We start from the raw sequence: 72089 nt of genomic DNA, 5'->3' as shown, positions 1-72089 counted from the left end.
ATTAGATATATTTATGAGGAGCCTTGAATAAGGAATAGTGTATAAAGCCTTTTTCCTTGTCTTAAATGAGTTTCCCAAGCCTTGTTCCTTCAAATGGCTTGAGTCATTTCTATCTGAGTGGTTCTTGGCGGAAGGAATGAAAGAGCTTCACGATGACACAGTTCAAGAGCTACTGAATAAATCAGGCAGCATGAATGATCCCATTATCTGGTCATGGATCCCTGGCTGCAAGGAGCTTTTGCTAAAGGTAAATCCACAAATGCATCAACATAGAGAGGTCCTTCTAAAAGTCAGGGCCTGATTCCAATATAAGATGATGGGATGTGTGCGGTGACACAGGACAGATTGGAGTCCTCTGTGGTAGAAATTTATCACTTTAGATACAGCTTCTCTTTGCACTGATATAAAGGTGACAAGAGAATGCCACAAAGCAGATAGGAGAGAAAATTACAAATACTATAGGGAAGAATATGCAGATACCCAAGGAGCAAGAAACACATCAACTCAGGTCTCTGGGCCAAAGAAATACAGCAAAACACCACATAAGGTTAACTTGATCATTGGGGTTCATAGGCACTTTTCCAAAATCCACTGCCACACTCACAGACCATACAGTTATTAATGTTCATAATGCAACTGATTCGTATTTAAGCAAATTTATTTTCATTGCTAAAATATGGATATCAAGATATAAGATATTTCATATTTTTGTATGAAGTAAAATGTTGATTCCAAAATAGAATACTAGCTAAACTTTGATCAGGACTCATAATAGTTCAGGCATTGTGTTACATGCTTTATATGCATTTTCTTTTCAAAAATCACAGTAATTCTCTAAAACAGGCACATTTGCCATTCCCATTTAACTGATGAATGCACCACACATAAAAGATATGTGCCTAGGAAAACCAGATCAGAGTTCAATTAGTCTCATTGTAATGAGACTAATAATTACATTCATTAATGGCTGTTTATATGACTAAGTCATTTACTTAGGATGTCTCTACTATTCCAATTTTTTTTTAATATTTATTTATTTATTTATATAAGCACTGGGTACAGTCAGAAGCGCAGGAGGGTGAGAGAATTCACCAGAGCCAGAACGGGGAACAGAACAGGCAGAGTGATGAAATACACTGCTGAGGGGAGCAGCGGGCGCAGCAGGAGAGGTCTGTGCACCATGTGGGACCCTTGCCGGCAGCTGGGGATCAAACCAGCGTTGCAGAGGCTGCGGGCAGCTTTGCAGCCCAGAGCTCAACCTCTGTGCCACCAAGGGAGGCCCTATTCAAATTCTTGTGCATTTGGATTGTATCTTCTGTTTAGAAGATAACAAAGTTATTCTCATATGGAATAATTAACATTTGAAATCATATAACAAGTAATTAGCAATCATTATTTTTAAAAACTATTTTAATGGTTATGCCCTTTTCACCATGTTGCAATAAGTAAGAAAGTGATTGGAAACTATTAAATCCTTGATTAAACAATTTTATGCCACATTTTTCTACTCCATTTTTTTAAATAAAAAAGATGTTTGTGTTCATATCTTTCTTATATTTGTATCAACAATGCACATTGCCTTGCATTCAACATTAATTAAATGAATGAACACGCATATAATTGACTTGGGTGGGGTACATAAGTCAGTGATTCAGAGGTTTCCTTTACAATCTCCATTCTCATGAGCCTACCTGAGGAAGTAGAGATATTTGGGTTAATTTTTCCTTCTGCTGACTCTGTAGGGCTAAGTTCCAGAAGGTAAAAGAGTCATAATCTATAGCACACATTTCTAAAAGCTCAAATTAGTGGATGCTAATTTCAATGAGAATTCCACTTCATTTATAGTTTGATTTTTCTTTTCTATATGTAGGATTCTATGATGATTAAAAATTTTGCTGAATTTTAATGAAATGTTCTAGGAGTATTAAAGTTATTAAGTACACTCTGAGTTCAATTTGTGGGTTACTTTTCCAGGAGTCTGTGATTCATCTGAGTTAAGAACTTACTGTCTGGAGCATTGTTTGTGTACTTGCTGGCTTGCTGTTAGGATACTTTCAAATTAAAATTGTAATATTTCCCAATGTCTTAATTAATATCTTAATAAAATATTGTTTTAAAAGTAAATTTAAAATCTGGCATATAATTTTGATTTTCTTAGGAGATATTATTAAGAACTAATTGGGGTTCAACCAGCACTGGTAGAGTCACCTAGCCATCTTGAGATTTATTTACCTGGGTTCAAATTTGCTGTTGTATAACCTTGGGGAAGTTGTTTATATTCTTTGTATCTCAGCTTCCTTCTCTGTAAAATGAATTTGATTCATTTTACAAAAAAGTAAATTTACTACTACGTGTAAAGTACTTAAAAGAGTCTAGTTTAAAATAAAGATGTAATAAATATTAGTTGTTTTATTACCCCTGTTAAAAATAGCCAATAGCCTCTTTTTTTTTTTTTTGACCAAAGCTAATATATTATGTTTTCTGCATTTGCTTAGATCCTTCAGGCATTTAAATTGGTAAACCCTGAACCAGTCATGAGTATTTTGTTTCATTTCACTTTATTGGATTTGACCTGCAAAAGGCTGGATTAATCATATTCTCAGCTGACAGTGGACTATTATCACACTATTATCAGAGCACATTTTATGTGCCCCATTGGGAAGGAGAGGAAACTCCCTCTCTACCCTTCTAGGTTCTTTTTGAACTGGTCAAGTAACCAAATTACTATCAGACAGATTACTAGGGAATAAAAAATCAAATTTAATTTCATATATTGGGGATCTACAGTATATGTGGACAGGTTAGAGAGGAGAAACAAGGATTATATACAGATCTAAAGAATGGGATAGGGGCCTGGGGCTTCAAGAAGGCAGTAGGGGGTCTCATATGACAAGGAAAGGATGGCCTATATAATGAGCCCAGATGCTCTGTAATTAGATGTTCACCCTTCTATATAGACTTGTTTCTATGATTTAAAAAAAAAATCATTTGTGGTAAAAATCCTAATTGTATTACCCCCAAATTTATTTTTATTTTTATTTTTTTAAAGATTTATTTATACAAGCACTGGGTACAGTCAGAAGCGCTGGAGGGTGAGAGAATTCACCAGAGCCAGAGCTGGGAGCAGAGCAGGCAGAAGGACCGAAGTACACTGCTGAGGGGAGCAGCGGGCGGCAGGAGAGGTCTGCGCGCCATGTGGGACCCTCCTCTGGTGGCCGAGGAGCAGCCGGGGATCGAACCAGCACTGCAGAGGCTGCGGGCAGCTTTGCTAGCCAGCGCTCAACCGCTATGCCACCAGCGAGGCCCAATTTTTAATTTCATGATAGTTAAGGTTGTGCTAAGTTTCCTGTGAGCTTACAGAGCCTCCATTGACATCAGCTCAAAATAATCCACATGACAAAGTGAAGGTCAGTTCTAAACATCTTGTCAAGGCCTATTCTTAACTTCTTGGGGTGGTCTACCTTTCACCTTCAAAAACCAATCACTGATCTGGGGCCTCCCTGGTGGCACAAGGGGTTAAGCCTCAGCACTATGAAGCTATACTCAGCCACTGCAGCATGAGTCGGTCCTCAGCCTGGGAGGTGACCCACATGGTACAGCAGACCTCTCCTGTCTTGCCCAGTACTCCCCTCAGCAGTGTATTTCAGTCAATCTGCCTGTTCTGCTCCCCACTCTGTCTCTGGTGACTCCTCTCACCCCTCCCCATAACTCTGGCCTGTACCTCAGTTATTGTATGCATAAGTAAACAAATCTTTAAAAAAAACACACCACCAACCACTTTCCCCTTATAAACCTTCATTAGAAACTATCTTCGGTACATTTAAAAATTTTGGAATATTTTTAAACTTACAGAAAATTTGCAAAAGTACTAAAGCTCCTCTCTACCCTTCACATCATTTCTCCCATTTCACTCCTGAGTAAAAAGTCTAAAACAATCTTAAACTATCGAAACTAAATAAATGATATTGGAACAATACAATTAAGTTATATACAACTTCATTCAGATTTTACCAGTTTTTCTTTTAATATCCTTTTTCTGTTCTGGAATCTAATCTAGGAACTCTGTTTCCTTTTATTGAACAATAATATTTAGAAACCAGTATATAAGCACTAAGTGTGCTTATTCCCACTGGGGTATTGTTACTTCCCTATTATCTAATCCAACTGAATTGGGTCATTTATGCATGTATAATAACATAGACATTTAGCATTTTCTATAAGCTAGATAGGTGTAAAACTTGCAAAATAATGTTTCTTTGCATATACTTCATATATATATATGTATGGATGTGTATACATTTGTATATATGTGCATCTATAATACACACATGCTGTATGTGCTTTTTTAAACAGATCACATATATTTCTTACAGTATTATCCCTTTTTTTTCATTTAACACTGGATTTTAATTCTATGTATATGGTTCCCTGCAAATAAAATGAATCAACGCTGTATTGAAATGCAATATATATAAACATACCATAAAGCTTCAAAAAAATACTACTGTTAAATATTGAATCAAATGCACATGTTAAAGTGTGTAGATTCTCCTAATGATGGAACTCTAGTTGTCTCCAACTGTTTTCTCTCAAAAATATGTCTAAGATGAAAAATGTGGCTTATGAAAAGAAGGGATCACAAATTCATTTATAAATAGTGTGAAAGAACTACTTCACTTTACAGGAAAATAGTTGAATTCCTACTTCATATCATTTATAGAAACAGGTCCCTTGGAATATCTTTATATATGATCATTATAAAGAGCTATTTTCTCTTGTCTGAGACCTTTTTTTAATTGAAGGGTTTTTCTCTTCTTTGTTCTGCTGAGGGGGTCTTAACTCACTATTACAATTCTCTTCAAATACTAAGAGAAAAGCAGGCTATAGAATGGAATTTGTTTATGGGAAAGCATTCTACAGTGCTGTCAGCTCAGCTGCAAGAATTGAGGAACTTCCTATGTGAGTGGGAATTTAATGCTAACATCTTGGGACTCATTGCCCAACTGTAGTTTTTGTCAGGCAAACATATGCAGCCGCTGGGAAAACGCATGTAGTTTAGCAAGAACTTTTTACAGTCATAGTTTGAAACTTTCACAGGTCTAAAAGTGTCTTATTGCCTTCTCCTATATTACATGGACGACCCACATAATTCATTCATACTCACTGCAGCACTCATTCATGATTTGTGTTACGTTTGGTCATAAACTTTCTGACATACTTTTTATGAGATTTAATATAAATTACTCACTAAAGATTTCACTCAAACTTCCAAATGGAAAGCATATTTTGGTCAGGAAGCCCATTTATCCTCTTTGCTCTCAGTTCTGGTGTTTAGTATATTATTTTTTCCTGCTTGTTCAGAACTTTGCCAGTGGATTTTATATCATGCCAAGTGAGTATGAATACCTTAAAGACAGAAACCAAGTCAGGGCCATATTATGTACAGGGACCAGAAAGAGTTGAGTAAGAGCTGAATGGAAAAATACAAAGCAAATCAGACTTGGATGCAGGTAACTTAAGTATCAGTTTTGGCTGAGCCAGTAAATAGAAGTGTCACGCATATTATATGGAAGCCGCTTTTTCTTTCTGTACCTTAATCAAACCCCACTCTTTTTGGGACCACACAATAAAGACACTAATTAAGGACATGCTTCCTTCAAAATTACAAAAAAGTACATACAGATTCTATTCCAGTACCTCTGATACTCTCTCGAAGATGTCTATATGTTTCCAGTAGTCTTATATTCTTCTGGCTAAGAAGAATTTTCCTAACTCAACTGAATTCCTATTATTGTTTTTTTTTTTTTTGTCTCCAGGCTATCTTTTATGACCCTCTCTGTATTGATCTAAAGGTAGAATTCAAACACTTTCCATAAATTCTACAGAAAACATGAAAAGCATTAACAACATAGAAAATATCAACAGAGCCTCCCTGGTGGAGCAAGGAGTTAAGTATCTGCACTATTAAGCTATCAGCAGCCACTGTAGCATGAGTTTGACCCTCAGCCGGCCAGGGAGCTGACCCACATGGCGCAGCAGACCTCTCCTGTCTTGCCAGCTGCTCCTGTCAGCAGTGTTTTTCAGTAGATCTGCCTGTTCTATTCCTCACTCTGTTTCTGCTGAATCCTCTCACCCCCCCACACCTCTGGTCTACAGCCCAGTTCTTGTATGCATAAATAAATAAATAAATATTTTTTAAAAAATAAAATATCAACAAAAAGACAAACAGAAACAAAACTTTTGCCTTGTACATATGTTTACTATAAAGTGTGTTTTTAAAGATTCCAAAAATCACGTCCTCAAATCTAATTATATGCAAAAAAATTAGGGTAAAATATTATCCTAATAATATTTTTATATTACTATACTAAATAGTACTTCTGTTTTTAGAAATCTTTAAAAAACACGTGGCGCCAATTATCAAGTAATTTGTCTACTTAATTGTCTTTTCTCTCTAATTTCTCTACCCACCTTTATTACTTTTCCTACTTTTCCTTATCCCATTGCTCAGCTACCTGCCTTTCTTATGTTGCTCTATTCTTCTCCTTTGCCCCCACAGCATTAATCACCTCTAAGTGAGTACTTCATTTATTCACTGAGTTTTTTTTTGTTGTTGTTGTTATGTTGCTCATCTTTCCTCACCCACATCCTTATCAAATTTAAGCCAGAAAAGAACAACAATTTTCGGTCTTTATTTTTCACTGATGGATCCAGGCACTTATATCAATTCTTTCCTCACAATAGTCTCTCAATCAACATTTATTCAACAAATGTTGGAAAATGAAATTCTTCCTATTCAGTTCAACTCAGGATCCATTTATTACACTCCATTCAAACTGAAAATCCTTGTTTCTTTTCTCTCTTTTAATTGTATGCATACAAGAACAGGGGTACAGACCAGAGGTGTGGGGGGTGAGAGGATTCACCAGAGAAAGAGAGGGGGACAGAACAGGCAGACTGACTGGAATATACTGCTGAGGGGAGCAGCAGGCAAGGCAGGAGAGGTCTGCTGTGCCTTGTGGATCAGTTCCCTCACCTGGGATTGAACTCATATCGCAGTGGCTGGTGATAGCTTGATAGCTTGATAGTGCTCAGACTTTAACCACAGCGCCACCAGGGAGGCCCCAACATATTCTCTCTAATTTAACCCCTATCCTTTTATCATCATATCTGTGTACATCAGTCATTGTCTAGCTGTCAGTGTTAGTGGCTAAATTCTGATATTAGTTGATTAGTAAGCCACCTACTTTTTATGTATACCAGGCCACATCCTTTTATTTTAACTTAGTTTCTTCATTTACAGAGTACATCTCTTAGTATCTGCACTAAAGAATTAATGAGTTAGCAAATATATAGCTCATAGAAGAGAACAATGAATAATAAAAACCATTAATATGGTATATTTTAATATCTGACATGACAAGCTTCACTTCACCAATATCATAATTTTTACAAAATATTGAATGTTCTATTTTGTTTCTGTTTCTACATGAAATGTAGACTATTTATTAAAGTTGTTTCTAAATCTCATTAACCCCACTGTGATTTTAATTGGAATTATATTAAATCCATATATCAATTTGTAAAGAATCAAATTTTTATTGGTATTAATTACCCTTGAATATAGAAAGAAATACAGCATGCTTCTCAATTTATTAAAATCTTTTTAAGGTCCCTAAATAAATTTCATATGTAATGTATATAGACTCCCCAGATTTCTTTTTTTTTTTTTTTAATATTTATTTATTTATTTACACAAGCACTGGGTACAGGCATAAGTGCGGAGGGTGAGAGAATTCACCAGAGCCAGAGCGGGGAGCAGAACAGGCAGAATGATGAAATACACTGCTGAGGGGAGCAGCAGGCATGGCAGGAGAGGTCTGCGCACCATGTGGGACCCTCGCCTGCGGCCGGGGATTGAACCGGTGCTGCAGAGGCTGCGGGCAGCTTTGCAGCCCAGCACTCAACCACTGCACCACCAGGGGAGGCCCTCCACAGATTTCTTATCATATTTAATCTACATATTACTTTTGCAAACAAAGTCTTTGTCAATTACTAACTGGTTATTTTGTATGTATACGATATAGATATATGCATTTCTTTTATGCAGACCCTATTTCCCAAAACTCTGATTTAACATAATTGGTTTCCAGTTGTTTCTGTTGTATTTTACAAAAAGATTAGTATTCCAACTGCAAATATTGATATGTAATGTTTCTATCATTGTACTTCACATCTTATTCTTTCTTTGGAGCAACTTACAGTTTTAGAATAATATAAAATAATGTATACATTAATGATTCATTATATCCTGAATTCAACATAATTATCCAAAGTTTTATTTTTCCATCCATTGGGGAAAATAATTTCACCACTCAAATGGAGCTTAGGGAAAAAAAACACACAAACTATTTCTAATTCTTATTTTACAGAGGAGAAAATGAAGGACCTCAAGGCAAATTCGAAGTTTTACTGGCATCCCAGCTTTTCTTAGCTGAGGCAACCCTAATTTTGTATCTTATTTTGTATCAACCCAATAAATAATTAAGCACTCTTAGCACCTTTCCCATTCTGCTTATTTATGTTAGTATTTTTGTAAACCCTTGATAGTTCTATTAACCCTTGCAGAAATGACAGAAGAGCTTGTGGTTTGGGAGGAGACAAGTTTAGGCTCTCTGGGAGAGAAAAGTGGAAGAATTTTATATGTTTATTGCCACGAAGTATCTAATAAACAGTGACTGGTTAGGAATCCCCATAGCCTCAGTTGGAAAATTGCAGGAACTAAAAATCCTCAGCATCTGAAAAATTCTTTCTCTCTGAGAGAAGGGGCAAGTTATAGGTGATGTTGTTTTCCACAAAAGCCATAGGAGAAGAGCCAATTCAAAGGTAAAGAGAGATTGCTTTGTATTGCAAAGGGGAATTTGGTATCCCACTGACTTCAGTACTGGCAATGTCATCTACCAGCAGAGTATAGAGTTACCTGGGGTGTGACATGGTAGATAAAATATCTTTCCTTATTTTCCCTTACAAACAGCAGAGAAAGACTATCTCTATCTCTCCTTAGAGAGCTGCCAACTTGTATCTCAGTCCCAAACCAATGGTTCCTGAAAAGGTAACAATAGTGTTTATTCATGTTGACTACTGAAAAGATAGGGGAGTTTTAACTCAAGAACATTTTTGTTCAAGAAATCAAAGTGTGGTCTTAAAGATTATCAAGTGGATCAGAGATGTGTAGAACAATTTAGCCTATTCAATGTTATCTGTCTCTAGAGTAGAGAGAGTCATCAGATCTCCTCAGGAAATTGCATATAAAGTACAAAAGTTAAAAACTTATTTTTTTATTCCACTCAAACTTCTGAGTTGGCATGGGAATCAAATTTTTTAAAAATGAGACCCTACTATGTTATATGAACTGTTTTTGTTTTTTTTTCCTTACAAAGTAAACTCTTTTTGAGGTCCAGCTTTATGACTTTCAACATGGTATAGGTCCATGTGACCACTACCATAATCACTATACAAAACAGGGATAGGTGCAAGTTTTCTTGGAAGTGATGAAACACCTCCTAATTTGACAACCATTGGGCAAAAATTTCACCAGCCTGCTACCATTTCTTATGGCTTAATATTAGCTTTCTATAAGGACCAACGGTAGACTCTGCTCATTCCTATGCCAATGTCAGGGGTTCAAACTCTGGTAGTCACATTAAAATAATTTGAGATTCAAAAATGCCAATGGCTTATAAATGAAATGTAATTGGGGGTGGGATTTCTATTCCTATACATATATGTGGCTAGTGGTAATTTTATTATCTTATCAGGGTTGATTAGCACTGTGATATGTTAGTGGAGTATGTGGTACTGATTCCCCATGGGAACTTCAGATTAGTATAATTAGGCTCAGTATGGGAACGCTACCAGTTATTTATGCCTTCTTTTGTTGATTCATTCATCATTAGTTCATTCAATCAATCAATCAATCAATCAATTAATCAGTATTCCCCTTGCTATGAGACATTCTAGTAAGTACTGGCATAGTGAAACATTACACAAATGCATTCTCTTTCACAAAGAATGTACATTACAGGCATTGGCCTTCTCTCCGGGCTGGCCCACTGTTTTTGTGTTATGTATTTGCTTGGATGGTTTGTAGATGATTCTGAGTACAGAATCTGGAGGATCTATTCTGAGATTTTACTGCTGAAATGTTCCTCCTTAATGTTACTCCTGAAGATACTGGAAATACATCAACCTTTGATTTAGGATTTACTCAACCACTGTGTTAAAGAAATAAGAGCTTGAGAGTGATTACTATAAGTATAGGTGGGGTTAATAGCAAACAATGTGTTGAAGTGTTTTGATTTAAGGGGCTCTATTCAATTAATAGTTTTTGTGAGGAAAGAGTAAAGATCCTACTTGTCCTCTGTGGACCATTAATTCAATGAACAGAGAGAAGACACAAAGCTGATTCTGTCTCCCTGTGTTTGTATAAAGGTTGTGGTTGGAAATGTGTATCTCTAATTTAAAAAGGAAATGTCTGTTTTTAGAGCATGTGGAGTTTATTTTGAGCATTCTGGGGCCTTTTCTATACTGGAAGGACTATGATGATTGCAGACACTACTTGGAGTGATTTTATAAACAGTGGCTGCTCTTAATACCATGAATCATGGGTAGGAAAGCATGATGTATTCCAACAATTGGTATACCTTATGCTGTAAGAACATATTCTTAAACTTAAGCCATGTTTGTCCTTGTAAAATAAAATCAGGAAGAGTCAGACAGTTAATGCTAATGTACATATTCTGTGAAGTAAGATTTTTATGTTAAGGTTGTTGAGTACATACTAAATAAAAAGCATTATTTGTAAAAGAAACCAGACTTGTGGGTAAGGCAAGGGAGGGTGAGTTGGCAGTTGACACTGACCTGTCATCTATTAAATCAGTGGGGAGAGGCTGAGATTGGGGTGTCAAGAAACTTTGGAGATTCATGGATACAGAATAATCCTCCATGGATTTGGAGATCCCAAGCATGAGGCAATATAGCTCATTATATGTATCCAACTATTCTAGTTCCCTTATACTATGCATAATAATTAACCACTCCAACCTTGATGTACAGAGAAGGGGATAAAATAGGATTAATCAATTTAGAAAATCTTTTTTTTTTTTTTTGCAAGCAGGTTTTGCTGCAAAAAAATTCCACCCTTCCACTCTTTTTCACATGAATTTTAATTTTGTGATATTGTGTACATGTCCTCAAACTCTGAGAAAGGTGCTCTGTGAGATTCATAAGCTCACTTTAGCAATGAACTTGAAAGAATTCCAAGTGTCTGTGTGAGATAGAAGGGTTCCAGACAGAGTGGCGTTTAGGTCTTTTTAGTGCATGTGCTTTCTGTCTTTATCTTGTTAAAAAATGCTTGCACTTAACAGTCATTTGCATATTATATAGACATTTCCCCTGATATTTTTAATCTTTGACACCTCATATCATTATTAAACCAATCACTGTAACACCTACTTCAAAAAATGATACATTATATCCCTTGAGTTTATCAATCATAGAACAATCTCAGTCCATCATCACATGAATTATTACAAAACTGTTTGATATGTGTACCAAAAAGGGAAAAGTAGTCTCTTGTCTTTGAACTTTTTAAGACAATCACATTAGGGCTGAACCGAACAGCACTCTTGTGTCAATTATCAAGACATTATTCAATGGCTTGACTCAATCCATTTGACTTACAGTTAACCCCACAACTTTCACTATTAACTTTACTTTTTACTTCTTTTAATATTTGACACTTACACATTCTAATAGATTGCTAGGATCTTTGAAATAGAATTCAAAATCAACTAGCACAGGGTTTGCCAGAGTGGGGGATGTAAACTACGTATAAATCAGAATGAATTTCCAGTGGAACACAAGATGGTCTTAGACAGCATGCTGGCAAGGCAAGAATTCACCTTGAATCTTATAGTTTGAAATAGCTTCTCATTTTAACTTTCTTTCATTCCTTCTGGACACATCAAAGAGAATGAGTCATTTATGTTGTTAATGTGTCTTTAACACACCTTCAACTCCTGCCATTATACCTAAGAGAGAGTCGACCTCAATCTCAAATTCGAACCCTAGAGCATGATAAAGGTATATATTTTGTTAATTAAACTTTTTTAGTAATCTTATACTTGAGGTAAATAAATGACTGTTTTCTACCAATTGTAATGCTAAAAATGTTTTCTTTAATATAATTAACCTAAAAAATGATTTAATTTAAAAATATCAACAAATATTGTGAAAAGACAGTACATGGCAACAGTCAATATCATAATGACAATATACTGATGACCTAAATTGAAAAACACTGACCTATTATCACACACTAATTTATAGGTGGAAGAATGAAATCACCTTTCTTTTTTGAATTGAGATAACGATACTTTACAATGTTGTTTGTGTTCTAGAGGTATAGGATCTCCCCCTTCAAGTGTCGTTAGAATTCTTGAGTGAACAAAATTGTTACGGCTTTAATCATGTTTATTCTAAATGTATATGCTGCAGTCTTAATCCCAACTTCCTAAGAATATGACTATATTTGGAAAGAGGAATTGTGAAGAGGTAGTTAAGGTTAAATTAGTTGGTATGGGAGGGGCCTAATCTAATTTAACTGGGGTTCTTACAAAGAGAACATTTCTACAGAAGAGACACCAAGGCTGTGGGAACATAGATGATCAGTCTTGTGAGGACACAGCAAGAAAAAAACTTATGAAATCACTGTATTCTGGGGGAAAAAGGTAGCCAACTACAAGCCAAGCAGAGTGAACTTGGGAGAAATCAATACCTTGCTCTTAGATTTCCAGCTTCTAGATGACAGAAAAAATAAGTATCTGTTGGTAAAATCAGCTGCTTTCTGGCATTTTGTTATGGCAGCCTAAGTTGACTAATAACAGTAATAAAATGTACTTAGTAAATGATTAAATTTGTTCAGAGCAAGACAGTCACAATTTGAACATATTTTCCAACACCTTTATAGTCCTTCATTGAGAGTTATTTATGCATTAAAAGAGGCTAGAGTGTCTTGGTCACTTCAGAAACAAACAAATGTAGTTTTGACTGTATTTGAAAAATTGCTAGCTATGATAAAAGATAAATGTGTACATTATTAATAAACAGAACGAATGTGATTACAACAGCTTTTATAAACATCCTGGATTGGAATAATATAATCAAGTAGTATAGAACAATAGTTCTCAAAATAAGAGGTTTTTGGGGAGCTCTTCTGCCTGCCTGTGACTATGTAGGAGCCTCTTTTTTTCTTTCTACTTCTTCTAATAAATCTGTTCTTAATAAAAAAAAATAAAGAAAATACAAGTGATGGTGTCCTTCAGGGACATTTGGTAAGATTTGGAATCTTTTTTTGATTGTAACTACTAGGGGAAAAGGATGGTGTTAAGAACATCAAATGGGTTTAGGTCATGGAAGTTGCTACATGTTCTATGATACACAGGGCCACCCTCCACAAGAAATAATTATTTGAGCCAGAATTTCAATAGTGCTGAGACTGAGAAACTCAGATGCAGTGAGAACACAATTATGGAAAAATAATAAGTCCAACATCCATACTCTGTGCCATGTAACAAAATGCCAATACAGAATTGAAGACATTGAAAACATGGCCATCTGACTAATATGTGGTTGCTTCCCCTTTTATAAAGCAGGGTAATAACAAAGTCTGTTTCTATGGCAAAAAGATGATACATGTAGAGGACATATGTAGCCTGATTTACACTATCATTTCAGTTATGTAAGACAATATAGACTGTCAGTTTCTGAAGAACTATCATATCTTTCTGTCCCAACTCCCGTCTATGAGACTGGAATAACTTATATACCTAGCGAGAGAGTGGACATAGTAAGCAATGTTTAGGTTAAGCTCCCTAACTTATTTCCTTTTTTGGTAACATCAAGATTTAACATCTAACTGATGAAGGTGATAAATGAGTGGCCCAGATGTGACACAGGATGAGACAAATAATATAAAACTATCATACTTTATTTTAATACTGTTAGATTGTGTTGAAGTGGTACCTTGGAATACTTGCTTTTGTGAAAAAGATACATACAAAATTTGGGTGTGTTCTACAAGAACTAACTCAGGTAGTTGCAAAAAATATTTCTTATTAGGTGGTCAGTTTCTTTTTTCTTTTATCTGTTGTTCTTTCTCTCTTGAACAGATGATTGCCTTGTGATCCTGGTAGGGGCCCCAAGGCTGCTCATTAAAATGCTATTGTTTTATAGGCTGTATGCCTTCATGCCTCTCCTATGCCTTTCCTGTAATGAAAAGATACCCTTTAATACTTGTTTACACTCTTTATGATCTATCATCCAATAATGCCAGTAATGCCAACTCAAATAAGGAATAAGTGTACCTAATGCTATTTTCAAATGTATAATGTAAATGCATCTGGAAGTCAAACAATTAGCATTTTTCCCCCAATTTTAATGCATAATTTAAAAGTATGCACTAGCAATATAGAATTATTAACCTACATGAAGGTGTATATGTGACTAAAAATTCTAGCTAACTTTTATTGAACAGTTATTTGCCTGATAATGCTAAGCATGTTAAATGAAACATTTCACTTCATTTACACACTTTATATAAAGCTATATGATTACTATTCACATTTTACAAATGAGAAAAGTGACCTAAGAATTAAATATCTCACACACAATGACACAGATATTAAATAATAGAATTTAGATTCAAATTAAGGGGAAAAAACCAAATTTTTCTTGAACACTGGGGAAACAACCAATGTATAGTAATACTCCTGGGTTAATAATTGTATAGTTAAAAAAAAAGAAAAGGATATTCTAAAGTATGTAAGCACAAGTATTAAAATATTTTGTCAGAATGCTAAAGTGACCTCATATCCTGAGATATGAGACCTAAATTTTCAGAGATAATCAGGTTTCTTAATTTGTATGTTCTTATGCTTCTAATCTGTATGTCATTGTACTTCTGTTTTCTACTCTCAAGATGACAATTCTTAAAAATTAAGCAGCTAAATGGATCCATCAATATTCACTTAGAAGCTTATAAATGGGTAAACAATAGAGAATTAAGAGTGCCATAAGGACTTACTGAAACCTGAGCTCAAATCCTAAAAACATCATTTGCTAATTTTGTGTCTTTCAAGCATGACCTCCAGTTTTTGCATATAGAAAATAAACAATAATTACTAATGAAATATTTGTGTGAAAGCAAAGGGGAAAAAGTAAAATAACATAGTATCTGACATATACAGATATTCCCTAAAAATCATTGGCCTTCCAACAATCCCATTCATCTTTTAGTTACTTCAGTCAACTCATTTAAATCTTGCACACATGCTTAGCAAGATTGATTGTCTCTTAATGCAGAAACACTGCCAATGCGGAGGTAACAAAGCTAAAGATACAATAAACCTTAAACTAAAAGTCACCTCTACTCCAATACGAGTTGTTCAGCTGCTACTTTTGTATGGATTTTGGACAGATTTCTGTTGTCCTGAGGGAGATACATAGCATTTAAAACCTTCACCAACATTTGCTGGCTATATATCTTCCTTTGCTTTTTTAAAATTTATATATACACCTAAACACATAAAAGAGGTTAATGTTTTTCAAATTCACCATAACAGTCAAACAAGGTATATACTTCTTAAAGCAGCCCCCTTAGGATATAATAAATTAAGAGATGGATTTAAACAAATTGGTTAACTGTTGCTGCCAGAAGCATTTGATTTTATTCTTTAAGTTAAAGAAGTGAGAAGTTCATTGTCATAAAACATAATAACTTTGATGAAATTTCACTTAGGAAACATAATAGAACAGGGAAAAATTGGACTTGGGAGTCAAGAACACTGGATTTTATCCCAACATAGTTCACTCGGTGATGAGGGCAAAAGAGAAAATTAGAATTGCACATGTTCATTAAGACCATAGGTTCTGACATCAGACAGCTTGGGTAAAATGCTGCCTCACTATTTTATTACCTCTACCACCTTATGCAAATTCCTGAATATTTCTGACTTCATTTCGTCATCTACAAAATAATGACAGCGATAGTTTCATCTTCAATTTTTTTTTTTTTTTTTTGGTAACAGGTTGTGATGATCACAAAAAGCCAAGGACAGTGCATGGAACAATGGGATCACTCCGTAAACAGTAGTTGATGTACCTATACAATCACACTATGTTTCAATTTCTACTTTCTTTATCTGATATATGAAACAATTAGTTTAAGGATCTCCAATGGCATTTTTCACTGTCATACATTATGCTTTCATTCTGTAGCTATTGATTGTTTAAAAAATCTACTGTTAGTCATGAGAGCCATTAAGAATAAAAACAGCTGATGAGATGTTCAATTAATTTTAGCTGTGTAAGTTCAATAAATTTTAGTTGCATTAAGTACAAATTCATGGGCACCATGTAGACCCAGTGAAATGAGCATCACTGACAGTGAGATCTAGGAATTTGCTTTCTAAACAACCTCCTCAGGCAATTTTAATGGGGTCGATCTGTTTTGTCTATACTTTGAGAAGCACAATTTCAGGGAATCAATTATGTGGGAGTGATGAGGGTAACTATCCAGCATATTGTCAAAATGTGGAAAACTTTAAGCATTAACTGAAATCTTGATAGTTATGACAACAAAACAGGCATCCATCTAGACCTTATTGATCATGGGGAAATGCAGATGATCTAAAAATGATAGTGTCTCAATGCATCAAGAGGATGAATGATATATAACTTTTGATTGACCTTTAAGCAGGATCTCCCAAATTTTTCTCTCATGGGATGAGATTTTTGGAAGCTAGTTGAGTGACCAAAGTTATGATAAGCAGAAACTTACGTAAGTGTAAGAGTGTATTAGTTATCCACATTGATTGGAAGAGGATGCAGTACAACACTTAGTTCACAGAAAGTACCAGGGATCAAATAAATCTTGCCATTATGTTCTTTGTCAAGTATTATTTATTTGGAACATCAAATTAAAGGCAAAGGAAGTAGGCAAATGTCAGCATAAAAATGCAAAATGAAATAGGCATGCAGAAGACATTTCAAAATGTCTAACATGAACACAATGTGTTGGTCAGATTTCTTTGTTGCTGAATATTAAATGCAGATAGATCTGTGTGTGTTTGTGTAACTGCAACATGACTGCATGTGATTGCCCTGGTTTCCTACAATCTTTCTTAGCAGAAATAACTGTTTCTTTTTCTCTGCTCTCAAGATTTCAGAGTGAGCCATATGAGTAAGTACAGGAGATATTTTCATGGTCCTAAGAACAATATCTAGACAAGACAGGAATGATTATTCACCACTTCAGGCATCTGGATGTTCAGTGTTTTCAAATAGAATCATCATTCCTTTGCAGAATGTTTCTCTGTATCTAGTAGACACAAATAGATCCAAGAGTTGCCAGAGTTTCTGTCTTCTGATTTCATTATACAAACCACTAACATGAGCAAAGGAATAACTTCCAAAAGCTTTCATGTAGATAATGGCAGCAGGGGGAAGTTTGCCTTTTATATACACCTGTTCAGCATAACTAGCTCAGTCTGTGCCTTTATATTAAAGGCAAAAGGACAGGACTCTTACTGGTCTCTGTGTGTGTGTGTGTGTGTGTGTGTGTGTGTGTGTGTGTAGAGAGAGAGAGAGAGTAGAGAGAGAGAAAGTGAGACTATAAAAGGGAGAAAAAGTACTGAAATAACTCCAGTATTAGAACAATTCTATTGTATTTGCCAAGTCCATTTATAATTAAAGAATAATAATATGGCCCAAGAACACAGGGATATATTGGTCCAGTTACTGGATTTGTAATGAGGTGCTGACTACAGTCTACCATTCACTGTTAGACACAGTTCTATTTTTCAATAAAATCAGATTGATTTGCCATTGGTTTACAGTGCTATATGAATTTTGCCAATATAATCTCACCCCTCCATATGTGTGTCTCACTGCACCCACAATTAAAATTTTATACCGTCTTCCCTAGCATATTGACCTTTCTTCCTAACCTCTTTCATTCTGCCCTCCTGTCATCACATTTTTTTAGTTTACAGGCTGTACAGACTGAGAATTATTTCTCTATGATTTGTTAGTTCATTTGCTTTGATTATTTATATTCCACATAGGAAAGAAAAAAAAAAAAGAATCTCTGAGTGATTTTGCTTAGCATAGTCACTTCAAATTCCATTCAGGTTGTTGAAGAAGACAAGATTGTAAGGTTTTTAACCATTGAATAGTATTTCATTAAGAATATACAACCACAGGCCCTCCCTGGTGGTGCAAGGGGTTAAGCATCGCACTATGAAGCAATCCGCAGCCTCCGCAGCACGAGTTCGCTCCCTGGCTGGCCAGGGAGCAACCCACATGTCGCAGCAGACCTCTCCTGTTTCACCTGCTGCTCCCCTCAGCAGTGTACTGCAGTCACTCGGCCTGTTCTGTTCCCCACACTGTGTCCGGTGAACACTCTCAACCCCTACATCTCTGGCCTGTACCCCAACTCTTGTATGCATAAATAAATAAATCTTAAAAAAAAGAATATACAACCACAACTTCTTTATCCATCATCCATCCATAGGCATTTAGGTTGATTCCATGTCATAGTTATTGTACATAATGTCACTAGAAACACTAGAAACACTCTTAGAAATAGTGTTTTCATATTCTTCAGATAAATATCTAGGAATGGCATTGCTGAATCTTATGCTATTTCTATTTTTAGTTTATGAAGGAATTTCCATATTATTTTCCATGAAGGCTGTACTATTTAGATTCCCATAAACAGTAAACTGGACTTCCTTTTTCACTAGACCCTTGCAAACACATGTTATTTCCAGTCTTTTGGACATAGGCCATTTTCACAGGTATGAGGTTATATATACCTCATTATGATTTTGACTTGCATTTTCCTAATAATAGGTAAGGTTGGGCATTGTCCATAAATCTGCTGGTCATTTGTATGTCTTCTTTGGCAAAGTGTTTATTCACATCTTCTGCCCCATTTTTTAAATATTGGGTGTATTTTCTCAAATATTAGGTGCATTTTCTCATTGTCAAGTTTCATGAGTTCTTTATTTTATTTTTTTATTTACTTATGCATACAAGAGCTGAGGTCTAAGCCAGAGGTGTGGGAGAGTGAGAGGATTCACTAGAAACAGATGGATTGACTGAAATACACTGTTGAGGGGAGCAACAGGCAAGACAGGAGAGGTCTGTTGTGCCATGTGGGTCAGCTCCCTGGTTGGGGATTGAACTCTTGCTTCAGTGACTGCCGAAAGCTTCATAGTGCTGAGACTTAAATCCTTGCGTCACCAGGGAGGGCCCATTGTATGAGTTCTTTATATATTTCAGATATTAACCCATTTTCAAATGTATGATATACAGATATCTTCTCCCAATTAGTAGGTTGGGCTTTGTTTTTATTTTTATGGTTATTTCTTTCTCTGTACAAAAGCTTTTTAGTTTGATGTAATACCATTTGCTTATTTTTTATTTTGTTTCCTTTGCTGTTGTGGTTGAGTCAATAAAGACATCTGGGTGGTCACTATGAAGGAGTGTATCACCTTATTTTCTTCCTTGTATTTTATACTTTCTGGTTTTATACAGACAAGTATTTGATCCATTTTGAGTTCATTTTTGCATATGGTGTTAAATAATAATGTCTTTTGTCCATGATGCTGTCCAGCTTTCCCAACACCATTTATTGAAGTGATATTAATTGCTCTATAGTATAGTCTTGACTCCTTCACTCTAAATTAACTACCCGTGTGTGTGGTTTTATTTCCGGACTTTCAATTCTCTTTCATTAGCCTGTGTGCCTGGCCTTGTCGAATACCATACTATTTTGGTTATTAATGCTTTAAAACATAGTTTGAAGTCAGGTAGTGAGATACTTTCACTTCCTTTTTTTTAAGATTTATTTATTTATTTATACAAGCACTGGGTACAGTCAGAAGCGCGGGAGGGTGAGAGAATTCACCAGAGCCAGAGAGGGGAGCAAAGCAGGCAGAAGGACCGAAGTACACTGCTAAGGGGAGCAGCGGGCGGCAGGTGAGGTCTGCACGCCATGTGGGACCTTTCTCGGGTGGCCAGGGAGCAGCCGGGAATCGAACCAGCGCTGCAGAGGCTGTGGGCAGCTTCGCAACCCAGCGCTCAACCGCTGCGCTACCGGGGAGGCCCGAGATACTTTCACTTCTATTATTCTCAGGATTTTTAGACTTTTTTTTTTCTGTTTCCTTGACAGTATTAATCTTATTTCATGACCACACATTTATTGATGTAGCAGATATTTCTTACATACTTAGAACTTGGAATTTCTTACTAAAAAAGGGGAGCATATCAAGAATTACCTGAAAGTGTAAGCAAGAAGCATTCTCTACACTTGAAGAACTTATGACTAAGTAGAAAAATCGAACTTCCATTCAACTATGATAAAAATCAAAACACTTACTCTGTTAAATCAAACTAGTCTTCCAGGATTAGGATCATTCTGACTGGGAATGGAGGCTAGAAGGAAAGGATATCAGAAGAAGATTCAAGTCAATGTTAGCAATTTCACCACGTGAAATGAGTGAAGTTTGGAAACAGAGTGATATGAGACACAAACTTTTTTTAGGAAGGAGGTAGAAGTATAGGCAAAGAGTTGAAATCCTGTAAGAAGCAAATCCATGACCAAGCTACTGAGTTTGTGACAGAATTTACCAGAGAAGATGATGCTACAATTATTTAGAACCAATTCTAGAGGTCTGCTTAAGAAAGTTATGAAAGTTCAATATTTTTCTGTATTTAAAGTGACATAACAAATTACTTTTCAAAGTGACAGGCTGAGCTAGTATCCATCTATTATTTTTGAGGTTCCGGACATTATGCCTTTGAAATTTTATTTTTGTTATTAATGTGTTTGCATTCATGGGTTACTTAGTTAACTTTCATGGCAGTGCAATGTTTGTTCTGCAATATGCATGATGTGGAGTACTTGAATGATCATGTGGGGTTTTGATTAATAAATTGAAGACTATGAGAGTCAAAACAGACAACTTTTGCTTTTCTCAGTACTTGTGAGCATTTCCTAGAAGTCAAATACCATTAATGAAACGAGTGAGTGCTTCTTAGTACTCTATTATTCAGTAGTCATTTAAAATTGTTAATAATTCCTAAGAGCATTGAGTGAAATACCAAAGTGGTGGTTTTTTTTTTTTTTATCAAGATTTTCCCAGGAAGTCAAATTCCAGAAATATTTAGTGAAGGTCCAATGTAATAAAAGGCAAAATTATAGTTTGTAAGTGAGATAAAATTTATTGAGTATTTATATCAAATAGGAAATTTTACAAAATATCATTAGCAATGTCTAGTATAACCATTTCTCTGGCCAGAGACCTCTGTAATGATCATGAGGATTAAGGCACACTAAAACCCCAAAAATGATGATGATGATGAGGAGGAGGATCATGATAACGGAGAAAAACTGGATTGTGGAAACTACTTTAAATATTCTCCATTTAACATTCAATACTATCAACAGCTCTATGAGATGAATTCTATTATTAACATCTCCATTTCACTGATGAGCAAACTACGATGTAAAGAACATTAGTAATCGCCCAAGGTTAACAGCTTTTAAATGCAGACCTGGCAGAACTAGAATTCTAAGTCACAGAGTTTGGCTCCAGAACATGACTTTAAGTCATGCTTTCTTTCAATGAATGAAGGTATTGGAATAAATAAATGAAAATAGCTAGTACTGCACCAAGATTTCCACAAATCCTAACATATTCAATCCTCAAAAAACCATGCTGTTCTCAACCACTCCATTACAGATATGATATAACTGAGGAACAGGGTTCAAAATCTTGTCTACTACCAATAACTATAAGAGACACTTTTTACTCTTACAAAGATTGTTATAGAGTCAATAATCATAAATTTAAAGTTCCATCAATGAATTTTGGCCATGTGTCCCAGAGAACACACATTGCAACATATACTAAGAGACTCAACCATTATTTACTTATTTCCTAAGCTGATACCCTTTTCAGAATGAAAAGTACGGTGGGAGGGAGAGGAGAGGCTGTCACAGTTACATCAGAACAACAGCATAAACTGAATCTTTCTTAAATAAAGCAGAACAAAAACACTGTCCACATATAGACGAGTTACCAAATGCTGGTCCCCAGATTTAGAGATCTGTATTAAAATAACTCAGTAAAAATTTGTAAGTAAGAGGTCACTTAATCCTGGATTAGTCTATTTGGACCTCAATGTCCTTACCTCACAAAGGGAGGGGTGGTGTTTGGTTCAAAGTACAATAGCAAAATACTATAGATTGACTGACTTTAGAACAAAAGAAAAATGTTTCTCCAGTTCTGAAGGCTAGAAGCCCAAATCAGGATATCAGGATGATTTTGGTTCTGGTGAAGGCTCCCTTTTGGTATGTAGAATGAATATAACACTTTCTGTTGTGCTGAAAGCGCTTTCTTGATGTTCCTTTTATAAGGTCACTGATTCCATTCATATGAGCTCCACACTCATGACCTAATTACCTCCAAAGGCCCTCTCTCCTAATACCATCACATTAAGGCAGATTATTTCAACATTTGAGTCATATGGGGATACAAAAGTTGAGTCCATTGCAGATGGCATGATAACTTTTTTTTAAAAAAAGATTTATTTATGATTACAAGAACTGGGGTACAGGCCAGAGGTGTGGGGGGTGAGAAGATTCACCAGAGACAGAGTGGGGCAGGCAGACTGACTGAAATAAACTGCTGAGGGGAGCAGTGGGCAAGTCAGGAGAGGTCTGCTGCGTGATGTGGGTAGCTCCCTGGCTGGGGATCGAACTTGCACTATAGAGGCTGTGGATAGCTTCGCAGCACTGTGCTCAACCCCTTGAGCCATCAGGGAGGCCCTGGCACAATAACTTCTATGTGTTATTCCAGATCCATGAATTCTTCAGCAAAGCCTTTCCTAAACTTCTTCCTTCTTTCTCTTTCCTTCCTCCTATTAGCACCAACATGCTTTAGTTCCCTTTGTTATAGCTCCAATCACACATATTTTCATTATCTGGTTATCTGTGGTTTCTGTTATACTACTGGGGTTGGAAGAACATGAAATGTGTACTTTTTGCATTCTGTCTTTTTAGGACAATGCATGGCACATATTTAGGTATCCATTCACAAGATGAAGAGGAGAAATAAAGTTTCTTGGTAATGTTTTCTTCGATTAGTCAACTTTATATTCAGCACTACATCAAAATATTGGCTGAAGAATCTCAAGGAGAGATTTTTGGATTAAAGAGTCCAATTATTATGTAATATTCAGATGGTATTTATTTAGTCACTCATAGTAACAGTTCATAATCTTCCAGGCAACTGACAGGTGAAACTGCATTTGACCATTATTGTATAGTCCAATATTACAAAATGTGGTGGTGAATCTGTCCCAAAATATTTCCATTGGAAAAAAACTTTCCAATCTCTTTGGTGAAAATACAATGATCTGGTTAATCAGGCCACTAAAATGTCATTTAAGAAAGAGCTCCAGTTCTTCTGAGCTAAATAATTAAATTAATAAATAAATATTTGTTTTTATTTTAAAAAAGAAAGAGCTTCAGTGTTTTAAGATCTGCAGACTCCTTTGATACCTGTATCATAAGTCAACATTCATTTGGCTATATAAGTTCTGGTCTGTTTGGTTAGCAATTAGTGATAGTATGTTTCCTCATAACCTGTATTACACCCATTCAAGCATTTAATCAACATGTGCTTAAAGAACAGTACCAGATTATTGTGGACTACCTTACTGTTAGTTTTGTATTGGGAGTGGTGAAAAATTTCCCCCTAATGATTCAGTATTGGGTGGTCTTTCTTGGAACAGAATTAGTTCTGATAAGACTTTTCAATTTTTGTTGTATGAATAATAAAGAAACTATTTGCATCTGGTTAGATCAACTCTTTTAAAAAGTTGTCTTTCCTGGGCATGTGAGTCCCAGGAGACAATAAACTAGTAATTTCACTTGAATTATTCACAGATACTAACATTTAAGCAAATTAGGCTATTACCTCAGCTTGCTAATTAGAGACACACACTCCTTTCAAGTTAATAGAAAGTTCTATTTGTTTGAGATAATATGGTTAACTCAATATTATTAGTTTCTGCTTTTGGTTGTGTTCAATAGTTGAATCTAATAATCCCAACACTCTTATTTTATGCCAAATGTACAGAAGTGCATGCATTGAGATTAAGTTTCTATCGTCTTTATTAGTTTTTATTTTTATTTTTAAATAATGTATTTTTCTAGTGAGCTTTCCTGCCCCCTCCCACCAAATTCACTTTATGCTTAAAAATTCAAGCAAATTAAATTTATGATATGAGGTAAATAATGGCTTAAAAACATTACAATCAAGTATGATAATGGCAAAGTGTTATACTTTTAATAAATGATTAGGAATGGTTGTAATGCAAAGATTTATTTCACAGAACAAAAGCACTTAAGCAGGAGTTTATATTACTGCTATGCTTCAATGATGATAACATTGGGAGCTCAACCTGCATACCTACAATGATTAATTAACAGCCTTGTTCGGGATGAGTGAGCACCATTATTGTTCTTAAATAGGAAAAGGCAGATAACCATTACTGATTATTCCTCAATTCCCAGTCTTACTTGTTAAAGACTGAAGAATGCTAAAGTAGGCTGTGCAATTTCCAAGCTGCTATGAGAAGCAGGAAATAATAGAATTTCTATACCATGTATATAGGTGAGAATAGGATTTGATGAAGGATTCAAGTCAGCGTTCAGATTTATCCCTGAAGGGCTGAACATAACATTTACTCATATCAATAAGATTTTAACATATTTAATGAGAGGTAATTTAGGTTCCGAATATATGATTCAAGCTGTAATTTCTCTAAGTAACTACTGCTCATCAGAATAAAAATATTAAGAGGAAAAAACTTAAAGATCAAAAATCAAAGACTTATCTAGTCTAATGAAAACATTCTCCATAAGCATAGACTTTTGTCTTATTATTTCTATTCTCTTATTATTTCTATTCTCTTTTGTTATTTACTGGGGCAAAAAATGGATTATACCCTGTAAGGTCTTTTGTGTTTCTTTTAAAACAAACAGTGCACTTACTTTTCTCATGCAAATGTATTTGGGGAAGTTCTAAGGAGTTTAGACATGATTTCCTTCTGAGTCTTGGAAATGCTTGCACCAAATTACTGGAAATTTGAAGGTAGGTAGAGAAGTAAACATTTTGAAAATACTTTTGAAAAAAAAATCATCTTTGGGATTCAATGGCTGGTAAGACATATCCATTATACCAATTTTATGCTGTCAGTTGGTCTTGAAATACCTCTGACTTAAGATACCCTATCTCTGGAGCAATATAGAAATGTATCTTTTGCTGGGCCTCCCTGGTGGCACAAGGGGTTAAGACGCAATCTATGAAGCTGTCTGCAGCCATTGCAGCACAAGTTCGATTCCGGGCCAGGGAGCTACCCACATGGCACAGAAAACTCTCCTGACTCACCTGCTGCTCCCCTCAGCAGTGTATTTCAATCAATCCGCCTGTTCTGTTCCCCACTCTGTCTCTGGTGAATCCTCTCACCCCCACACACACCTCGGGCCTATACCCCAGTTCTTGTATGCATAAATGAAAATTAAAAAAAAAAATGTATCGTATCTTGCTTTGACTACCAGTTAAGATCAGGAGCATGACACTCTCTGGGACTATCTGAATTTCTACAGGACTGTTGGCTTGGCAGTTGCCAAAATAATTACTGAAAAAAACTCCATAGACAGAGTTTGACTACTTTTGTTAAATTGTTTTAATATTAATTTTTTCAATATTTAAAATATTTCACTATACTTCTATAGTTTTACTAAAATAGATCTGACATATAATGTATAAATTTATACATTAAGATGTATGTTAATTTAATGCATTTATATTTTGTGATATGATTGCCATTTTAGTGGAAATTAGCACCTCTATCACATTACATTATTATTCCATTTGAGTGATTAGATACTTTTGCTATATTAGAAGAGCATATTCACACATTCATTCCTTCAATGTCCACAAAATTATCAAATCATTTTGTAGGTGAGGAAAAGGACCCTGGAAGGAATTAATTTTCTCTAATGCTGCACAGCCAATAACAAAAAAAGACAAGATGCAAACTTAGGTTAATTCTCAGTCTCAAATTAAGAATGTGTTTTTCTTTTTGTTTTGTTTTAAACATTTTTTTATTCATACAAGAACTGGGGTACAGGCCAGAGGTGTGGGAGGTGAGAGGATCCACCAGAGACAGAGTGGGGAGTAGAACAGGCAGATCTACTCAGATACAGATCCCCTCTGCTGAGGGGAGCAGAGAGCAAAGCAGGAGAGGTCTGCTGCGCCATGGGGTTTGATCTCCCAGGCCGGGGATCAAACTCGTGTTGCAGTGGCTGCAGATAGCTTCATATTTCTAAGACTTAAACCCTTGAGCCACCAGGGAGGCCCTGAGAATGTGCTTTACTTCAATGACAGAACATGTCCAGCAAGGAGATAGTATTATTTAGTTACTTAAAAGTAATACCCTATCTAGTGTAAATATGTAGGAATACTGAATAGTAATGTGGATTATAAAATTAGAAAAGACTTCAAACTATTTAAGTCAACAAATTTTTAAAGGAACAGTTAATTCCAGTACAAATGGATTTTTGGGCCAGGATGACAGGTGGTGGGAGGGGTAGATCTACATGCATCATAGTATAAAGACCTCAAGGGCTAATAACTAAGAAAAGCACATCATTTGACATTAAGCCATGCTTTTGTTTATGTACTGTATTTGTGTATCTGCTACTGTTCCTATACACATTCCTGAGTGCAATATTTTGCTTTTTATTTTTTTAATGTTTGATACCAAACAATACTTACCGATAGCCTGGTCAGTCAAATGGTGGAGGGTTGTGAAATGCAAAAGATTAAGAGTGGTAAGTTACATATTAGCACATTTTCTATATTATTTGAATCTCCAGAAACATGTACCTGTTATTTTCTTGAAATAAACTCCAAACAAAACAAAAGAACAATGAAACCACCAGAGTAAGAAACATTAATCATAGAGAACAATGATGAGGTAACCTAATACAATCACCCCTTTCCACTAACCCCAATCTGTAACCATAGAATTGCCTGATCAAGTAATTAATTATGAGTGCATTTTCCACATCTCCAAAGCCAAACTTCCTATAAATTGGGAACCCTGCAATCAAAGTGTTTTGGCTTGCACAGGGCACTAGCTGAAGGAAATTTCTGAGAAGCCTGACCCTTCTCTGCCTGATCTGACTCCTAGTCAATCCTTTCCTGAAGTAGTGTAGTTATTACTGATGACATCTAACCCTGCATATGCTTCGTAACATCTGTATAGGCTTCTAGGACCCGCTGATGGCTCTGAAAAATACTTAAGTAATTTAATTTTCTGGCTGAAAGGACATTTCAAACTGAAGATTTTCTTAGACATCTTTTAAAAAATCATTGACTTTTAGTTATCTGAGAAACTTCAGATTTTCCCTTCACAATTTGACAAATATTAAAACTGAGGTTCAGAGAAGTTAAGTGAATTTCCCAAGGTCACAGGGCAAGTTATTGGCAAGCATTGTCACTTATCAGGACATTCTCTTGCCTTATCGGCCACAGTCCAATGAGTAAAATGTAATCTTCCTGTGCTCTTTAAAGGTTTTTGCTGGTCCTGTAATCATTAAAAACATCGGTGATGAGTGCATAAGAAAGTGAGACGAAAGATGGATTAATGTGTGGAATGTTTTTCTCTTCCTATTTAAGGGAATGATCAGTTCTTCCTTCACAAGTACATTTTACTCAATTCTCCTAAAAAAAAAAACAAACAAACTTTTTTGTATCTAAGAAAATTTGCAGTGGGCCATATTCTAGAATTTTAAAGTCTACTCCTTTACAATTCAACTATGCAGAATTTAGAGCCATTGTTTATAACAAGAATCTACCAGAATCTGTTCAGTAACTTTAGCCCTTACCCCTTCAGATCCCTTTTTATAATCTTTTTTTCAAAATTATCTTTTCTTCTAAAACTATTCCAATTTCAGGCAGCAGTGATCAGGTTTCTAAATAAGTTCACTGGCTTTCAAATGAAGTCTTTAGTCTAATTTAGTGTTTCTGCTAATTAGAGAACTCTTTTGATTCTAAAGAATAAGTATTTATGAGAATGTTATTACTATTCAGTGTAATTTATTCCACAAATTATAGAAGATAGGACAAAGCATATTTATTTAAAATATTTTAAAAACTTTATATTGTGCTATATGCAGACATTATATACATATTATGTATATATGCCTATCACTTTTTATTGATGCAGCTAGCTGCCAAAGAATGGATCTAATTCTAAAAAACACAATAAATGCATATAATTTTTTTTAGTATAAAGGAGACTTTTTAAAATGAATCTTTCATAATGGTCTCCTATTTTGCTGAACTAGTACTGGTTTCTATCACTGGTTTCTTTTAGATCATTTGTAAAAAAAAAAAAAATTCTCTTTTCCAACACTGAATTGCTCAAAATATAAAATATACTCATTCATATGAATCTAATATCTCATTTGTCAAACTCAAATAGGTTTACCAGATATTGGACTAACAGGCAAATACCAACCAATAACCAGTCTTTAGGAACCTAAACTCATCAATGTAGCTTTTTCTTTTTCTCAGATGACTACTTTGTAGACTTTAATTAAACACCACCTCCCTAATCCTACAGGGTGATATGACTGACATAATTAGTGTAGTTATTATATATGAACACCTGCTTTGTGCAGGCTCCTGTGCTGTGAGCCTCATGAGACACCAGGGCAGGGGCCCACAAAAAAGCTTCCTAGCCCTTCGGAGCATCTCAGAATTATTGGGGTTAAACTTAGGACGGAAATGAAGAAAGCACACTTTTTCTTCTTCTATGACATGATGTGACTTCTCCTTTTTTGATCTGTCTTCTTTGTCAAGAGGATGTACTCAAATAAGGCGTATAAGGCGATGCTGAAAGGCAGTCTTAAAGACTGAAACTAGTCTACAGGTATATGGGAGATCTAGAAGAGCATACACACTGTTTGAATTTTTGCACATTAGCATTTAACAAACTTGAGTCAGTATAGATATTTCAGTGGTGAAAACTTGTTATATTAAAACCCACACTCTTTTTAACCCTTTCGGTCAGTCAATTCAGAGTATTAGCATCAGACATTATTACTTTCACATCACTGACAGTTTTAGGGCCAATTAGATACTGACACTGCAATGAAAAGGTGTATTTCAGCTGCTTTTTATAAATGGACAAACATGAAATTTGGTGCAGTTACCAGTGTAGACGGTCACTTTAAAAATTCCAACACCAAGTGGACAGGAGCTGCCCCACAGAAGACTGATTACCCAGGAGTCAGTTGAGAAACTAAAAAAATCCACCTGCAAGTAATGGCCTTGGTCTATTTTTCTTGAATATCATCCACTTATAAATCACAGCATTCTAATCAGTGGAAAACAATGAGCAATTGTGCCCAGACTATAGTGAAGGGATGAGCAGGTCTTTGAATGAATAATCAGTGATGTTACAAAACCCACAGGGCATGACACAGATGGAGTGGCTAATCTCAAGGGACTGATTGCAGTGAAGCTCCAGTGTTATGGGGATGCTCAAGCTGGGTGGTTCTTGCCTGTTTATGTGTCTTACCTTGTAAAGACATAGAAAGTGTTAGCTGATAGTAAATATACTACATCTTTTATTCTATCATGTGGAAAATGGAAAAGGGAGAAAGAGAAGCCAGATAACTTGCTTCAAAAAATAAAGTTCTGGGGAGGCCTCCCTGGTGGAGCAGGGGTTAAAGACAGCACTATCATGCTACTGCCAGTCACTGCAGCACGAGTTTGATCCCTGGCCAGGGAGGTGACTCACATGGCACAGGAGACCTCTCCTGTCTCACCTGTTGCTCCCCTCAGCAGTGTATTTCACTACATCTACCTGTTCTGCTCTTCAATCTGTCTCTGGTGAATCCTCTCACCCTCCCCACATACCTCTGGCTTACACCCCAGTTCTTGTATGCATAAATAAATAAATCTTAAAAAAAAAAACAAAGTTCTGGATCAAATCCTTCAATTATGATGCTCTTCTGAAGTTTGAAACTCTGGGAATAAAACTGGTCAGGAATGGTCTGCTCCTAGTTGTCATAGGTAAAATAATCTGAGTAAGAGAAAACAGGATGTCTTTCTACCACCCACTGTAAATGATTACACCTCTGAACTCACTCTTTGCTGTACTAGATTGGTCCACAATATACGATCTACTGCCTCTATCTACAATACTTAGGTGGAACGTCTCCTCTACTTTCAATTCTACCTTCCTCCACCTTCCTCCCTGAGCTGGTAGTAAAATTACATGGATTTGGATATGGAACTACAGTAAGAGCTAAAACAAAGTCTCATAACACTCTGCTTACTTGTACTTGCAGGCTGAAGTAACTCTACCCCTAAAAGGGGAAGCAATTTTTCTAGAATCATACTGTAACAGGGTGGTCCCCAGGAAAGGGGGAGGTTCCCTGCCCCACCCAAGGGAGGGTGGAGCTGAGCAGGAAGAGGAGAAGCTGCAGAAGAGACTGAGGAAGGAAGCAGGATGGAGCCAGGAGACCTGGAGGAGGCGCATGGAGCCTAGAGACACGTGAAGAAACTGTGCTTGTCTTTTGGTCGTGGACTGGGTAACACAGATGTGGGTGAGACCCGTGGGGAGGTGACAATGGCAGCTTTTATCTTGATGTTGATTTTGCTCTTTTCCTTCCGGGCTTGTCCGGTTGTTTGTGACCCTTTTCTGTGGGTCCCCACTGGAAGATGCTTTAGACTTGTAGCAGGCTTTGGGGCCTTGTTCTGGGCCGATCCCATATGGATGGAGTTTTACCCACGAGGGGACGGGTAACTTTGGGTGCTTCATTTAGAAACTAGACTCTTTGCCTTACCTGTATTGTTTCCTAGTTTTATTAAAGTTCCTTCCCATTAAAGTCTCATGTGTTTTGTGTTGATGCGGCGGATGGCAGAACCCATTTAGAATAGGCAGGTTTGCGGGGTCTGGGCTGCCCCTCTCCCTGTCCTATAACAATACAATTACTATTGGGTGTCAGTTCTAGAATCTTCAACATTTTACATGTAGGTCCTCATATGCTGAGGCTCCTGCCCTTCCACTGGTTCCCCGCAACACCCCCAGAAATTCAGTTCCAATTTCTATTCTATGGGTTTGTATCACCAATTAGGCATCTTCTGATTCTTTAGCAGCCAAACGACTGAAGCTGTGAATGATTTTCTCCTGTCTATTCCAAAATCTCAATGTCCCTCTGAGCTCTCTGGCATCTTTTGCTTCCTTCCAGATCAAGTGTTGCCTGCTCTCTGATTCACACACTTCCCACATCCTGTTTGTGAAAGTGAAATATAACATTGATTATGGATTGGTACAGGTGTTTCATTACATTGTTTTCTGACTCTAATCAAAAGGCAGTCCAAAAGTCTATTTAATGTGGAGGCTGAAGGCATAAGCTGAGAGACTTCTCTGATATTGGTTATGTGACCATGGGTAAGCCACTTCAGCTGGCTTATCAGCTCAATGTTCAGATCTGCAAAATGGGAAGTATCTGTAGAAGTTGAATTAAATGAGAACTTGATGGGAACATCAAGTACACATATGCCACTATCTTTGTTTTCATGTTTTAAAATTTGTTTTTTGAATAATTACATGCACTCTACCGCTAGTGCTTCTAGTAATCTCCTACTCATTCTTGGCAAACAAAAGTGATCTATAATGTATATGCCCATTTCTAGGAACTGACTTTAGATACGCATTTGCATTCCCTCCAACCCCCAGGCAGCATTAATTAGGCTCCAGATATGTATTCCTATCATATCACATGTGCTACTGCTACACTAGATATGCATTTATTTTAAGTCACATGTCTCACACAAAATAGAAGAGACACAGTTACTGCCTACAGCGTTCTCTTCTGTAATCCTCACAACTTCTGGAGGCAAGATTCATTCCAGTTATCTCTTTTTTTTTTTTTTGGAAATTTATTTATGCACACAAGAACTGGGGTACAGACCAGAGGTGTAGGGATGAGAGGATTCACCAGAGACAGAGTGGGGAGCAGAACAGGTAATTGACTAAAACACATTGCTGAAGGGAGCAATGGGAGAGACAGGAGAGGTCTGCTGAGCCAGTGGTTCACCTCCCTGGTCGGATATCGAACTCGTGCTGCAGGGCCTGTGGATGGCTTCATAGTGCGACCTCTTAACCCCTTGCACCACCAGGGAGGCCCCATTTCACTTATCTCTTTAGCGCAGTTTCTTTAACATAATTATTAGCTGAATAAATGCTTATTGATCAATAAATGAATCACCACCTACTTCCTAGGATATGCATTAAGAGATTGGTACTCAGGCTTAGAATTTTAGGGCTACAACAGACCACAAGTCAGCACTGTGTATAAGCACTTAACCAGGAGTTGGTATATCTGGGAATCTATTTTTGGTTCTGCTATCTATTTCATGAATTATAGGTAGGTTTCCTAGCTTCTTTAGTACCCAAGTAACTACCAAAAAATAACGGCATTATACTGGATCAGGCAGAGTTTGTGAATGGTTTAAAGGATATGTAGACATCTATCCATCTTCATTTCGGTGATGGAAATGCATTTTGATTGCAGATTTAGTTAACTGGGAAAGAGCACCATGAAAAAATATTGGTGTCTCTCCTGGGAATGAGAGGGCAGAACAACCATGCATATACCACATATTTTTCAACCTGAAGAGTGACTGTTTCAGTAATGCTATATTCCTAGTGCTAAGTTGTTTCCTTTAAAAATGGTTATAGGGCCTCCCTGGTGGCACAAGGGTTAAGACACAATCTATGAAGCTATCTGAAGCCACTGCAGCATGAGTTTGATCCAGGCAGGGGGGCTACGCCCAAGGCGCAGCAGACCTCTCCTGACTCTCCTGCTATTCCCGTCAACAGTGTATTTCAGTCAATCTGCCTGTTCTGTTCCCCACTCTATCTCTGGTGAATCCTCTCACCCCTCGAGCTCTGGCTAATACCCCAGTTCTTGTATGCATAAATAAATAAAAATCTTAAAAAAATGTTACACTTGAACTGTGAAAGATCATACATCTTGGAAAAGTTTATGTTTGAGCATGCAAGTATGGTTTTCCAGAGGTATGGAGTTCAACATGAAATGTTTCCAGGAGAAACAGTTCCCCTCTCCCTGCCCCGAACATGGACCAGTTACCTCTAGTCTTCCATTCTGCACATCACAAATAAAAAGAACATTAACATAATTAGAAATTTTATTAAGAATATCTTAAAATAGGTATCTTAATTTGAAAACAAGATAATGAGGGGAGAGTAGGAAGGGAATGTGATATGCACTGGCCAAGTGGAATCATTTAAAAATACAGCTTCCTGCGAATTGGCAAGAGGCAGAGACACAAATATAGAGATGGTCCTCAGAGGTAAGAACTTTCACTCTGCTTTGGATTAGGAGTTTGTGGCTGCTTAGTTATAAGCCAGCAGCACCATCTAGAGACATACAGAAATCCTGCACTAGAAAGAAACAAAAGAACGGAGCTTAACTATTTAACCTAAGAAATGGTGATGTCTGTCTTTCCCTCTCAATCTCTTTTACTTTCTTTCTCTCTCCCTCTCTCTCTCTATATATATCTCCCCTAACAGAATGTCCATAAAGGGATTGTGCCCCATTTTGATCAAGAGAGGCTGCAGAGTTCTTTACTGGTTGCATTCAAGGCTTCACTTTCAGATACTAAAACTTACTCTATAACTTCCCTACAGGGAGGAAAGTCACCGACGTTCAGGTCAATTAATTCATTCCATATATTTTACCAGATACCGGCCATGCCTCGGGCTTTGTGCTAGGCACCGGGGGCACAGCCAAGAATATATTACTGACTGTCCCTCTATACCGTTCGCCTACATTTCCACAACTCATCATTTAGATGAAAATCTTCTGTCTTATCCTTTTAAACATTTTCAGGATAGTGAGAGAAGAAAAAAATTTCAAGGCAATGATTATAATTGAAAAATACTTGTACCATAAAAAAATCAGACTTTTAAGTGAAATTATAGATTTAATTAAATTTAGAGTGACAGAGATCCTACAAGTTTCATTATTATCAAGCGCTGATGTACGTGAGAAAATTATCTACTATATTTTTATTGTCATATAGAGTTCTGAGCTCCAAGCCTCAGAACTCTGAATACTGTACATAAGTGGTTTAGTCTGTGATGATGTGTTATATTGTGTTATATTTTATAAGTTTATCTGTTTTTTGTAAGATGGAGGTGAACAATAAATCATGTCTTTGAAGGGGTATGCTCTTATTTTGACTCACAGGTTATCAGGTCCCAGCATCCTATATTAGAGTTGTCTTTTTAATATTGTTTCTCCATTTTTAAAAAAATATTTATTTATTTATGCATACAAAAACTAGGTTGCAGGACAGAGGTGTGGGACGTGAGAGGATTCACCAGAAACAGACTGGAGAGCAGAACAGGCAGACTGACTGAAATACACTGCTGAGGTCAGAATGGGCAAGATAGGAGAGGTCTGCTGCGCTATGTGGCTTAGCTCCCTGGCAGGGATCAAACTTATGCCTTAGCAGTGACAGTGCTGAGACTTAACCCCTAGGCCACCAGGGAGGACCTGTTTCCCCATTTGTTTAAATGCCTCTATTTAATGTTTAGACTAGATTAATGGCTAAGGACCACATCAATGTGATAGTCCAGTGGCACCAAGTGTTTAAATTGGCAATCCATTCTCTTTACAGCCAATGAATTAGCTATAATTGGCACAACTTGATCAAGGGTACACATTTGATTAGAATAATTTTACGAATTTTTCTGGCAAGGAGAAAGACAAATACTAGATGATTTCACTCATATGTAGACTATAAAGAAACAAAAGAAGGCAACAGGCAAAACTAGACCAAAATAAACCCTAGAAATCTGACTGTGGAGCTAAGACTGCCACAGGGGGCAAGATAAGGGTGGGGAATGCAAGGGAGAGGTACCCCAAAGGACTGTGGTGGAGGATTGTGGGTGCCTTGGTGGGCATGCTATGGTAACATACATCTAAAGAGGTGTGCACCTATACCCCTAAGTCATATAGAGCATTGTAAACTAAAGTTACCTCAACAAGAATAATACAATTTGATTTTTAAAAGAAACATTTTGTTAAATTAAAGACCCTTAAGTTCACTGGCATCCACATTTTGATCTAGGTTTTATTTATATGAAAACATACCATGTACGAATATCTGTGTAGTGAGCGCCTCGTTAGGTTTAACCAGGAATCCATTATATTAGCAAACTCACAGCTGTGAGGCTGTGTGGGTGCAAGGAAGCTGAAAATTAGAAACTTGAGTGGATTTCAATACCGAATTCCACACCAAACATAGGCAAATTAGAACTGAAAAAAAAAATGTTAAGTTAAAGGCAAATTAGCTTTCACTTTTTCTCATTTCAGCAGTCCCTGTTTTGAAAGATGCCCAAGTATAAATCTGTGAAATTTAAAGAACTGAACTTTTTAGAAGAAACTCTTGTAAAGCATCTGGGATAGTAAATATCTTTCGTGTATCACCTCTTTTCTGTTCCTACTCTCATTCTCATGGAAAATATCCCATTTTTTTCATCTCAGTTAAACAATTAAACTAGCTTGGAATGAATTACCCCATGACACTCTCAAAACCCAAACTCCCCCAATTTAACTTTCACATCTCCACCACAGAAATCTTTTTGCACTGTTAATATGATTGTGTCATTTGTACAAAATCTTTCAACAGAGCTGCACTGACTTAAGAACAGACTTGAAATCTATAGCATTCATTGGTGATGTGGCTTCTGTCTAGTTCTCAGATCTCACCTGAAACTAAAATTTCAGGTATGTGGAATTTCTCAGTCCTAACAACTTCACACTTTCATGACTTTGTACCACAGGTTTTATACTTGTGGTTTGTGGCTTGTGAGTATGACCAGGTGACTTCAGCTCAGCCATCACTAGCTTTCTCACCTCCTCATGCTGTGTTAACTGTCCGTTCTGAGGTTTTCGGTAACCTATACATGTACTGAAGGACAGACGACTTCGGCACCCAACATCAAAATGAGCATTGATGTGAACCCTGGGATTCTACACATCTTCTCTGATGGATTTGAAATGAACATGGCGCTGATCATCCCTTCATGTACATTTTTTTTTATTTTTTATATTCCCCACACAATTGCAACCCCCTTATTTTGACCCTAATCTCTCCTTTCCCCGCCTCCCCATAGTGTGTCTCTGGTTCACAGTTGTTTGTTGATTTTGATTTTTTCCTTTTTCCTGGTCCCTTATTTAGGTTTCCTAGATTCCTGCTATGAGTGAGACCATCTGGTATTTTTCTTTTTCGTTCTGGCTTATTTCGCTGAGCATGATCCCTTCTAGCTCCATACATGTTGCTGCAAATTGCATGTGTTGATCTTTTTTGATTACGGAGTAATCTTCCATTGTGTATATGTACCACATCTTTTTTTTTTTTAAAGATTTATTTATTTATTTATACAAGCACTGGGTACAGTCAGAAGCGCAGGAGGGTGAGAGAATTCACCAGAGCCAGAGCAGGGAACAGAACAGGCAGACCGACTAAATACACTGCTGAGGGGAGCAGCGGGCGGCAGGAGAGGTCTGCGTGCCATGTGAGACCCTCGCTGGCGGCTGGGGATCGAACCGGCGCTGCAGAGGCTGCAGGCAGCTTCACAGCCCAGTGCTCAACCACTGCGCTACCAGGGGAAGCCCTGTACCACCTCTTCTTGGTTCATATGGAGCCACCAAAAACCCCAAATAGCCAAAACCCTCCTTTCTTGCCAGCTGATCCCCTCAGCAGTGTATTTCAGTAAATTTGCCTGTTCTGCTCCCCACTCTGTCTCTGGTGAATCTCTTACCCCACCCTCACCTATGACCTACACCCCAGTCCTTCTACACAAAAATAAACAAATTTGGTAAAAAAAGAAATGCTCTTTCTCTCCAAGCTTACTAACCAATGTCTACTTTACTTATAGAAAAATAAATTCCATAAAGTATGTCCATGTACTTCGCATATTCAATTTTCAGGAGTCCATTCAGTTGTAATAATATGGATATAGGAAATCCTTGTATAACAAACATTTATGGAAGCTAGTTATAATAATTATAATTCATAATTTAAAAATAACAAAAGAGTAAATGTGGAATTAAAGAATTGCCAATCTTCATATAGAAAGCTGTAAATTATTAGACTCTTGTCTATTAAAAGTTTGCCTATTAAATTGCCAAACATAATAGAAAATGTCAAACAAGATGTAGGAGTATGTAAATTTAAAGAGAACAAAATATGGAAATATTTTTTAAAGTAATTCATAAAGTGAAATGAAATGTTGAACAAAAATATAACAAGAGTTGTCTCTGGGTCTTTTTATGGTGACCGAATTTATATTCCTTTTAGAATTTCCCCCAAATTTTCTCTATACATTTGTTGTCCTTACAGTGATCAAAAACAAACAGGAGATATGGTTATGAAACTAAAACACAGCGTGATAGTGTTTTGGATTTTCTGTTACTATAGAGCCAGAACATTCAAACTAATACCACATTTGGTTTTGTGACCTAGAATCTAGAGGAGTTTAATATATTACCTGTTTATATATCTATACAATATTTGTGTATCTATTTCCATCCATCCTCTTTGTACAAGTCTTTCTGGGCCTTTCATTAGCCATTGGCCAGATCATTTCTTAAAACATTAATGATTTTTCTTGGCCTGATGAATGACAAGCTTGTGTTCTTATAAGACAGTGAGGCTGTGCCATATCCTAGTGAAAGGTGCGAGAACTGTGGAATTAGGCAGGCCCAAATACAAATACCTTTGCTATTTATTCCAGTGCCTTTACAAACTTGTTTCATCTCACAGTGTTAGTTTTTCAACTAAAAATGGAGGTAATGCATTAGACTTCCTATTACAGAGAAAAAAAGCAATCACGTGTAAAAGCACCTGTCACAGACCAGATATTGTATCAATCAATGAAAGTTAACAATCCCTTGCTCATGGGTCCACTGTATATTTAAAGTCCAGTGCATATTTTCCATAAGCAGGCACTAAGCAGGAGAAGTTCCACCATATTCCAGATTATGATTCTTACAGTACATTTGATAATATTCTTGTTCCTTAGTTTTGTTTCATGCACCCTTCTTAAAGTAGTCATGGGGTAAATGAATGGGAGTACTGAATGATTTTTTTTTCTGCTGAATTTAGGATGACAGTAAAGTATTAAGAGGCATCTCTCAGAATCATACACAAAGTAAGAGATGTATATTGGTATAAATGGAAATTGGAATGTTATAGGTACTTTTTTAGTAAAGATTCAAAAAACTTGAAATAATAAATACTATCTTCATCTTTTACTTTTACCCACATAGAGATCTGCAAGGAGAGCAGGGAAGATAGAAATGCCCATTTTAATAATGGGAAAATGGATTATAATTGATTGACTGGGGGCACTCACACCCTGACCTGGTGTGGTGATCTTTGTGAGTGATAGAGATAGCAAGAGTAACAATGAAACCAACAGAGAGAAACCAGCAATGAGTGTTGACTCTTGGCTAAACCCTGTTCCCACTGTTTACACTGTTTACTCATTGAATAAAGTTCTATAAGTTATGTGTGATTATATTCTCAGAGTGTCATGACTAAAACACAAAAAACTTATGAGAAGTACTCAAGGCTACCAGCTGAAAAATTATGGTACCAAGGCATTTTGATCCTAGCACTTATGATATGTGGCTTCTTCATAAATGACTAGGATTAAAACAAAACAATCCAGGACACTCTAAGAATGTCAAGGTAAAACACAACTGCAACTTATTGGATATGAATTATACACTCTGAAGTCACACTACACAAGACTGAAATCAGAGGATTACTTATTTTGTGACTAGAGGACACATGGGATTGTTTCCCTCATCTATAAAATGGCAGTACCTACGATTTAACAATGCTGTGAAGATGAGGTCATATACTCCACATTGAAGGGTGAAAAAAAATTAAATGATCAATGATTGCAGTAGGTATTCTCATGAGCTAAAGACATACAATTAACCTTAGACTAAGAGCTATGTAGTTATTGCTTTATTTTTCATTCATACCCAAGAATATAGGCAGTAGCATATGCAAAACAAAATGGTGTTAGAATTGCTTCAACTGGAAAAGAGCTTACTCTAGGAATGACTCCAGAATAAAAGTGTTGCCACTGAAGAAAGCTCAATACAGGTGGGGTGGAGAGCCATGAAGACAAGCGATGGAGTGATGATGGCCCCTGGGGGCAGCAGCAATTCAAGTCTTGACTATGGCAGAGAAGTCCAGTAGTGGCGCTGTCGTTCATCCTATTGCATTTCTCCCCTCAGAGCAGTTATTCTACTTTATTGTAACTGGTTACCTTTCTTTCCCAACACTACACTAATTGTAGAGAGTAACTCGCATATTGCCAGGAAGCAAAGAGACTCTTTCTAAGAATTTGATGAACAGATGAAAGCAGCACACATAAACACTTTAGTACAATCCAGAATGAGAAGTGCTTGGAGCCTTTTTGTACACAATATTGCATTAGGAGCTACAGAAGCACTTGGAATGCCTTCCCAACACAGCACACACTCATTAAAAACTTTCCAGAATGGGGCGTTTGCAATTGTATGGGGGAATATAAAAATAAAATTTATTATTTAAAAAAAATAAAATAAAATTGATACAAAAAAAAAAAAAACTTTCCAGATAAAGTGACTAACTTGAATTTTTTTTAAAAAAGATGTTTGGAAGACATGGCATGCAGAAGGGAAAAACTATGATTTTGAGGAGGAGGAAAGTTCTGGAATCTGGTGTCACCATCATGTCTATGTGGATTTAGTGTGAAATCCACAATGGAAAAGCACCCAGGGGAATATATGAGACTGAGGAGGAATGCAGACAGTCCAGATCATGAAGAATTAAAAATAATTCTTAAAATAATTCTTAAAAATAATTCTACCAAAGGAAAGAAGGAAACCACAAGAAACTTTCTAAAACAGTTCCTATTCAAGTCCAATCCTTACAGATCTTGGTTGGGGATGCAAGAAAAATATCCAGGGAAGTTGCTTTCTAAAACAAATTTACCAGTGATCTGATTCCAATGATCCTGTTTGAAATACAATGCCTGATAAGATTTTTTTTTTTTTAGAAACAACTGTTCATTTAATACTAGCTAGTTAAACACATTCCCCCTGGGTGTTTTGAAAATATGTCTCTCCCTGTGCACAACCACAATTAAATATTTTTAAAACTAACAAGATTAATGTGCTTTTAAAAATATTTCCTACTTGCTATCCATTAGATTCTTTTTACAATTTTCTTTCCAATACAGGTGGATTCTTTTTCTTACCAAGTTTCCCATAAGAAAAACCTTGACTCTTTTTTTCCCCCTCTCTCTCTCACAGCCCTTTGACTTATCTAAGCTTTTAAGTTTCAATCGAACTGGGCTCAAATGCTATCTCTGCAAATAGCCTGACCTTGCCAATCACTCTTCTTCCTTTTGGATAACATGTGACACCTTCTCACACCTCCTCTCAGTCTGCCTTTGACAGTCTCACCAGGGGTTTCCCGTGGACTTTGTTCCTCAACCCAGAAAGTTCCCTGGTCTGCACTTCTTGCATTTCCCTGGGTGAAAAGCACTCTGTGCTACCTGACTATATTAAGAATGAAATGATCTCCACTTGAAGAGACATATGGATGGCATGACATTAAAATGAATACAGATGGCGGAGGTGAGGCTTCAAAGATAGAGTCCAATGGGCATACCTCCTTGACAATGTGTGTTACAGAATCAAAACAAGGTTAAAAACCCATTTCTATTCTGGGAGCTGCAACTGTCCTTAACTGGCATATTAATGCATGCCTCTTATTAAAGCAACTGGATTTTCACTTAGGGGCACATAGAAAGTTTATTTAGGCTTTTTTTCTGAGGCAAAGTATACCTGTATATACCTTCCTTCCTTAATATAGGAAGGAAGGTGGAAAAAGAAGGGAATTAATATTAATACCTATCTGTGAGATTAAATATTAAGACTTAATAGAATGTAAGAACACTGTAAGAGGGACATTACCTATTTTTGTCCACCACATTATTTCCACTCCCTGGATCATTGTCTGAGAGTGACCTTTAATAAACATATGTTGAATAAATAAATAAAAATTTACATAAATTAAATCCAGATATATAAATAACCTACAAAATATTTCCTTTATATGAAGGAATGTCAGTCATTGTATTTATTAGAACAAAAACTATAATAATCACTACTTCTAATTTTGACTTAAATTTCTAATGTTTTTACCAACAATAAGAGAAAAGATTATTAATTACAGTATGTGTAGAATCACTGGTAGAATATAAGCAGAAAGAGAACAATATTATCTTATATGGAAGCTCTATCTTGACAATTTATGTTAAATTCTGTGGCAGGTCTTCTGTTCCAGGCAGGCACTGAGCTAAATTGAGGCAGTTATGACTTTGTATAGAAAAACCCATCCAAGTTTAGGAATGCAAGACAGCCTTCACTTTGTAAATAGGATTTAACAATTCTATCTGAGTTATACACACAAGGACGTTATATTATTTCATGTCTAGCAATAGGCTGCTGTTTGACATTCAGATTTATAAAGCAATTTTAAGAATCTTAGCATTTGAACCAATTTTGGAAGAGGACATCTTATCCAAGATTCCATTCTAGTTATTGAACCAGCTCTATTACATCCCAAGAAGTAGAAATATGTAACATCTCCTTGAATGTCTCTAGAGACAGAAAACTGACAATATTATAAAGCTGCCTGTTACTTCACTGAGTATAAAGATGACTCCAAAAGCTGAAATGCCTTCTTAAAAATTCCTCTCATTATTTCTATCTCCTCTCTTCTAAAAAAAGGTCCCTCTCTTCTTAACCTTCTTGAAAGTAAAGACACTTTGTTCTTTCCACAGTATTTATTTATTTTTTTTAAATTTATTTACTGATGCACACGAGAGCTGGGGTGCAGGCCAGAGAGTCAGTGGGTGAGAGGATTCACCAGAAACAGAGTGGGGAGCAGAACAGGCAGATGTACTGAAATACACTGCTGAGGGGAGCAGTGGCAAGGCAGGAGAGGTCTGCTGTGCCATGTGTGGGTCACATCCCTGGCTGGGGATTGAACTTGTGCTACAGTGGCTGAGGATAACTTCATAGTGCTGTGTCTTAATCCCTGTGCCACCAAGGAGGCCCCTCCATAGTATTTAAATAACAATGATTTTGGTGTCTTTACCAAACACACTCATTCTCTCTCCTTTTTCCTGCATTCCACATTGTCTCTATGCCAGTGAGTCAGTGAAATGTCAGTCCTTAGAAGCTCCACGCTTGCTCTTTTCTAATCTGGATAACAGCAGCAAAGTTTCTCTAAAAACACAAATATTATCATTGTAACTCCCACTAAAACTCCCAGTGGCAAGAGGTTATTTTTCCAAAAAGCACCAAAATCTTTCACCAGCCTGAAAAAATCTCCCTGCCACTCACAAATCCCTTTCTGTTCAGCCCCATTTTTTAGTATTTGTTCCACTGTGTGGTACCTTCTAGTCTCCCTGTCTGTGCCTCACATGCATCAAACTCTCTTCTCATCCAGCATGTTGCACACACTGTTCCCACTCTCTCCATTTTTCTCTTCTGTTTTCATGTCGTAAATGCCCTCTTTTAAAGCCTTAGCTTCACAACGGCTTCCCTGACACCAGTGAATAAACTGTTGTACTGATTTATAGTGTCTCCAATTAATCCTTAGTCCTGAATAAGTACGTAAGAGTACTACTAGTACTTAGCTAAATTTGGGTGTCATTCTTTGCTTAGTGTCTCTTTTACCTACTGGACAGTAACACCTCTAATGTAAGAAATATGTGTACTGTGTTCCCCAGAGCTTCCTCAGCCAGACACACGTTTCCTGACACATAGTCGAAATTCATGAATGTTAGTGACTTGAATATATCAAAGCTAATATTTTTCTCACAAAAGAAAATTCAAATCATTACTCAGGGGCAGAACAGCCTAATGCTTAAGACTTAGGCTGGGGTTGAAGTTCTAATAGCTGTGTAATTTTGAGAGGGTAAACTTTCAATCTTCAGTCCCTATTGATGTAGAATGGGGATAATAACCAAGATTCCCTCCTAGGCATAACATGGCAATTAGAAGATTTACATGTAAATCTCTGAGCACACTCCCTAGGACAAAGTAAGCTGTGGTTAGTTATGGCTGTTTGTCTTGTGAGATTTCTGTTTGAGCTGATAAATATTAAGGGCTGCCTAAATGGTTGTTGGGATGAACAGAACCCAATCACAATGTGCCAATGCCCAGGTAAAAGTTTGAACTACAAGTGAGAATTTGTACATTTCAGTTCTGTCTCCTCCAGGAAGTGTCTCTGTGGTACCATGAAACAGCTCTTATGAATGAACATCTTTGAGCCTCAGTTTCCTTAAATGTAACAAAAAGAAACTAGAGCAGCATCGCTCTACCCCCTCTTTCAGCACTGAAATGTTATGGGTCAACTATGCTTTGTAGACAAGACCTTAAATTCTGTAATGTTATTTGAGGCACGTTTGGAGTATCTGCTGGTTTCACAATTGCCCTATGGCTCTGTTTATGCAAGCAAATTGAAGAGAAGACACAAGGCTATTATAGAGCCAAATCTGGGGAAAGGGGACTCATTTGACCTGAACTGTCTCCGCTGATACCTCTCCCGTGATGATCGCTCAACTGCGCATTTGACAGTATAGACAGAGCCTGAGGAAGGTTGGAGGGCAAATACAGATTGAGATAGTAAAACTTGCAAAATATATCTCACTGCAAACTATTTGATAATAGGAGATTGGATGCTGGCTTAGAGCATCGTATTTTTTTTAATGTCATGTTGCATACAAATGAGAGATGATTTCATGAATTAACAAACTGTAGGAATAGGAATGAGAGGACCGATACTAAAAAGAGGGTCTTCCATGGAGTGGGCTTTACCCAACAAACTCTACTCCTTGAAACTCTCAAGTTACCTTGGCCTCCTTACAATCCTTCAGGTATATTGTCCTCCTTAGCATTAGCAATCTTTACACTGACTGCTTTCTCTGTCAGGATCACTTTCCTATCATATCCACTTATTTTTTCTTGACAATTTCTATTTCACATTTAGATTTTAGTTAAACTGTAATTCCTCAAACTAGGTCTTTTCTAATCTTTGCCTGTGCTCCAGCAACCCTCCTTTTCTCTCATTTCAACCTGTAATTTTATCCCAAAAAACCACTATTATAATTTATAGTTAAATATTTACTCCTAGCTACATCTTTAATTTCTCTTTCCTCCCATTAAACTAAAGATATTGTGAATGCAACAATTATTTCTGCTTTGCTCAAAGCTTTGTTTCCTGCTTTGTTCAAAGCACAGAGAAGGTGCTCAGATATCTCTGGCTTCTGAAATACCAGGTAATATGTTATTTGCAAGACCAAGAGTGAGTGACTAATCAATAAAAGCATTCTTTGGAAGCATGATCTGGGGAAGTGACACTTCTGACCTATTTTTGTGTTTTCTGATCTGAAGAAGATGTTGAATGGAATGATTCTTCATGCTCTTTTTTCACAGAGGCCGAAGAGGCATCACCTTCCAATTTGTGAAGAACTATTTTTGGTCTAATAAAGATTACCTTCCTTTATTATTGTCCATTTCTACCTGATCCAGGACCCTCACTAACAATAAAATAAATCTAATCTGCTCCTTTAAAAAATGCATAAAAGTGTATTAGGCATTCTCTTTTAAAAATTGGGAAATGTGTTTTCTTAACTTGATTCTGCCCCCAAATGACTATTCTGATGAGATCCATCATCAAGCATTGTCAGTGTTTAGGTAAAATGTGGTGCAGTCATGTGTAAAATGAGAAGTGATAACAAAGACACTGCTTCTTGTGCTGAATTTCCTAAGTTTCAAATTGTTTTGTAACTGGAGCAATCAGGTAAGAAGGAAAGGGAACACGTGTGGAGAATTCTTGCCGAAGGTGACAGGTCCCTGGGAGGTGTCACAGGTAAAAGACCTATTGCTACTGAAAGGTTGCTGATGGAAGGGCCATGTCTCCAGGGGGCAGGGCTGAGGTTGAATCTCAGGGTGGATAGTATCTGAATTTGATAAACTGCAAGGCAAGTGGGTATTGGGGTACTTTCTAACTTTTGCATACCAGCTCTCTTTTTGAGATTAAAATGTCTACTTTGGGGCCTTCCTGGTGATACAAGGGGTTAAATCTCAGCACTTTGAAGCTATTGGCAGCCACTGCAGCACAATTTCGATCCCCAAGCAGGGAGCTGACCCATATGGTGCAGCAGACCTCTCCTATCTCGCCCACTGCTCCCCTCAGCAGTGTATTTCAGTAGATCTGCCTATTCTGCTCTCCACTCTGTCTCTGGTGAATTCTCCCATATGCCCACACCTTTGACCTATACCCCAGTTCTTGTATGCATAAATAAATGAATAAATAAATCTTTAAAAAAAATAAAATAAAATGTCCACTTGGTCTGTCATGTTCTTATTTATTTGACCATATGGTTTCTAAAATATCTTTTCTAAAATATCTTTAAAAATGCAGGTAAATCACACCCTAAATTAATGTGACAGCAAAGACAAATTACACATACCTGAATATTCAAAGCTTTTCTGATGAGATAAGTTATATGAGAAAAATGTAAATTTGTTTATTCTTTTGAAGATATCAAAATGGCAGTTTATGTAAATTAAGTGATGTGATTCCCAAATGTAAAACTACAGTTTTTTTATGATTCTAAATACCTTTTAATGAAGAGATTTTTTTTAAACAAAAATCCTTTCGTTAATTTAGGTGTGATAGGAAACACAGAAATATAACCATGTTCACTGTAAATTCCCTCCTAATATTTACATTATGGAATAATTTGCTGCTACAACAAATAAAGAAACAGGTAAGGGGCCTCCCCTGGTGGCACAGCAGTTGAGCGCTGGGCTGTGAGGCTGCCCACAGCCTCTGCAGTGCCGGTTTGGTCCCTGGCCGTCGGCAAGAGTCCTGCATGGCACGCAGACCCCTCCTGCCACTCCCCTCAGCAGTGTTTTGTCAGTCTGCCTATTCTGTTCTGTTCCCTGCTCTGGCTCTGGTGAGTTCTCTCACCCTCCCACGCTTGACTGTACCCAGTGCTTGAATGAATACATCTTAAAAAAAAAAAAAAAAGTAACAGAGTAAGTTAGTGTTAGTACCACTTTTCCCCACTATTGCATTTTTTAAAGGTTTATTTATTTATGCACACAAGAACTGGGGTACAGTCCAGACATGTGGGGGGTGAGAGAATTCACCAGAGACAGAGTGGGGAGCAGAACAGGCAGACTGACTGAAATACACTGCTGAGGGTAGCAGCGGGCGAGTCAGAAGAGGTCTGCTGTGCCATGTGCGTAGCTCCCTGACTGGGGATCGAACTCATGCTGCAGTGGCTGCTGATAGCTTCATAGGTTGCATATTAACCCTCTGCGTCACCAGGGAAGCCCCAATCTATTGCTTTTTTTGAAATTTAAGCACTATACATAAGTCAGAGAGATCCCAGAAGGCACCCAAAATTCAAATTTATTTTTAGAATCATTACTTTAACATAATAAAATTCTTATCTTGCCTCAAGGAGTTGTCTTTTGAAACTCTCCTGATGGAAGCAAAATAAATGAGTTGATAGGTTTACTTATAAATGTAAAAAAATCCTTAAGGTATGCAAAAAGTTGGTGCCTACTACTTGATTTCAGTGTCCAACAAGCTCAACTGGGACTTAAATGCCCAGACTCGGTGAGTGCATTAGAACAATAGCATGCCTATGAGAAATAAGGGAGTCATTCATTGCACAACAGCCTGAGAGGTGCAGAAAAGATGATGGTGATTGTTGTGCTAATGTTTGCCAAAGGTGTCCTACAAGCCTGAGCAGAGTGAATTTCATCTCTTAAAGTCTACTCTTTAATTGACACAAAATGCAAGTCCCTAGAATGAGATTTGGCTGCTACCTTAAGGGCTGTGGGTGCTTTATCTTAATGTTTTATTGATGGAATTCTGCCATGCCCATCACTGGGACAGCATCAGGAGACTCATTAGTGAAACTTGCTTTCTGTTCCAAAGATCCTTTACCAATCCTCTTTGCCAGTTTAAAAAGCAGTAAAGAGAAAAAGAATGATTTGAGCAGTTGCTAAAGGGTTGTTTTCTACAGGAAGTCATGAACTGCTTTTGGCATCCCTTTTTTTAACTAGTATTTTATTTCATTTTCTACTTTTACCTGTGGTTCCCCAAGAAGGAACTCTTCTGCAAATTGAATCTCTACTCCTTGACAATTTTATTTTTTTTCCTCTTAAACTGTTAACAGTGTTAATCCTGCTTCAAAAATCCTAAAGACTTACAACTTTCTGAACATTCTACTGTGGATGTTAGACCGGGAAGTATTAAAAAATGGGAAAATTAAGAGTTTTATCAACAGCATATATTTCAAATAGGCTTTATTTCACAAATAAAATTTTTGAGGAGGGTAAGTCAGTGTTTAACCAAATTTCCTTTGATGATTTTACATCTGTAGAAATCTTTCTACAAATATAGTACAAAAATGGAAAACACAATCTTTCATCAGATAATTTCCAGAATTTTATTTCTGAAAATGTCATATGATGAATTCTACATCAATGCCAAGATACTTTTAAATGATAACTTGTGCTGTAGTAAAAAAGGATCGAGAGCTATAAACTATACATATCTAATAAAGTTCAAGAAGTGTTTATCAACATTTATCTTTGTGCAAAAGAGATGGCTAGACAGCTTTCACTGGGTAGTACTTCCTCAAGAAAATATGAACTGATATATACTCATTATATTTCAGTGTTCAGAAATTTATTTGCAAAAGGAGGTGGAAAATGTAACTAGCCTTGCATACACAATGGCCCAACAGATTTTTGTCAGACAACTAGAGTACATGGTTATATTCCCCCATGTGCATTCACTCTCCTAACTGAGCAGCATGGATCAACATTGCCCATACTCACTAAGTGTTTTCTTTCTTTGTTTGTTTGTTATCACATTTGTCAGAGGATAATCATTAGGGTGATGAATGTGATTCCTCGCATATGTCCAATGAACTTCCTTTCATTATCTTGTTCTATATCTATAATATCGAATTACTCATATTGTGTCTGTCATAGTATTGTGGTAAGACCTGATAGAAATAACCACATTTTAGCTTTGTGATTGACACAGCGAGCATTTGACATTTTATCAGGGATTGCAATGGTTATTTCCACATCAACACTATTGAATATTAATAGCCATAGATTCTTTTCTCAGATATTGAGTAGGCTTAGCTTTATTTAATGATCCATCAACACATGTTAGATTTTTCTGGTCTTCATTTATCTATTTTTACCTGGAATCTATTATTTCAATTATAGTACACTTCTCAAATGTTTGTAAGCTCTATTTCCTTACGGGTTTGTAAGCTCTATTTACAGGTTTGTAAGCTCAAACTTATAGGTTTATAACCTCTATTTCCTTTTACCTTTGGTAAAAACCACTCTAAGAGTTTGGCCCAGAACTGCAGGCAGCCCCTAGGTCAGATTGACTTCTGCCTCATAATTTATATGTGCTAGCAAATATATTCTCTAGTTACCAAATCCCTAATTTGAAGAGGATAATACTTATTCCAGGAAAGTTAATTGACTGCACATAAACAAAACTTTTGGGGTTCAATTCAACTTGCTTCATAGTATTAACGATGCCATACTTAAACAGATAATACTTGGGGCTTACAGGATCTTTTTTTTTTTTTTTAAGATTTATTTATTTATTTATTTATACAAGAACCGGGGTAGAGTCCAAATGTGTGGGAGGGTGAGAGGATTCACCAGACAGAGTGGGGAGCAGAACAGGCAGACTGACGAAATACACTGCTGAGGGGAGCAGCGGGCATGACAGCAGAGGTCTGCCGTGCCATGTGGGACCCTCGCCGGCCAGCCGGGATCAAACCGGTGCTGCAGAGGCTGCGGACAGCTGCACAGCACGGCGCTCAACTGCTGTGCCACCAAGGGAGGCTCCTTACAGAATCTTTTAATAGAACTTAGAAAAAGAAAGCTTAAAAAGGGCCTCCCCGGTGGCACAGCAGGTTGAGCGCAGTGCTGTGAAGCTGTCCACAGCGTCCGCAGCCTCCGCAGCATGGGTTAGATTCCCTGCTGGCAAGGGAGATTGCCACATGACGTGGCAGACTTCTCCTGCCTCACCCACTGCTCCCCTCAGCAGTTTTTCTAGTTTGCCTGTTCTGTTCCCCACTCTGTCTCTGGTGAATCCTCTCACCCTCCCGTGCCTCTGGCCTATACCACAGCTCTTGTTTTAAAAAAAAAAAAAAAAAAAAAAAAAAACTCTTAAAAAAAAAGAACTTAAAAAGAAAACTTGTAAGAAGCATCGTAATACAAAGATTTTCATCCTCACTTTAATAAGATTATATCAAAATTGATTATAATAACAACACATAGTATATTAATAGTAAATTTGTCATTGGCTGGCTTATGATTTGGGAATCCTCATTTAATATTTATGAGTATTAGTGACATCCACACATAAATTGTATCTCTAGGCATTGTTAGATATTTCTAGGCACCTGGAGTAGTTACATCAGGTTAAGTAATATTTTGATCTCATAAACACTATCAGATATATAAAACACAGTAAGGTGACTTGAGATTTAGCTGTCCCTGGGTATGTGTGATAGACAAAGAACTGTCTCTCATCCCACAACTAAGGATGGTAACATTCTAATTCCAACTACCTGTAAATGTTACCTTAGGTAGTAGAAGAAATCTTTTGGATATTGAGATGGGGGAATTTAGACTAATTATCTGAGTTCTCGAAAGTGGCAAATGGAAAAAGAAAGATGTGACATGAGAAAGAATAGACTCATTGTTTTGAAGATGGAAGAAGGGATTATCATACGAGAAAAGCAATGAACAATGCTCCTCTTATCAGCAGCAAGAAAAATAGGTACCTCAAAGAACCTCAAGGAACTAATTCCCGGCAAAGAGCAAGAACCCAAAGAACAAGAAACAGACATTCTCAAGAGCCTCCACAATGGAACACACCTTGCTGAAACCTTGATTTCAACCTGATGAGATGTGCATCATACTTCAAACTTACAGATCTGTAATATAATAAATTTTTGTTGTTTTGAGCCTCTAAAATTGAGATAACATCCTATGCAGCAATATAACACTAATAAAGTATGTTACATATTTTGTTTGCCTTCTCACAGTGCAGCTTACATAGTGCTTCCCAAATAATAATGATAAAGAATTTCAATAAATTTATACAGTAAAACTTAGTCATGATAAATCTTTCTCATACATTTGAATTAGTCAAACTGACAGGGCTTGAAAGTGTTGAGGATTGGGTTAGGGTTTACACTCTTGACTTTCTTCTGGAATTCCATGCAACTGATAGATCAACTATTAAAATAATATTTCTAAATAAGTGGTAGCATTACAAGGAAAGCTAATTACATGGAAATAAAAGTATCAAAGTGTTTTAATCATGACATAGAAATATAAGTGCTTCCTCATTAACATATTTTTTGAGATTTATTTATTTATTTATTTATTTGTTTGTTTATTTATTTATACAAGCACTGGGTACAGTCAGAAGTGTGGGAGGGTGAGAGAATTCACCAGAGCCAGAGCGGGGAACAGACCAGACTGACTGAGGAAATACACTGCTGAGGGGAGCAGAGGGCGCGGCAGGAGAGGTCTGCTCACCATGTGGGACCCTCACTGGAGGCTGGGGATGGAACTGGCGCTGCAGAGGCCAAGAGCAGCCTCGCAGCCCAGTGCTCAACTGTTGCGCTACCAGGGGAGGCCCCCTCATTAACATATTTATTAACATCTCTTAACTACTGTTAATTTTTAAAATAGCATTACTAAACTATTTTAACATATTTGAAATACTAGGAAATAAGAGAAGAAAATATTTATGGTAGGCACAAGTGAAAACACTTAACAATATCTCAGGGGTTTGTTTCCTATATTAAACATAAAATGCCAAATTAGGTGTGTTATCTTTCCCTTCTGAATTCACAGAGGCCCTGAATTTTATCATAAACCCATAGGTGTAAATTCCTGCTTCAGATCAATGAACTCAGGAGACTATAAGTCAACCAGTAAAATCTTAGAGATAAGTCAAATAACATGTATATTTTAAAGACTCTCAGTGATTTATCTCTGAGTGACAAGAATGAGTTACATTCCTTTACCAGAATGACAGGTTTTACCATTATTTTGATCAAACAAATGGCACTTATTATTTTACTTTTTGTTTATAACAGTTAAACGGAATTTGGCAAGTTTTAATGATCTCATTTTCTTTCAACATCTTAAATTAATCACATAGACAAGTATCCTAAAATCAACAACAAAAAAATAGCTCTGTGTTCTGTGACACAGATATGATAACTGCACTCAAGTTGCTCACAAATTAAAGGGCAATCAGACATTAAAAATTAGGTACTAACTATTAATAATAGTTATAGTTAATAATAATATTGAATTGCATATTGGAAAGTTGCTAAGATAGTAGATCTTAAAGTTCTCATCACAAGGGAAACATTTTGTATCTATGTATGGTAATGCATGTTAACAAGGCTTTTATTGGTGATCGTTTTCCAATAAATACAAATACTGAATCACTGTACACTTCATTTTTGTTTGTTTGTATTTATGTTTGCACATAACTGAAGTGTAGGCCAGAGGTGTACATGGGGGGTAGTGGGTGGTGGTGTGGTGAGAGGATTCAGCAGAGAAAGAGTAGGGGGCAGAACAGGCTGATTTACTGAAATGCACTGTTAAGGGGAGCAGTGGGCAAGACAGGAGAGGTCTGCTGTGCCATATTTGGGTTAGCCCCCTGGCTGGTGTTCAAACTCAGGCCATAGTGGTGATAGTGCTGAGACTAAATCCCTAGGTCTCCAGAGAGGACCACATTGTACACTTGGAACTAGCATAAAGATATATGTCAATTATACTTCAATTAAAAAATTAATAAATCATATTGTGTTAAAAGAAGAATAGCTGACAATACAGTAGGTAAACCTCATGTATACTCGATTTGTGCATTGTTTGTGCTAGCAAAGTGGCGAAATAGGATGGGCAAACAGGAAAAATCAGAGTTGCTTTGATGAGCTTAGGGACTTATTCAGAGAAGAGGTGATGACTGAGTTGTTTCCTGAAGACTAGAATTCTTCTAGATTAAGGTGTTTTAACTTCATACTACAGTCTTTTTTTGCTCTGTGCAAGACTTTGTTGCAGATGCCTTACTAGGCATTGTAAAATGTTTTGTAATATCCCTGGTCTTTAACACCCAGATGCCAGTCACACGCCCAAGTTATGGCAATTAAATGTCTCCAGATATTTTCAGATGACCCTGGTGAGCAAATTCACCTTCCTGTGAGAACCAGAGATCAAAGGCCATTACTCAAACTCAATTCCTTGCATCATCTCAAAGCTTATTAAATAATGGTCTTTATTTAGAATTTGAGTTTACCAGAGGGTGAGGGTGAAGGTGAGTAAAGAGGGAGGGGGGCCCAGTGGATGATGATGGAGGATTATGGGTGCATTGGTGGTGGGCGTGGTGTGTTAACGTCTGAAGAGGTGGACCTATACCTCTGGATCATATATACTGCTGGAAACAAGTGTTACTTCAATAACTTAAAAATAACAGAATAGAACAGAATACAAAACAGTGTGGGGCCCCATTCTAGAATTATTGAATCTGAACCTGCATTTTATTACGTTTCCATATTAATCTGAAGGCCAACTGATTTTGAGAAGCATTCTCTAGGCAGCAGAGAAGCCCTAGAAATGGGAATAACACATGCACACTGGCAAGAAGCCATGACAAAGAGAACTTCAAGTGGTCAGAGGACAGACAAGGACAGAAACATGAGCAGAGAATGAAGCAAGAGCCAGAAGACAACTTACCTTGACAAAAGCATCAAGATATTAAAGGAAATCAATGAACAGTTTTAATCAGAGAAAGAATCAGATCAGATATACATTTAAAAATACAATTTTATGTCGTACAGGTCTATTGTCACTTAAATTGAATGATTAGATTATGGAGTGGGTGATCTGTGAATTTACTTTATATCACACTTCAAATTAGCAATGGCTAGCATTCTGGTTAATCTGAAAATACAACCTTTTCTTCAACCAAAGTGGAACAATAACTGCACGAGCAATTGTCAGGGAAAAAAAATTCAGAGTAACATTCAATATTTCCTTAAGAAGCAAATCATATGTAATGGCTGGAGAGACATTAGGTTAAGATTAAATCTTTATATCACATTTAGATGGGTTTCCTGCTGTTCTAGAAATTAATTTGAGTTAATCATGATCTTTCCACCTTTTGTCATCCTTTTCTCACAGCTGAATTAGCCCATCGCACAGCAGCCTTACAAACTGGGAGGCCTGATTTTTGAGTTTGGCCTGGGGATAGGAAGTCAAAAGCTGGCAGAAGACTGATGCTTTGCAGAAGTGACAAATTTAGTTTCCAGGACAAAGTTGCTGACTGCAATGTTTCAATTGGAGCAGCTTATCTGCCCGTCCAGATGTTGAAATAATGACAGATGCTTAGTGAAAGCTTGACAAGAGGAAGAAAAGAGCCTGCTGAAGAGTCCGACCTGTTTGTATGTGGGAAAAGAAAAGTAATACTTATTTGGATATTCTGATGTGATGTGTATATACACCTTTATAGACAAAACCTTGGGACCACCCTGGTGGCGCAAGGGGTTAAGTATCGGCACTATGAAGCTATTCACAGCCACTGCAGCACAAGTTCGATCCCCGGCCAGGGAGCTACCCACATGGCACAGCAGACCTCTCCTGCCTTGCCCGCTGCTCCCCTCAGCAGTTTATTTCAGTCAGTCTGCCTTTTCTGTTCCCCACTTTGTCTCTGGTGAATCATCTCACCCCCCACATCTCTGGCCTGTACCCCAGTTCTTGTATGCATAAAAAAAATAAATCTTTTTTTAAAAAACCTGTGTATTGCTGTATAAGAGCCCACTTGGGTAAACTAGAGAATTTTAAGCTGTTGGAGATATAGACAATACAGAATTATGATCCTTTTCTTCACAGGATTAATAAATCATTACATCACTTTATTAAATATGAAATAGCTTCTGGGTACCTGTATTGAATGACAAGAGACCAGTTTATGGTGGACATGTGTGCATAACTGCATGTCCATAGCTATGGCAGAAGGGTGAGCTTCCTTATATTATTTCTAGCATTTAACATTGACTATGTTTTTTAAAATCATTAAGTTATTACCAGACATCTAAATGAGTTACACAACTAAATATTAGTAAACAACAAGGGAAAATCTTTACTTAGCAAGTTGAAAGTTTGTGAAGTTGCATTAATCTCAAGATACTGATTTTGATAGTAAGTTAAAGGAAAAAGTACCTCATAGATCAGAGAGTAAATAAAAGTATTAATAGTTGTGTGGTTTATTCAGAATGCACAAAGTTACACAGTGTTTGAAATGTCAATGATTTAACCTAGCATGAGTATGAAAAAACAAAACAAAACAAAACTGTGCTATTTTGTAATATATTTGTTTCGGTATTTTCATATCTTGTATTTATTTTATGATTTATTTATTTATGCATACAAAACTGGGGTATAAGCCGCAGGTGTGGGGTGTGAGAGGATTCACCAAAGAGAGTAGGGAGCAAAACAGGCAGATCTACTGAAATACACTGCTGAAGGGAGCAGCAGGCAAGATAGAGAGGTTTGCTGGGCCATATAGGTTAGCGCCCTAGCCAGGAATTGAACTCGAGCTGCAGTGGCTGGTGACAGCTTGATACCACTACGTCTTTAACCCCTGTGTCACTAGAGAGGCCCCATCTTTGTTTTTTCTCTCTGATTTTCTTTAAAAGGAATCAACATCCTCCTGTGAGAGAAACCTGTTCTTACCAGAGGAAAACTACACAGTTGTAATACGTAGTTTGCAAAATGAGAGAAACGTTTTTCCAAACATTTCACTTTTCCTAAGAGATTTCTTTGCATTCTACTTGGACTGCTGAAAGAACATTTTCAAGTATCTTTTTCAGCAACTTTTCATACATGGCTTAAAAAACAGTTGTTACTGTAAAATTCTTGCTGTATTGAGTTGAACTAACTTTATGGTGCTTTCTGAAGCATCTCAAGTAAGTCGCTCTGACTGAATCTAAAGGTACAATTTAGCTACATTTTTTGAAAGATTTATCTATGTATGCATACAAGAGCTGGGGTACAGGCCAGAGGTAGGGGGGTGAGAGGATTCACCAGAGACAGAGTGGGGAACAGAACAGGCAGAGTGACTAAAATACACTGCTGAAGGGAGCAGTGAGCGAGACAGGAGTGGTCTGCTGTGGCATGTGCGTAGCTCCCTGGCTAGGGATCAAACTCGCGATGCAGTGGTTGCGGATAGCTTCATAGGTTGTATCTTAACCCCTTGCACCACCAGGAAGGCCTTCCTGGTTTCAGTTCTTTTGGATATATATCCTAAAGTGTGATTCCTTGATGATATGGTATTTTTATATATATATATATTTTTTTAGGAAACTTATGCTGTTTTCTGTAAGCACTATACCATTTTATACCCCCACCAATAGTATACAACATCTTTGCCAACATTGGCTATTTTCTGCTTTATTTTGATAATGGCTATCCTAATTCTAAGGTATGAGAGGATTTTATTTGCATCACCTTTAAAATTCGTGATGTTGAATATTTTGTATGTGTTCATTTGCCATTTATATCTCCTTTGAAGTAATGCCATTAAAGTTCTTTACCTGTTTTTATTTTTATTTTAAAGATTGATTTATTTATTTATACAAGTACTGGGTACAGTCAGATGCATGGGAGGGTAAGAGATTCACTAGAGTCAGAGCAGGTAACAGACTGACAAAATACACTGCTGAGGGGAGCAGTGGGCATAGCAGGAGAGGTCTGTGCACCATGTGGGACCCTCGCTGGTGGCCAGGGATTGAACCGGCGCTGCAGAGGCTGCGGGCAGCTTCGCAGCCCACTGCTCAACCACTGCGCCACCAGGGGAGACCCTCTTTACCTGTTTTTTAAAAGCATGGGATTTTTCTATTGCTGAGTTAGTCTTTTCTGATGCTTGGTTTGCAAATACTTTCTCTCACTCATTAGCTCCTTAATTTAGAGTATTCTATACTTTATGAAGTATGACCTTAACTTTTTCTTGAGTTTTTATGCATTGCTCAGTGATTTCTCAATCTAGTATCAATTGATTTTAATTGTATAGCATTTGTTTTTAATACAAATGCTCTCTACCCTGTTTACTTATACCCACAATATACATATTCTCACACATTCTCTCTCGTGCCTTTTTTTTTACAAGTTGCTTTCTAATCTGTATTGGATTCCAAAAGAGATACCACCTCACACTGGTGAGAATGGCCCACGCTAAAAAATCTGGCAACAACAAACGCTGGGGAGGATGTTGAGAAAAAAAATAACCCTCTTACTCTACTGGTAGGAATGCAAACTGCTCCAACAACTATGGAAAGCTGTGTGGTAGAATTTCCACTTTTTCATGAAGTTAAACTTTGTGCTAAGACACATGCGGATATTAATGAAAACCTACTATATTTGTATTTAGGAAATTATATGTCATTATCTAGGTTTCACAAGTAGCAAACAGAAAGACTCTGACTTATAAGATTTGAGTTTTGAATACTCAGATTGCATTATAAGATCAGCTACTTTACTTGTATATCACAGTCTAATCTGAAAATCTGAGCATCAGAATGAAAAAGAACTATTAGATATTTGTGACTTTTCAGAAAGCGATAGCATTGTGGCACTGATATTTGGAACATTTTATGTTGATGGACCAAGGATGGGCTATTTGGAATGTGATGTGTAGGAGAAAGTCCAGTCTCTATAGAAATATCTAAAAAGGAATAATAGGAAATAAATTCAATTCACAAAGTCATAATGATTTACTGTCTTTTACTATTATACTGCTTTACTTATAATAGACTATTTAATCTACTCAACTCACTATGCAGATGAGACTTCAAATACAAATGGAACAATATCTGTTCATAACTATAGAAAGAGAATGTGCTTACATTTGAACCTAGTTACTCTGACACATTCTGTGAGCTTTACCACCCTGCAGTCTTTATTTTGACTCCTCCTTCACTTACCTAATTTAATTTGCTGAATATATTGCCGACTGGAGGGAATTATAGATATGTAAGTTTAAAAATAGTTAAAAATCAAAGATTATTTAATTAACATATTCTTGGAAATTGATGGTCTACCTACAATTTACAAATATCTAATTAATCAAGGAGCAGATAATGCTTTTTGCATGGAAAAGAGGATATCATTTTCATGAGAAATTTGGCTTGGGATAATTTGTCTCTTTTTATAAGGAAGTATATGGCCAGATTTGCAAATTGTGTTTCATGAGACCTAATTAAAATCAGGTGAGAGTAAAAGCATATGTTACCAAGTTCTTAATAAAATAGAGATCAAATGGGACTAATTAGAGAGAATGATAACCTTCATTAGATTCCTTGGAGATTGCAAAAATCTATGGTTAACTTCCATGGATTGTGCAGAAAAGATAAAATTTGCAGTTCTATTTTAGTCACTAAAATATTCCAAACATAGGAGTACACAAAATATGAATTCTTTACTTATCTCTGTTACTCAATGTTCAGTTACAATTAAGTGAATTTCTCTATTTACAGAGATCAGAATTTGGAGGGGAAATATGTTCATAGACAGAATTCTGGGTTGGCTATGGCCCTAGGCCTTGGGGAGATTCCTATATCAAAGTGTTTGTAGACTAGACAGAGAAGAATGATAAATAAATAGGTAAATAATTTGGAAAGAGTCAACACTGAAAATCTGCATATTTTCCCAAAAAACAATGTTAGGAGCTGTGGATACATGTTAATAACAGTTTACAGCAAAGGCCTGGAAAACAGCAGAGACCAAGCTTTCTGGTTTAGAAAAGTGACAAGTGTCCTGAACTTAATATGATAAATCCCCCACATGAAGTCATGCACATGTTTGGCTATTGATAGCTCTCTCCCCTTGAGCAGAACCTACTGGGATTAGTCATAACATTTATCATCCAGTGTCAGACTGATTTCACTTCCAGAGATGCCAAGTCCAGCAGCCACAGATTTGCTGTAGGAATTTGAGATAATATGTTGTTTCACTTTCTCTCAGATTTACTCATCTTTAAATTCAAAAGGTTGGTGCAACTGAATATTATTCAGCAATAAAAAGGAAACAAACTACTTAAACACATTACAAAATGGGTGAATCTTAAAAGTTACTAGACCAGGGCCTCCCTGTTAGCACAGTGGTTAAGTCTCATCGCCAGTCACTATGGCAGGTGTTAGATCCCGGCCAGGGAGCTGACCCACATGGTGCAGCAGACCTCTCCTGACTTGCCCGCTGCTCCCCTCAGCAGTGTATTTCAGAATATCCACCTGCTCTGCTCCCCACTCTGTCTCTGGTGAATCTTCTCACACACACACCCCCCCACACCTCTGGCCTACACACCAGTTCTTGTATGCATAAATAAATAAATCTTAAAAAAAAGTTACTATACCAAATGACAGAAGCTGGACACAAAAGACATGTTTCATGATTCCGGACATATGAAATGCTCAGATCAGGAAAATCTTTAGAGACAGAAAGTAGCATAGTGGTTACCTAGGGGTATGGGAATACTGGCTGTTTCCAAACATGTGTAAGGACTATTGGTGGTCCTATAACATGTAAAATGACTGAAAGTTTCTAAAACTGGATTATGGTGATAATCATGCACTTCAATTTATCCAAACTATTGGACAATTGGGTGGAGCTTATGATAAGGAAATTGAACTCAATAAGCTGCTGTCAAAAAATGGAAAGAAAACATGACCACTCTGAGAAAAAAATCCCAAAGGTCTTTCCCTATGATTCCAACTACAATTTTCTTAAAATACTCATTTTTGTATTTTCCCTTTAATTTTTAAATTACTTTGAGATATTCTTTTTTAAAAGAAACTGACAAGCAACTATAAACCAGAGACATACTATGGTGGGGAGGAGGGGAGAGGGAGTAGGATCAAAACAAGAGGGGGTGGGAATTGTATGGGAGTATAAGCAAGATGAAAATGCATACATTGTACAAAAATGAAAAATGATGTAAAATATATAAAATATTAAAAATAAATAAATAAAAATTAAAAATATAAAATTTTAGAAGAAAAAAAAAGAAACTGACCCCCCAAAATATTTAATATCACTGTTCTGATCACCGACACTTTTTATCATTGTTCCAGCCAGGTCTAAAAACTGCTCACTGCAGTCCTCTCATTATATGCCACACAGTTCACTGTTTCACAAAATATGTTTCTTCTGAATGAAGAAGCAAAGATAAAAATTTTGAGCCTATCCAATATTTCCCTAACATGTGAGTAATCTAATTCTTAAGATTTGAACAGATTTGTCCTTTCTAAAATGACTGATGGGAGTCGAAACCCTTAAGAAGACTCCAATCATTTTTTTAAGTATCATTTATATCTTCTGAAGGAGTTCTACTCTATCCAGTCCTTCTAGGAGACAAGGAAATGCAGGAACAACCAATGTCCTTAGCGGAAGTTAATGTGCTTGTCAGAAATGAACTTATGTGTCTTAGTCAGCACCAAGTTCTTATTTAGAATATCAAAACTTCTGGGTGGATCAGGCTTAGATGAAAAAAGGAAAAAGATCCCCCAAAAGATCTAATGAGCAGACTTTGTAATAGACACCTATGTGCACATGTATTTGTCACCCAAATGCTCCTTTCATTTATTCAATCATACTTGAAATTCCATGTATCCTTAGTTTGAGATAAGACATAAAACTAAATATAACTTTGGCAGAGAAGATATGAATTTCAAGTTCTTTCTTCTTTCCTCAACATCTGTGCTTCCTCTCTTCTTTCTACACAGACCATTACCTCCATGGAGTAAGGGATGGGTAGAATTTTGCTTTCTATTATGTGGGTCTGCTACTCCTAGGCAGCCTATTCGGCCGCCATTTTGTCACCTAAACAAGGTCAAAGTGGCCCGGCCAGTTAGGAACAGGAGCCCAAACCCTTAAACCCTTCAGATTAAACAAGAGCACAAAGCTGGATCACACTGGGAAGGTTATGCATCACAAGGTATGTCCAGAATGCCAGGGGGCTGAGGACCGATGCATAACATGTGCATCAGGAGGTATGTCCAGAAAGCCCAGGGGGCTGAGGACCGATGCATAACATATACTCCCGATTTATACATCACAAGGTATGACCAGGAATGCCTGGGGGGCTGAGGACAGATGTATGACAAGGGACCCCAGAAGCTGATCAGTGGAGAGCCTTGTTGATAAGATTAGAACCATGGCTGGGGATTAGGGTGTAGCATCAAGTAGATCAGAAGTGCCTGGAGGGCAGATTCACAATCCCTAATCTTCTACACCCTTCCCCTTTCCTTAATCTCCCTTATCTCCTAAAAACCAATTACATGTATCAATAAAAGGGCCAGGATCTTGCTCTTCAGCAGCATCCTGCATTATGTAGCCTGCTCCACAACTCCCATTTGTCAGTGTGGTGTTGTCTCGACGCAACACTATTATATCCCTGGCAGGTATCTAAGAAACTCATTCAGTGGATAGATAGTGGTGAGTGAGTTTACATGTTCATGCAAAATGTACATGTAGCAATAATGAATCCTGTGGAATGAAACGGATCTGACCCCTGTTTTCATGTGGTAGAGAGGAGGAGACAAATATTCAATAAATAATTATGTGGGGGGATGCCATAAAAGAGAATAAATAAATCATGTATCCACTCTCCTCAGTTACCATGCAGAATAGTGATTCTCATCCCTATTGCCTGTTAGACACTTTGAGAAAAGGAAAAATACCAAAGTCTGGGACACATACAAAGACAAAGTTAGAATCTCTGGAAATGGGTTTAGGACATTGGTATCTTTTTAAACGCCCAGAGAATCCAATATAAAGCTAGGTTTGATCTACAAGTTCATGATAATATATTCTGAATGTGGGTGCAGATGTTTCTACTGACCCACAAGCTCTGGGATAATCTTGCTGCATATCTCTACTCAGGTAGGATTCTGGCCCTCTGTATCCCAAATTTTATTCCACTGACTTCGGACCTTACATATAATCCTCAGCATGAGTTTTATGAATAAGCACCTAATTTAGCAAATAATGTTTTATCTAACAGAACTTCAAAAGCAAAGAGAAGTATTTCTCACTTCTCCCTATCTACAATAAAACTAACAAGTCTGTATTTATTTTTAAAGTCATTCTTCTCCATCTCAACAGTCATGGTGAGAATTCATAATATATGATCTGGTGACTATACTGGTGTCCTAAACATTTTACTTCTCTGTTCTCCCATTTATTCTACTTGGTACTCTCAAAGCAAAATTATCTTCCTATAACCAACATCATGGTACCCTCTGATTTGTTCAAATAGTGAATAAAGAGAAAACAAAACAAACTTGTTTCAAAAGAGCTACTATAAAATTTTTAGATTCCTGAAGTTTGCAAATGCAATTTTGCAATAATTTGAATCTAGCACTTGATTCTAATTTCTTCTTTCTCTATCCCCATCACCTCTGTTCAGCTATACCTTACAGGTCATCAGTTTTAATCATGTCTGGTTTTAAACCTCCTACGATATGTAAATACCAAGTTTTTAACTCAAATGCCTTTTCCCCTTTCATCCCTGAAGCTTCCCAACGCCTGTTCAGCAACTTGCCTGTTTTTCTTCCAAGTCAAGTTTGCATGACTCTTCCTCCATGAGCCCTTATCTGTGTCTCTAGTTCTTAAGGATTTGAAGCATGCTTTTGCTTCTAAGCAATGGAAATAAAAACTTGTCTCAGACCTTCCAAAACTGATTATGTAACCAAATTTAAAGCTAACATTTAAACAAGAGATTTCATTTAAAGTTCATAATTGTACCCCCTCCTCCAAAATCAAATCACCAGAGTTTTGTAATAGTGTAATTCAATGAAAAGGGAGGTTCCAGATTTCTAGCCTTTCCAAGGAAGGCTAGAGCTGAGTGTTGAGGAGAAACTGGAAAAGATAGGGAAAAGGGAAGGAAGAAGACGACGACTTAGAGGAGACACATGGATTAGAGAAACGTGGAAAAGAAGCTACACCTGCTTCTCCACCTTGAATTGTACTAGACTTGGGGGACATGGAAGCAGACACTTGAATGAGAATTGAGTGAGAGACGCAAGGGGAAGCTGACAATGGAAGCCATTACCTTGACTTTTGTTCTTGATAGTTTCCTTCCAGACTTGCCTAGTCCCTTCTGCCCCTTCTCAATGAGTCCCCACCAGAAAGTGCCTGAGACAGATGGCCAGCTTTGGGGCCTCAGCAGGCCTGCTTTGGGCCAACACTGTTTGGCTGGGCATGTACCCACAAGGGGATGGGTAACTTAGTTGGAAACCATTATAACTACATTCTTTCTCTTTTCTTTGCTCTCTTGCACACAAATTGTATTAAGGCTCTTTTCTATTAAAGGTCTTATACACTAGGAGTATGTTTTGTTTTTATGCAGCAGATGGCAGAACCCATTTAGAGCAGGCTGGTTTGGAAGTCCCAGGAGGTCCCACATTCTTCCTGCTCACAGTTTGAGTGACTTACTACTTACAAGTGAATATTCAATATCATTATAAGTGGATATTATTTAAGTGTATATTTAATATTATTACAAGCAGATATTTTTCAATATTGTTAAAATTATGAACTTGGAGAATGGTTACTTCTTCTTTTTCTTTTCTTTTTTTAAGATTTATTTATTTATTTATACAAGCAGTGGGTACAGTCAGAGGCGCGGGAGGGTGAGAGAATTCACCAGAGCCAGAGCGGGGAACAGAGCAGGCAGAAGGATGAAATACACTGCTGAGGGGAGAAGCAGGCACGCCACGTGGGACCCTCACCAGCGGCAGGGGATCGAACCAGCGCTGCAGAAGCTGCGGGCAGCTTCGCAGCCCAGTGCTCAACCGCTGTACCACCACGGGAGGCCTGGGAATGGTTACTTCTTATAAGTCAAATTTCTAGTAATAAGGTTGAAACTGGATGTCAGAACTGATCAGTGTAAGTCTGTCTTTGAATTTTCCAGCATCATAAATATAGTTTATAAATCGTTTACTACACCAAGGATTATGAGAAGTTTTTTAAATGGATAGTCAGTGTGATTTGTGGAAAGATATTTCAGAAGTATATATCTTGCCATTGGAACTGTTCTTATGAAAGATTTTTGCCCTTCATATATACAATTTTGTCTTTGTAACAGACTTTTTCTTCAACACTTTTCTGATGAATATAACTAGAGAACAAACATTATGTAATTACTACAGACAATTTAATACTGCTGCTAGAATTGGAGTTTTTTTGGCACCTGATTTATAATTTAAGGAGTCACTGAAACTTAACAACGAGGAGATCTGCAAATTATGAGCAAGAGTAACTGGAAAAAGTATAGGGGATATGTGGTAGGATGTTGTAGCTTCACATAATAAAACAGGTTATTAGATTTCCTAAAATAAGTAATCCCAAAAGAATGGCCATGTATTGCTAACTTCATGAGTCACCCTGAAGACCCATTTCTATTTAGAGTATGAATCTCTTGGATTAGAAGATTTGCATTTAAATGGCCTATTTCCCCCTTGTAGCTACAGTTTTCTTCATAGAATAATACTCCTCTTTCTTTGTGCAACACACACATAGAAAGGGCCCTAATAAGTCCACCATTGTGATCATCCAAGAGTTTGTCAAAGGACTTTTAAGCTATTCTAAAAGACCCTTTTGAAACAGGTTTTCCTGTATCTTTTTTTTTTTTGACAGCTTGAAATTATATTTAGGATAATTAGCTATTTCCCTGCAGGCCATCTTTATAAACTTGAGAAAAATGACATCCATTTTCTTAGTAAATTTAAGAAAAATACTTGAAACCTAACCACTAATTTCAATAGCAAAATGGGCAATAGCTTAACATTTGCAAAGTCCCTTTCTAATAGTTGTGCCTTAGTACAGGGTCTTTGGAAAAAAGGGAATATAACCCAGAAACTTGAAGAATTTTCATATAGGATCTTAGAACTGGTCACTGCAGCTGGCTATTAGCTATCAGATTATGTGGCTTAACATCCTAATTTTATTTATTTATAAGCAACTTTTTAAAAAGATTTATTTTTTTAATTTAAATTTTATTTTTATATTCCCCATACAATTACAACCCCCTTATTTTGACCCCAAGCCCGCCTTTCCCCGCCCCCCCCCATAGAGTGTCTCTGGTTCATAGTTGTTTGTTGATTTTGATATTTTCTGTCTTATAATTATTCTTTTTCCCAGTCCCTTATTTAACATTTCTAGATTCCTGCTATGAGTGTGACCATCCGGTATTTTTCTTTTTCTTTCTGGCTTATTTTGCTGAGCATGATCCCTTCCAGTGCCATACATGTTGCTGCAAATTGCATGTGTTTATCTTTCTTGAATACTGAGTAATATTCCATGGTGTATATGTACCACATCTTCTTGATCCAGTCGTCTATTTTTGGGCATTTGGGTTGTTTCCAAAGCTTAGCTATTGTAAATAGTGCTGCTATAAACACAGGGGTGCAGGTGCTCTTTGGAATTGATGTTTCTGTGTCCTTTGGGTAAATCCCTAGGAGTGGAATTGCTGGATCAAATGGAAGCTCTATGTTTAGTAGGTCAAGAAATCTCCACACAGCTCTCCGTAGAGGTTGGACCAGTTTGCATTCACACCAACAGTGCAGGAGAATTCCTTTTTCTCCATAACCTTGCCAACATTTGTTGTTGCTAGTTTTTTTAATATGTGCCATTCTCACTGGTGGAAGATGGAATCTCATTGGAGTTTTGATTTGCATTTCCCTGATTACAAGTGATGTTGAAATTGTTTCATATGTCTGTTGGTCATTTGCATTTCCTCTTCAGAGAAGTTTTTTTTAGATCTTCTGCCCATTTTTTTGACTGTACGATTTTCTTTGTTTTTGTTGAGTCTCATCTCATCAGCTCTTTGTAGATTTTTGGGATCAGTCCTTTATCATTAGTGTTGTATACAAAAATGTTCTCCCAGTCGGTGGGGTTCCTCTTTATTTTGGTTATTGTCTCTTTTGCTGTGCAGAAGCTCTTTAATTTGATGTAGTCCCAGCTGTTTATCTTTGCCTTCACTATCACTGCTTTGGGTGATGTGTCTGTAAAGATGTCTTTGATGTGCATATCACGTAGCGTTTCGCCTATATTTCCTTCTATGTATTTTATGGTTTCAGGTCTTATGTCTAGCTCTTTCATCCATTTTGAGTTGGTTTTTGTGCATGGTGTTAGATAGTAGTCAAGCTTCATTCTTTTGCATGTAGCGACCCAGTTTTCCCAGCACCATTTATTGAACAAACTTTCTTTGCTCCAATGCATATTCTTTGCTCCTTTGTCAAAGATTAGTTGACCATAAATCTGTGGGTTTATTTCTGGATTTTCTATTCAATTCCATTGGTTTGTGTGTCTGTTCTTGTTCAATACCATGCAGTTTTGATGATTATGGCTTTGTAGTATAGTCTGAAGTCTGGGAGTGTGATGCCTCCATTCCCTTCTTTTTTTTTTTTTTTTTTTTTTTTAGGAGACCTTTGGCTAGTCAGGGTTTTTGGTGATTCCATATGAATTTCATCAATAATTGTTCTATTTCTTTGAAGAATGACATTGAAATTTTGATTGGAATAGCATTGAATCTGTATATTTTTTTTGGTAGGATGGCCATTTTAATAATGTTTATTCTTCCAATCCATGAGCAGGGGATGTCTTTCCATTTCTTTGTGTCTTCTTCTATTTCTTTTAACCATGTTTTATAGTTTTCTTTGCATAGGTCCTTTATCTCTTTTGTTAGATTTATTCCCAACTATTTGATTTTTTTTTGCTTCGATAACAAAAGGGATGGTTTTTTTGATTTATTCTTCTTCAGATTTATTGTTTGTGTATAGGAAGACAACTGATATTTGTGTGTTGATTTTGTATCCTGCCACTTTACTGAACTGATTGATGAGTTGAATTAGTTTTTCTGTGGACTTTTTGGGGTTCTCTATGTATATTACCATATCATCTGCAAATAGTGATAGTTTGACTTCTTCTTTTCCTATTTGTATTCCTTGTATGTCTTTCTCTTGTCTTACTGCACTGGCTAGGACTTCCAGTTTTATATTGAAAAGCAGTGGTGAGTGTGGACATCCTTGTCTTGTTCCAGATCTTAATGGAAATGCTTTCAGCTTTTCACCATGGAGAATGATATTGGCTGTTGGCTTGTCATATATGGCTTTATGATGTTGAGGTACGTTCCTTGTATTCCAAGAATTTCAAGGGCTTTTATCATGAATGGGTGTTGCACTTTGTCAAAAGCTTTCTCGGCATCTACTGATATTATCATATGGTTTTTATATTTCTTTTTGTTGATGTGTTGGATAACATTGATTAATTTTCAGATATTGAACCATCCTTGTGTCCCTGGAATGAATCCTACTTGGTTGTGGTTAATTATCTTATGGATACTTGTTGGATCCTGATAGCTAAAATTTTATTGAGGATTTCTGCATCAGTGTTCATTAGCGAGATTGGCCTGAAGTTTTCTTATTTTGTGTTGTCCATGTTCGGTTTTGGTATAGTGTAATGTTGGCTTCATAGAATGGTTTGGTATATTCCCTCTGTCTCAATTTTTTGGAAGAGTTTGTGAAGGATAGGCACTAATTCGTTTCTCAACGTTTGGTAGAATTCATTTGTAATCCATCAGGTCCTGGGCTTTTGTTTTTGGGAAGGTTTTTGATTACCATTTCAATTTTGCTGCTTGTAATTGGTCTGTTTACGTGTTCTATTTCTTTTTTATCTAGCTTAGGGTGATTGTAGAGTTGTAGGAATTTGTCCATCTCCTCTAGATTTTAGAACTTGTTTCCATATAACTATTCATAGTAATTTCTGATTATTCTTTCAATTTCTGCTGTGTCCGTTGTGATTTCTCCTCTTTCATTTATGATCCTGTTTATTTGTGCTTTCTCCCTTTTTCCTTTGTGAGCCTGTCTAGGGGTTTGTCTATTTTTTTTATTTTTTTCAAAGAACCAGCTCTTGGTTTCATTGATCTTTTGGATTGTATTTTTTAATTTTGATTTCATTTATTTCTGCTTTGGTTTTTATTATTTCTTTTCTTCTACTGCTTTTGGTTTTTTTTTTTTGTTGTTGTTGTTGTTCTTTTTCTAGTTATTTGAGCTTTGAGATTAGGTTGTTTCTTTGAGTTCTTCTTGTTTCTTGATGTGAGCCTCTATTGCTATATATTTTCCTCTTATTACTGCTTTTGCTACATACCATACATTTATGAAATTGGTGTCCTTCTTGTCATTCAATTCAAAGATTTTTTTTTTTTAATTTCTTCTTTGATCTCCTCATAGTCCAGTGGTCTTCCAGTAGCGTGGGTTTCAATCTCCATGAGGTAGGAGAGTTCCTTGCCTTCTTTTTATGGTTTATTTCTAGTTTGATGCCTTGATGGTCAGAAAAGATGGTTGGTATGATTTCTATCTTGATGTATCTGTTGATGTTTGTCTTGGGTCCCAGTATGTGATCGATCCTAGAGAATGATCCTTGTGTTCTTGAGAAAAATGTGTACTCAGATTTTTTGGGGGTTAGTGTTCTATAGATGTCTGTTAAGCCCAAGCAATCTAGACCCTTAATTAGAGCTTTAATGTCTTTACCTATTTATGTCTCATTGATATATCCATTGTTGATAGTGGTGTGTTGAAGTCTCCCACTACGTATGTGTTTTCTCTGATGTCTGCTTTCAGACATGACAATAATTGTCTGATATATTTTGGTGCTCCTTCGTTTGGTGAATATATGCTAATGAGTGTTATTTCTTCTTGAAGTATTGTCCCCTTGATCATAATGTAGTGACCGTTGGGGTCTCTTTTTACCTTTTTGAGTTTGAATCTGTTTTATTGATATAAGTATAGCTATTCCTGCTTTATTTTTTGGTCCATTTGCTTGTAGGATTGTTTTCCATCTTTTAACTTTGAGTCTATTTTTATCTTTTGTAGCTAAATGTGTTTCCTGGAGACAGCAAAAGGTTGGGTTTTGTTTCTTAATCCAGCCTGCAACTCTGTGTCTTTTTATTGAAGAGTTTAGTTCATTTACACTTAGAGTTAATATTGATATGTTAGCATCTGTATTTGCCATTGTGTTTGTCTTTCCTTTGATTTTATTTATTTAATCTTTTAATAACTCTTTTTTTGGGGCCTTCTTTTGTTGTTATTCATCTCTCTGAGGTTCTGGCTTTAGGACTCCTTGTATTATTTTTTGGAGTGTTGGTTTAGTCGTAATGAAATTCCAGAGTTTCTGTTTGTCTGGGAAGGTCCTTATTCTTTTTTCATAGAGGAAAGAGAGCTTTGTGGGATAGAGTATACTTGGTTGGCATCTGTTTTCTTGGATTCTGTTGACTATGTCCCTCCACTCTCTCCTTGCCCGTAGTGTTTCTTCGGAGAAGTCTGATGTCAGTCTGATTGGTTTTCCTTTGAATGTTATGTGTTTCTTCCCTCTTCTCAGCTTCATTGTTTTTTCCTTGTCCTGGATTCTTGGGAGCTTTACTATTATGTGTCATGCTGTATTTTTCCTTTCGTCGTGGAAGTTTGGTGTTCTTCTTGCTTCTTGTATATCAATTTTCAGCTCCTTCACGTTTGGGAAGTTCTCTTCAATTATCTCCTTGAATATTTTCTCTGTTCCTACATCTCTCTCCTCTCCTTCTGGGATTCCTATAACTCATATTTCCTTTCCTCATGGAGTCAGATAGTTCCCGAAGTCTTTCTTTGGTCTTTTTCCTTCATACTTCTCTTTCCTTTTCTGTTTTGGTTCTTTTTATTTCTGTGTCTTCAAGAGTACTTATTCGTTCTTCCATTTCATCTATTCTGCTTTCATTGCTTTTCTCAGAGTTCTTTAGGCCCTCCATTAATTCTTTGATCTCCTGCATTTCTTTTACTTCCCTCTTTAGGGACTTGATTTCATTTTTCTGAGTGTTGTTTTCCTTAATGACTTCCATCAATTTTTTCATCATGGCAATTTTAAATTCTTTTTATGGAAGGCTCAGATGTTCTTCCAAGTCACCATAGTTGCAAGCTGGTGGGTGTTTTTTTTTTTTTTTTTTTGTGTGTGTGTGTGTGGTGTGTCTTTTTTTCTGAGGCGTTGCTACTTTGCTTGTAGTTTTTTTTTTCCCTGCTGCCTGTCTTCTAATTTGCCTTATGCATTGGGACACTGTGCCGCTGGTACTGGCTGGCATCTATTTGGTGTGTTCTTTCAGGAGTTTCAGAAACTGGAAATTCAAACAAGTCAAAAACTGTTATGCCAGAAGTCTAGTGAGGCAGTGGTACTTTGAGTATGTTAATGGTAACTGTCACAGAATCTCTCCTCCTTCTGTGTTTAGTTACAAATGTGCATCTTGAAGTCCCACAGACTTCCCTGGAGATGGGGCAGCTGGATTGCACTCTGGGTTCCAAATCTCTGGATCCTGCTCTGGGCTCCGACTTCCTGACAGGTGGGACCGGGCTTGTGGGGGCCTTCATCTCACCTCTGACTGTGCAGGGAACCTTCTCCCCCTGGCTCCACATTGAGCTTTCTGCCAAATTCAAGCAGTCTTTATTGAAGAAAGGTCCCTGTTCTAAAATGGTGCTTTGGAGACAGGCACACTCTTCTGCACGTGCCCAGTCTGCCCCAGCCGTGGGTGCCCACTCCCCTCCTGGGCTTGGACTGCTGGTCAGAAGGGGCCTGGCTTGGGCAAACTTCCCAGCTCACCTCTGACTCCTCCGGGAGCCTTCTGCCAGTTTCAAGCAGTCTTTACTGAAGAAAGGTCCCTATTTTAAAATGGCGATTCGGAGATAGGCACACTCTTCCGCGCCCGGTTTGCCCCGGCCCTGGGTGCCCACCCCCCTCTGGGTTTGAACTGCTGGCCAGAAGGGGCCTGTCCTGGGCTAACTTCCCAGCTCACCTCTGGCTCCTCCGGGAGCCTTCTACTGGTTTCAAGCAGTCTTTATTGAAGAAAGGTCCCTATTTTAAAATGGCGATTCGGAGACAGGCACACTCTTCCGCGTGCCCAGGCGTGGGTGCCTGCTCCCCCTCTGGGCTGGGACTGCTGGTCAGAATGGGCCTGGCTTGGGTGAACTTCCCAGCTCACCACTGGCTCCTCCAGAAGCCTTCTGCCAGTTTCAAGCAGTCTTTACTGAAGAAAGGTCCCTGTTCTATGGGGTGTTGGTGATTTTTTTCTGGTTGCTAGGTGGTGCCAGAGATCTCTCCTAGTGTCCTTGGGGAGCTGTTTTTTTTTACCCCTTGGGACAGGGGAACAGAGTGGGAGTGGTGGGGAAAGCCTTAAGGGCTTTGGGGTGCTGTGTCTGCCTGTGCCCCACCGTTGTGGGGCTCCCACACCCCGAATTTCATGACCAGGGTCTCAGTTCCAAAGCCCTCAGGTCCAGGACGCGGGCTATAGCCCAGTTCAGTGTCCACAGAAATGGCGCCTTTTACATCCCGTTCCTGTGTCTGGGGGCCTGGTTTCTGATTACTCAGTGAGGGACATTCACCTTAATGAGGGCCCCCATGCATATCCCCGCAAGCCTAGGTTGCAGGCGTGGGGACCTGGGCAGCTAGGATCCAAGTATCCTTTTCAAGCACGCTGCTTTTCTGCACAGGCTTACAGGCTGGCCTGGGTCTGTGTGTAGGTCTCCGGGAATCTTCGTTTTTCTCTAATGGCACCTGGAGCCACTCGCTCACCCTGCAGGGTTTTCCACAGCTCCAGTTCAGTTCACAGGGTGTGGTGGCTGAAATAGTTCCTTTCTACTCACAGTCCCACTTGATGCGTAGTTTGTTCTTGTTGGTTGTTTTAGAGTTTTTTTTTTTTGTTTTTTCCTCCTTTCTATTGGTCGGAGAGTGCTGACTTTGTGGGTGGGGGAGGGTAGCAGGGTTCTGAGCTTTCCTCCCTTCTAGTCCTCTTTTATGGCAACTTTCTTCTTCAGGTAGTTTGTTGGAGTTTCCTGTTTATCTTCTGTGTCCCAGTTCTCACTGGGACCTGCTGCTTTTCCTCCCTATTAACTTTTTTTTTTTAATGGGAGATCTTACTGGCAGCGTTTCCTTGCCACCATGTTGATCCGCCCTGCTCTTTTTTTAACCAGGACTGATTTATTTATTTATTTATACAAGAACTGGGATACAGGCCAGATGTGTGGGAGGGTGAGAGGATTCACCAGAGACAGAACGGGGAACAGAACAGGCAGACTGCTGAAATATACTGCTGAGGGGAGCAGCAGATGCAACAGGAGAGGTCTACAGCGCCATGTGGGACCCTTGCCAGCCTTCAGGGATCGAACTGGCACTGCAGAGGCTATGGACAGCTTCACAGCAAAGCACTCAACTGCCTGCGCCACCAGGGGAGGCTCAACATCCTAATTTTAGAAATCATTTGACCAATTTGCAAAAAGAAATAATCATGGCTAGAATAATTCAAAGGATGGGCAAATTTTGTTGTATGCTGTAGATATTTTATCAGTATCAAATGCATTCAAGACCCTTCAGAGACTTAGTTGAAAATACTATTGATTACAAGAGGTAAATATGCTAGAAATGTCAAGAAACATATGAATTAAAGTCTATACATAAGAATAAAAGTATCTATAGATTAAATGTAATCCCCCTAAAATTCCAATGACATTTTTACACAAAA

This window comes from Talpa europaea (assembly GCF_964194135.1).
Source record: "Talpa europaea genome assembly, chromosome: 16".
NCBI classification, from domain to species: domain Eukaryota; kingdom Metazoa; phylum Chordata; class Mammalia; order Eulipotyphla; family Talpidae; genus Talpa; species Talpa europaea.
Note: the sequence above shows the minus strand (reverse complement) of the source record.